Below are 72,089 nucleotides of genomic sequence, written 5' to 3'. Positions count from 1 at the left end.
CAGGTTTTCTAACTATGCCCTCTTCTTCCCAGACTATACATTAGTACCACCTGCCACCAGCCACCCTTATCAGCTATTATAAAGGCCTTATAAAACCACAGTAGCGAACTGAGTTGTAGCCACAAAAGAGGCACGAATACATATTTAGTGCTTTCTTCCACTTTAATTTAAATGTGAACTTCTTCAGAAAAGACACGAGCCCTCTCAAACTCGTGTCTTTTATAAAATATATACAGGATGTGATATCATAATTGACATAATTTGATTATTGTTAATTATTCAATTGTAAAAATTCTTTCCTAGATAATGCATTCTGAATACTATTATTATAAATAAATATTTTCACAGTTATCTAGAAAAAAGAACAGGTCTTATAACTTTCAATGTTCTTACTCTAAATAAGCTATCAATTTGAATATTTGAATGTATCTCGCCATAGCGATCTCAATTTTAGTACCAGTGTGAATGTCCATATAATTTTAAGCGTTCTTAAACTGATACACTTCTTCATGGTGAGCGCTGTGTGTTAACTATCCATTGTTCAATCAAAAAGTGTTCTATTGAGTGCACACACATAAAATGAATGTCCATAACACTCACAACCACGTGCAATAACATGTAATTGTGTGCACTCGTGCCCAACTGTATGCATATGCATCAACATATTCACACATACGCGCTTGTACACACACATACACACAAACATGTGTACACACACACACACTTAAGTCTGTCATAGTGATCACGTAGTTTACTTGGCATCTTGTGTGTCATGTGATAGTTACTACGTTGGAAAAACAGTTAGGGTTTTGAAGCGTAGAATATACGAACACACTTTAGCAATCAAAAATAAGGACAAAAACAATTCTTTGGCAAGACACGCTCTTGTGTGTAGTGATTTCAAAAAGTTTGAATTTTTTGTTTTAGATTATGTAGAAAAAGGCCTATTTGTGGGAGATCTCAATAATAAACTAGAACAAAAAGAAGCACTATGGCAATTAATTTTAGGGGCAGATTTCCAGCCAGGATTGAATGAGGTCATAAACATAAAATGTTTTTTAACATATAGGTAGTGTTATACATATGTCTGCAAGTTAGTACGATAGTAATCTATTGTTTAGAATGTCATTACAATTTTAAACAGAAATAGTAAAGTAGATAAGTATTATTTTCATGGTGTCTATTTTTAAACTTTTTAGTTTATTTTGTTTATATATCCGATGATAAGACACACAACTTGTAGTTTGAAATTATCAGATGTTTTTAAACATTTTGTAAGTATTGTTATGTGAACAGCATGATAGTGGTATTTGATATACAAATAGGATCTATTATTTAAAGTGTGTTTAATATTTCATGGTTATCCCATTTTTGAGAAACACACATGAATAGATCACGGTGACACACACCAGTGTAGTAGACAGTTTGCCATTGTGGGTAGGTATAAGTGTTGATGGTGTGTAAGCAGAAGTGAATGTTAGTATGCAATTGCACGTAGTTGTCCAACTTGGTTACAGCTAGCATTTCCACGGAGCGCAGTTTGGGGGTGTGTGTGAGTGTTTGCATGTGGGTGTGCATGCACACATTGTGTCAATGAGTTTGGGTTGAGGTGAGTGGTGAATGAGAGTTGTTTAGGGTGTTTGTTGTTGTGTGTGCGTGAGAGTGAGATAGTCATTGTATGAGTGTGTATTGTGTATTTCACGTGTGTGTGTGTGTGTGTGTGTGTGTGTGTGTGTGTGTGTGTGTGTGTGTGGGGGTGTGTGTGTACACATGTTTGTGTGTATGTGTGTGTACAAGCGCGTATGTGTGAATATGTTGATGCATATGCATACAGTTGGGCACGAGTGCACACAATTACATGTTATCGCACGTGGTTGTGAGTGTTATGGACATTCATTTTATGTGTGTGCACTCAATAGAACACTTTTTGATTGAACGATGGATAGTTAACACACAGCGCACACCATGAAGAAGTGTATCAGTTTAAGAACGCTTAAAATTATATGGACATTCACACTGGTACTAAAATTGAGATCGCTATGGCGAGATACATTCAAATATTATTCAAATTGATAGCTTATTTAGAGTAAGAACATTGAAAGTTATAAGACCTGTTCTTCTTTTTTCTGGATAACTGTGAAAATATTTATTTATAATAATAGTATTCAGAATGCATTATCTAGGAAAGAATTGTTACAATTGAATAATTAACAATAATCAAATTATGTCAATTATGATATCATATCCTGTATGTATTTTATAAAAGACATGAGTTTGAGAGGGCTCGTGTCTTTTCTGAAGAAGTTCACATTTAAATTAAAGTGGAATAAAGTGCTAAATACATATTCGTGCCTCTTTTGTGGCTACAACTCAGTTCGCTACTGTGGTTTTATAAGTTTACAAGTTCATCGGCTTAGTCCGTTGTTTCAGTTTTTTTGGTTCTATTATAAAGGCCCTTACAAAATGGTGCCCAATTTTACTTTGTAATGTTACTGTTATCCAAATAGTAAGTATGACCAGAACCTTTAAGGGTATTTAGAAGTGGCCTATACAGTATCACGAAATACATATGCAAGTACTCTGAGCTTAAATATCTCTAAATAAAACTAGCCACAATAAAAAGTTTTAATTAATTAATTAATTAATTAATTAATGTTTAACTGTAATTATTGGTCTGAATTTCTCCATAACAGACTTAAAAAGGAAAAAAAAGTCATGGGTATTCAGAACAGCCATATAACTGAAACACCTGATGTCCTTAAGGGGTCATTTGCATGGATCCCATGTTACTTCTAATACAAGAGGATTTAAGGAATCACAGAGTGGAGAATTATTTTTCTTGTAGTTTTACTGATTGGTTTGTCTGTGTGACCTCTACCTGCAGTAGGAAGATTTAATTTCATTTTGGTGTGGAAGCTGTAGAAAATGCTTGATTATTTTTGTTTGTTTTATAACTAATGCCATGTCATTTTTCCCCTTACTAGGTCTACAACAAAATATTAGTGTTCCTTGAGTTTGGATAACTTTTTTTCTGAGAAACAGGTGTCTCATGGCATTAATTTTATGTTTTTTCTGTCGTTCCACTCATTTAATGATTTGTTAAATTATAGCAAAACACTCTTTTAGAAACCCGACTGATAATGACATGGTAAAAAGAATGGACTGGGAAATAACTCTTTCACAGTCCCTCCAGTGGTTATATTTTTTGGGGGGGGCACTGAATATTTTATGAAATTCTGTATCACATGTATTTATCCTATAACTAATGTCTTTTTCTGCTTACCCTTGTATCACATTTTTGAGGCACTTTTGTCTTCTGGCATTTTTTTTTCTCTTTTAATTTGTTAATGTACAGGCTCCCCATCCATGTGAAGCAGAGTTCCTCCCTATCCCAATTCTAGTGTAACTTTGACAATTGAATGGGAAACAGGAAATCCATCCCTGGTTTGGCACATATGTCTCTAATGGACACAGGCAACCTGTAAATGCTTTGTCGCCCAGGCCCATGCTTGTAAATGTTTCACCTCCCAATTCCCTGCTTGCACTTATCAAATGTACCAGAACTTGTCAGAGATTTGGGATGCATGTCTAGGCTTAAAAATGTACTTGTGGTCATTAGTCTAGTAAACACCTAGGAACATATGAACCTACGAACAACATAAACACTATTTTGCAAAACGGAGTCCTTGATAATGTCACACTATTACTTTTACTATAGGCTCTCCAAGACTCAGAAAGTTATGTGTGCACTTTTGTAGGAAATTGCACCCCTGAGGGTTACAAGCATCAGTTATGCATGCAACAACCCATTACAGATCTAGTAGCTGAATTTGTGATGTCTGGGAGTAAGTGCAAAGGACTAAAGTTCTATTTCCAGTGTCAAGAATACAGAACCTCAATCTTTCCATCTTAATTTTCCTGTGTAACTTTGTGCAAGTCACTTAACCAGGTGGTGCTTTGTGGCATATGGGAATTTTGAATAGCTTCCCTAAAGGTCTCCTGGACTACATGCATAGCAGCCTTGCTTGAACCTATATTCATATCCCTTTATTCCTTTTTTTCAGTAATCATTGCCACTCTTTGTGGTACTGGACTTCAGTAAGTGCACAAAGACATTCATAGCTTTTCATTGCATGCTAACCTTTTCATTAATGTTTTCCTAGTCATATTTGCAGTGTCGATGTGTGTAATTCTCAAAACATTTCCTTTCTGTACTGTCTCGTCCTGCTTCATTCCATTTTGAAGCCACTGCTCCACCGTTGAGTATACCAAATGACATTACCTATGATATTCCCTTACTGAAATCCTCATTTACATTTTTTACTATTGTGCACGTTTCCCTTTCCACTGATTACTGTTGGCCAAGCAGTTCTATCATTATTACATGTGAAAGTATGTGCATAGCTACTTTATTAATGCTTGTTGTTACTAAAAGGGGCCAGTCTTCATACTACCCAGTAATACATCACTCTGCCAAAGGCAAACTCTACAGTTGCTTCACTATAAAATACCTATGATTTTTCGGTACTTTTCCGTTATCGGGGCAACACTTTCTATGCAGTTGTGGAGCTCCGAATCCAGTGTCAAACTATGTATTTTTGATGTTAATCTTAACAGGTGTGTTACAGCTTTTGTTTTAAATATTATCCATGTAATTATTTTACACGCACCTGTTAAGATTAACATCAAAAAGACATGCTTTGACAATGGATTCCGAGCTCAGGAACCGCATTTAAAGTGTTTGGCCGGTAACAGTGTAGTAAAAAAAAAAATCAGTTTCTCCATAATATACATACAATAAAATGTATTTCTCCATAATAGGCATAATATGCATACTATTAAACATATTCTTCATAAAGTCCTAATCCAAATGTGTAATTACACTTAGTTCGCATCTTGCAGCTGTTCGGCAGTAATCGTTTTTTTTTAAAAGCCTCAGGTACTGATTTAGCTAGGCTTCACTGACAAGGAAAGAACCGTTGCTAGGATGTACAAATATATTGCTATCTTACAACGGTAAGAATATTATGACTATTGGAAAAAAAAGACATGTTTTCCAAATTTGATGTATTTATTTATTTTTTACTTTCTCTCTCTGTAACTTATCAAGGCAACACTTTCAACGCGATCGTTCAGCCATAATGTACTACCTTAACACATGTATTAACTAGATGTCTGTAAAAATTAAAAATAAGTTCTATTTCTTAAAATGTATTACTAAAACAAATAATTTTTACAGATATGTGGTTAACAGACATGTTAAGGAACAGGATTACAGCTGAACAATCGTATTGAAAGTGTTGCCCAGATAACGGAAAAGTACCGATTTTTCTTGCAGATTACATGGTTTCTTTTTGACATACCTGACCTTTGTTGCAAGATATTTTTCACCTCAATCAGCACAAACTGAAAAACTTAAGGTTAGGCATAATTTGATGGATAACAGACGGATAATAGATTTCTGTCCATAGTTTAACACAAGTACATTATGTTTCAAATGGGATTTCTTTATCTTGTGTAACTCTGTTGAAATATGTCTTTTTTTCAAAACATCCATTAGCACTATCAGACATTAAGCATATTCACTACAGTGGTTTGGGGACCAACATGAACATGTGCAGAGCCAAAGAGACAAGCACAACATGGCTGCCCAATAAAGATGCTCCATTCCTAATGTGTTACACGTGTCTGTATTTTCACTTGTATAATGGCAAAAATATACAGCCCAAATTTAAAACCATTTGCTGATGTATTTCCTCTAACTACTGAAAAGTGGTGATAAGTAGAGCCTGCTGATAATGTACCTAATAATTTGAATACGGCACATTTTTCCACTTTTTCTTTTGTCTTGTGTCGTTGCTCAGGAATTGCTGCATCACCTTGATTTCTGTCTTTCATTCACTTCAGCCACATTTGGTCTGTTCTTTATGTGACTTTTACTCATTATTCATTTCATGTGTAAGTTTTTTCCTTGTGTAGTACTGCTACTACATTTTCATAAGTATTGTACGAATGCCACAATCCAAGATCCTAAAGTTAATAAACTGATAAATTAAAAAAAAAAAATATGTGCTTGGTTTCCTTGTGTCAGCGTTTCACTCTTTTTTTGCTTGGTTGTTTAGCTGTCTTCTGCTCCATGTTTATTCATTTCTGCATTATCTGTCATGTGAGTATGGAGCTGAAAATATGGGGCTGATTTATTTAGTGTGAGAACATCACAGCATTTCTTATTTCAGACTAAAGTGGGAGTCAATAGAGCAGGACCCATTTTCATACAAGTGAGTCTAAAGCTACGGCTATATCACTCACATTGTTCATTTAAGGGTGTAGCCAGGCATGTACTTTGTACTTTACAGAGTACATTTTTTATTTGCACCACTTAGAAACATTGTACTTTTTCAGGCTATGTTATGTTTATAGCAGTCTAAAGTAATGCCTCTAACAACAGGTACACTTGCTTACAGATAGGATTGCACAGCTGAAAACAATTCTGCAACAGTTTTCTAGGGAACTGCTGAAAATGTGGGTGGGTGATTGGCCTAATGGTTAAGGTGTGTACCTTACAGACACAAGGTGCAAGGTTTGATTCTCACATGGAGTAACTGGCTAGGCTTAAAATGACTTGAAAGAGGAAGTAGCCTAGTACTAAACTATGATATGTACATTTATTAAATGCTAAGGGGTCAACATTTTGAAAGATGTATCCATTTTTTTCAGATGCCAGGGGCAGTGAAAAGTGTTTTATGAGTACAAAACAGAATTTTCTGGCTATGCCCTTGCATGTACTTATTTATTTATATATTTATTTCTGGTTAAAATCACACTGGAGTTAAAACCACTTTTCCATGGATGCCCATGGAGATAAATCCATGTTTACATAATATATAGCTATTATGATGATATGACATAAATGTGTGTTCAAGCAAAACCATTTATAAGTTGTTAAGGTGTGAGCGAACAAGTAAGAAAGAATACATATATATATATATATATATATATATATATATATATAGAGAGAGAGAGAGAGAGAGAATGAGAGGTATGTTGCTGTGTAGTGGAAAGGAGACCCCCTGGGTACGGCTAGAAAGTAAGATTAGTGCAAGACAATAGGGATATCAAGTTCTATGAATGCTGAGTTAGGGTGGAATATATAGCAGAACATATGCAGCAAGAGGTATGTGGCAGCCAAACACTATGTGTTTGGGAAAACTAAATGTGAACCTTGAGAAGTTCAGTGCTGTATTACAGGATCATACTGATCGGGGTTAGTTTATAACAAAAGAGTCTGCACAATGGATGTGCTGCACTTGGTGGTACCAGTATGCTATTGTGTGGGGACCAGTGGAAGTACAGGGGGAAACTGGTCAGTTTTCTGGGATTTGTGATAATGCTATGTTTCACAAAGGAATGATTACTCTACTAATGCTTACATTCATGTAGTGTCTGAATTGCCTTAACACTCTACAGCTTTGTGTAATCAGTTAACCTTCTTCACTCCAGCTGTAGTACCCTTACATAATCCATGGCTATATTATACTTATGTATTAAGGGCTTCACTATCAGATGTCCTGAACGACACATATTCCAAAGTTTTGTCTTACAATGGTACTCATCTTTAAGTATAATGCATCATTTTGCATTACATTACTAGCTGTTTGCTTAAACACCTGTAATCTAGGCTCTTCTGTTATGTATGTATTACAACTGACATCACATCAGTACTCATTGTCAAAATTGGTCAGTCACATGTTAAAGGTTACTCATCACTAGGACTGCCGAAGTTAAAGGTGGTGGACAACATGGTGAGAACTGTACTGACAAAAACTCAAAGTCTGTCCAAAATTGCTTCTTCATACAACAATACCAGGTAATCCTTTTCATCTTTCAATAGGATAAGAGCAACCCTTACAAATGGTTGTATACAAAAAAATCAAACACAGCATCCAGGACACAATGTCCTTCTTCTAACATCAATACGTTTAGATGTGATAGATACTTCCTCACACTTGTCATTGAAAGGGATTCACCACCCATGAAGCAGATACTGCTATACATTCACTATGCCGAATCATCTTCTACCTAACTTACCTCTACGCATGGCACACCGATTCCATGCATGCTGTAATAGTATAACCACTGTGAATCTATCTTGATGAGTATATCAAAATGAAAAATAAAAACCACTTCAAATGCTAGATGGTTTCCGACTTAGACATGTCCACAAGTAAATCAGTACAACCAAAACTGAAAAAACTGAATAACAAACCTGATTATGAGAATGGCAGATCCTGCACTGAGAGTTGTAATCAAAGAATTGTGCAAGTACACATTCCTACACACATACATCTCAGCACAACTTTGTTCAAGAAAATCTGCTGTGTACATTACAAATTACTCCAAGATACCATGAAATATATCACATAACACATGCCCCTTTGCCATGACCTTATAAATACATAACCTATGGTCTGCTCACACTGTGTATTAAACATTAGTACACAGTGACACAAGTTAAAATGTGTCGAGGGAACCAGCCATCATCGTCATCTGCACAGGTGACAAGGAACACAATGCACAATGGCTTGGACTATATATACTGTTAAGAGGGCATAACTGATTCACAGGATTTTGAACTAACAGTATGTTGAATGTAGAACTGGACCATCCACTTGGTACTAGGTCCCTTGGTAAAAATGGTTTCTTACACATTATGTAAAAGGCTTCTTTCCATGGGCTTTGTTCCAGCTTGTTAGATCTTCTCATTACTGTTTTCTGTTGTGGCACATGCTATTGAATACGTACACACCATGTTTGATGACACTGTCTATCATTTTGTTACCTGTGTCCATGGCCTAATGCACTTGTCAGTGCCCTATTGCTACTCCCATACTCACTGTAATGTTTGGGATTTTACATTCTATTCAACTGCATATATGAAATTATCTTTACACATTATTATGCATAATTCCAGTGGGCTTCAGCACTACTGTACCCATTCTATGGGTGGGGTTTCAACATCTATGCCAGTTTCAGTTACAAGATTCACTGAAACATTAATTATGTCACTGAATGTCTGCTGTAAGATGGACTAATTCAGCTACAGCAGTTGTCCACTTATTACTGACTTCTGCCTCAGAGTAATTACATTTTAAGTATTACAATGAGTGCATGTACCCATGCTTAAGGTTCCCGTTGTAAGTACATCAGCCTACATAATTTCATAATGACAAACAAACAGGGACTTCAAGTCACCACAGCATGGCTCGTACAATTGTTAGTGTTGCAATACTGCAATCAAAAAATTTGAAACATACCTTGATACACACGAGCCATCTGTAGCAGCTCCTTCACAAAGACATCATTCAAGAACCACTGTTTTAACAAGCATATCTGTCATGTGTCACACGGTCAGTGTCCTACATCCTGGTTGCAGCATGCTTCCACAATGTGTCTGTCCAGCCACGTGCAATATGCTGACACCTTTCCTAGCTGGTGTAAACATATGAGTGGAATCAACACAAATTTTATTATCTGTCCAATATAACCACATGCTTCTAATCTGGTATCCCAGAAACAATGACATTATTCTCAACCAAAGTACATAAAGTAAAACTGTGTGATCAGAATAATACATTGAGACAGTTCCTTTCAATACACACAAAATATGTCTATTGTGTCTATTACAAATCTAATATGTGCTGTCCTTTTTGGTGCAAAGGGCTACATTACCTGTACATATGGCCATAGACTACTCATGCACACTTAAGACTGTGTTACTGTTAACCTTGTAAATATTACATAGTCGTGCATGCTTCCCTTGAAGGCCTATAACTTTTTCTCAGCTAAGTAGAGTATACATGCAAACATCATATGGGATGCTACACCACTGTCATCATAACATGGCTACAGAACAATCAACACTGTCATAGAACTAATAGTTCTGTTCCCTAGCCCACATCTACCATCTCTTCTCTAATTGCAATACCATATCTGTTATCAGACTGGTCTGATATAATATAAGTCTTCAAGCAGCAGTACTGTATGCAGTGCAGACACATTTGCTCAGTTCAGGAACATGTGATAACAAGCACATTTCATCCTTTCTTTATGGTTTCCAAAGGTGCCAACCCAGTCTCCCAGTAAAATGAAAAACAGCTGTGTTATGGCATGCAACAATAATTCTCATGTGAAAAGTGCACACGTTTTTCCTGCAGCTGACAAATTCCAATCTTCCTGTTTCACACATATCAATGCACACCTTCTTCTGCAACTTAAAACCCTGTACTCTGCATCATGCTACCAGATGATTCTCTTTTATTGCAATTATAATTTGTCAGACTACATTTAACTAACCGTAGGGAAAGATCGGCAAATATGATTGTTTACACAGCACGTCACATGTTTCACAATACTTCCATTAACCAATCCATTGTAGCCACATAATCTTATACATTACAGCTAAGCACATGCGATCTATTGCAACCACTGTATTCTTACACAATACATCCTTTTCCCCATCAGTAATTTTCTTTCTTGTCACTCACTTCATACTGTGTATGTATTACTTAGTCATGGATGAATATGTATAACATCATGTGCACATCTCCTGCTTACCAGATGTATATTATACGAGTAATTCAGTCTATACTTGGTCCCTGCTCCAGTACTGAGACATCTGACTCTTTACTGTCTGTGTCTTATTGGCATTTATATTTGCTTCTGTCTCCAGGCATCATGCCTACAATTACATATTATTTTACAGATGAATCACATCACTCAAATCAGCATAACTTATGCATTTCAGCATTCTGCAAATAGAAACAAAGAACAGATCAACCTTGGATGAACAAAACCCATATAAAAATAAATAAAATACAAGCGACAAACATGAGTACTGAAACAAGGCTGATAAACAAAACCACCACAACCAAAATAAGACAGAGTTCTTATTTATTGTAAAGGTAAAAACTTTTGTGTTATAAAACATTTACCTTTACCATGGTCTGAAGAAGCATTTTATAACGCAAAAGTGCTTACCTTTACCATGGTCTGAAGAACTGTTTTATAACACAAAAGTGCTTACCTTTACAATAAATAGGAACTCTATCTTATTTTGGTTGTGGTGGTGCTATTTATCAGCCTTGTTTCAGTACCCATGTTTGTCACTTGTATTTAACATTTTGTAAATGAAGACAAATTGAAATTTAAAGCAAAGGTGGACTTTGTTTGTGACCAGAGCTCAAAGCATACATCACCCTTCTGTTTGCATTGTAACTGTTAATTATTTTTCATTGAGTTGCACTAACGTCATATGTTGTCCTTATCCAAGATATCCTTGTCCTCTGCAATGCTTACTACAAAACTTATTGTGTCATATAGCTGTTGATAAGGCAGTGAAAGAAGCAGCTATTAATATAAAAAGGCACATAATGACATTCTTAAACAAATCTCTTAATGAAATTGATAAAAACATGACACTTTCCTTGCTGTTAAGTTTCTTGTGTTCAATACGTACATTGAGTACTGTGCCACTATTTTGTACTTTTTCCATCTCATCTTTCTCCTGTAGTATTGCCACATTGATATCACCTGCAGTGCTCTACAAGAATACATAATGCCACATCTTACACATACACACATGTACAAAGGAGTAAATTTAAAATTGTTGTACGTTAAATTTCCCATGTCAGTACTTACCTTTAATACCTGTAGTATACATCCATCATGCCTGTGCAGTACATCTATACTTGTCATCTTTCTCCTTCAGCTCCAACAATGTTCATGTCAGTTACATTTTATGAGTGGAATACATATAATGTTTTTCTTCAGTATAGCATTATATTTCACTCACCATCACTTGTAGATGATACACACATGCACACACACACACACACACACACACACACACACACACACACACACACACACACACACACACACACACACCAATTAACAATGATACACTCATGGTCTATAGTTATTTCTATCCAGCCAGCTACATAATTTATACACACTACACTCTACTTACATGCTATCACAAATGTTTGCCTTTTTTGAAACTTATTAGGTCAGACACTACCACATTTGTGTCACTCTAAAAGCACTGCCTATGTACAGAGATGAAGTGTAATCACCCTAAATATGTGCAACAGTGGCAAGAAACTAATACTTTCTCCACTAACTTCATATCCTTGCTTCCTTATGATGTGAATTCAGTAGGAGTTCTCCAACAGCAATATATCAGATCTGTTCCTGTAATTTATTCAAAAGGGTTGTATCACTCACAATGGAAATATTTAAATGCTTGCTTTAGTGCTGTGTGCTACATTTGTTAAGATTGCTGTGTCCTGCAGTTCATTCATCTAAAGGAAGACAGTAGTCAGATTAGTCGCTACTGTCAAAGACTTGCAGACTGCGACTGTTTCCTTCCCTCTTAATATGTAATAATGATTGCAGTCTTTATAAGTCATGCATCACTAACCTCTTCACATGTCTGACTGAATCTCCTTATTTTCAACATTAATCAGATTTATATGCCGCATACTCATTATTACTTCACATTTCTTTATAGGCACCTGACTACTTCTTGCTAAAGTGTGAGAATTGTAAAATGACAATAGTTTTTTCAGGCTGCTCACACCTAGCATTGTTTTTGGGTAGTTGTGTTATCTTCATCAGCTCCATAGTAAGAATACTTTATTTTGAGGAAACCGCATTCATCATTAGCTCATAGATATAGTTATACTTTCATCCTTTAGATATAGGCTTTGCTATCCATTCCTGTTCTGCCTTTGGATACACTAGTCTGCATTTCTTTTCACCAAATGGCCCAGAGCGATTAGTTGGCAGCTAATGACTATATGTTCCTGGTTTTGATTTACATCGTGGTCCAAAATAGCCTACATTGTTCTTGCTTTCATGCCTCCATAGCTAAAGTGCTATAACTTTGGACAGTAATGGCACAACGATGCATGGAATGCCTCCAGATTTCCAGTATGATAAAACTTTGTAGTGTGCTTCAGATCTTTAAAAAAAATGGGTTAATTACAATCTTGTGTAGTACACTGTATCACTTCCCTCCTTCTTCTAGACAGTTCTTATGACTTCCTGTAGGAAATGGTACCTCATGTGGACATTTTACATATTTTGTTGCACCCTCCCAGCTATGTTGGTCAGTCACATGAAATGAAATAGACGACCATTTTTTCACAAGTAATATTGGATCCCCATCACACATTGCAGTACACCACCACAAATGATTACAAATAGTGTGACACCACAGCATTAAATCCACTTTTCCTTTTTTGTTTGGCAGATAACAGAATTGTTTTCATAATACTTTTGCACATATGCTGGATGTCAAACTGATGTTCTATCAATGTAAATTCACTACGCATTAATAATGCTATCCCACAATGCTTATCACATTCCTACTACATACATTTCTCATGCACTTCTCAAAAGCTATCTTCTCCAGTTCGATTGATGCCAATCCTTCACAAACTTGCTCCACTGCAAAATCCAATATGCAGCTTGTGTCTAAATCCATCATATTGCAGGCCCAGGATTTAGCTGAAAACCCTGGGCTGTCACACCATCTGTCTCCACTTAAATGTAATATAATCAACGACCTTCAACAGCTGCTTCTGATTCTCGTGCCAATGGTACTGAACAACTGAGAAAATATACTCACTCTGTATTTCATAGAATGTTGTCTTTCCAATTAATTCAAGTCCAAGGTAGGCACAAAACCTTGATATGTGTGTGTAAGTACTTCCTCTGAACAGTACTGCAACTGCACTCATTAGGTTTCCAGAAGGCATTTGATCAAGTAGTGGTCGGCTGGCCAAACTGCCAATTTCATGGCCAGTAAAACAAAACACTTTCACAGAAACGAATGTACCAAATATTGATTTTTTTTGTCAATTTCATAAGCTGGTGTTTTTCTCACTGGAAAGATCAATGTCAACAGCAATTTATTGAGACAGCTCTCAAAAACAATTAATTTATTTTCTCTAACAAGAATGTCCTGTTCTGATGAATCCAGAATTGTGTCATCCAGCTCAGACTGATACTTGTTCACTGATGATTCACACCAGTCTGGGTTGTCTTAAATCGCATCTTTCCCAGTTCTTATACTTCCTTCATACATATATTCTTTATTGAATTTGTCCTTGATGATGCTACTTTCATGAAGTTGGTCTCTTATCTTCTCAATTGTGCTGATAATAGCAGGCATTGAGAGATGAAAACGATCACACACTAAAGTGTTATCATCATGACATACTTCCTTTCTGTGCTTGCCTGAAATTCATCTTTCTCCCATTTGCATTTTGCCACTTTACTGTAGTTGTGATCTATCACTTGTGGCAGTGTTATTTCAGGGAAATGTATTGCAACTTTGCAGCTTACCTTTTGTGGTGCAATCACTAGAAACTGCTATGTTTGCTTGTATTATAATACTGCATGCTTTGCAAATATTCTTTGTCTGACATGACTTGTTCTTAACCTTTCTTTGTTCTGAGAGTGTGCTACTGCTCACCTCAGCATTGTTAACAGTTACTTCAGTCCAGACTGGTAAAATTTCCATCTTCACCTGTTTAGAATTCAAAACATGTTCTTGCTTAGCATTAATTTATTTATTTGACATTTGTTTACCGGGAAAGTCCAACTGCGTCATGAAGTACCCATTTTCAGTTGAGGCCTAGGGAGAAAAGCTCCAGATACATATGGGTAACAGAATGAAAAACTAGACAGACATAATAAAGCCATAACATTCAAACACAAAATTTGAAAAAGTACGCATTAGTTTGTCAGCATAAAAACTCAACAAACATAATAAAGTCAAACTGTTCAAGCATAAATTATATGGAAAGCCTGATAATAGGAAGATGTAGCATTATTTACATAATAGATGATTATCATAAGAATTATTAATATTTGGGGTGATGAAATATGATAACAGATTATGCTGGTGAAGACATAGGACAGTACAAGTAGAGAAGGGTTGGGTGTGATAAAGGGGATAGTAGGAATAGATGTGGAAGTGGTATGAATGTAACCTCAGGGGTGTATGTGTAAAGGAAGGGGGGTAGGGTAAGTTAGTAGTAGGGATAGAGAGACTAGAGGTAGAAAAAGGTATAAGAGTACCTCACCCTGGGCTCATACAAAAGCAAATCGAAGCTTTGGTGAAGTATTCTTTTATAGAGGTTCCGCAAAAAGGAGCCAGTCCAGATTAAAAAACAAGAAAACCAAATATCCGGACAGTCAACAAAAGGTGCCACACAAGGTTGTTGGAAGTAGATACCAAGTTCTTTTATTAACGCTACAAACAGAAATACAAAGGCGTTTTTGTCTAAGTTTCCCTCAGACTTCTTCAAATCAAACAGTGTAATAACAATTTCAGTTGGTTTATATACACCCATAAGTTAGTTAATTGATCCATTAAATATTTAAAGCCACACCCCTAAAAACCATGATAAAACACATTTGAATTGTGGTGATAAATAATGTTCATATGAAAAACTAGCAAAGTTGATTCAAAATTCATTAAAAAGTGCATATAAATATGAACTGTATTAAAAAATGTTATATAGAAATAAATAAATAAGTAATAAACCAAGTAGCATATTGAAAAATACATAATTCAAACAACTAATTTAAAATGAATTATACATAAATGTATTTGTTTTATATCATAAAAATATGTATATATATATATATATATATATATATATATATATATATATATATATAAAATATCATTTTTTTTTTTAAATAGTGCAAATAGTATCAGTACAAAGCTGGATAGAACTTAATGTTCATAGTTTGGCTGACCTAAGTTTAAGTAGGGGTACCAAGGAAATATAATCATTTAGACTCTATTAGACTCCAAAACTATCTGCCAAAAAGTTTCCCTATATTCTAGCTTGTGCTCCCAAGACCCCCCTCTCAATTCTTTAGGGACAGTTTCAATATCAAAGAAGGAAAAACTGTCATTAGAACATAATAGTATATGTTTGTAAAGTGCATTATTGATGTTTCCTTTATTAACATCATTCATATGTTCATAAATTCTGCGTTTCAGTTGGGTTTCAGTTTTCCCAACATAGAAACTGTCACAGATGCTACAAGTAACTAAATAAACTAGGCCTTGGGAGTTACAATTACTTTAAGTTTTGGCTGTTAATTTTTGTCTAGATGTAACAACTATCTGTTCTTTGTTGGAAATATAAGTACACTGGTTACAAGCACCGCACTTGTAAGTACCCTTCCTTCGGTGGGTAAACACCTTTTCATTTTTGGCAGATTCTAAGATTTTCTTAATGTTTGTTATATTATGTAATATTAATGTTAATTAAAAAAAAAAAAAAATATATATATATATATATATATATATATATATATATATATATATATTATATATACATAATATATATGTGATGCTGCTAACATTGCTTAATAAGGGTCTCAACTTTGTACCTTCTTCTTTGGTTCCTGAACATACCTTGGTCAATGATGTTACTGATTTATGCAGATTACATAACCTAAAAATATTTTTTCTGATACACAGGATACTCAAAGACCTACTGATTTTCGATTTGGGAAATCTAGTTTTATGCCTCCCATGGACAAACATGTCAAAATGTTCAAAGAGTGTGTACTCAAAGATCTTCATTTTCATCAGGAAACACTCCGTATAAACCATAATTTATCCAGACCTGAACAGTTAGCCCTACAAAATCTTAGTAAGAAACATGATATAGTCATCCTGCCAGCGGACAAGGGAGGGGCGGTAGTTGTCATGGATTGGAATATGTATAAGGCTGAGGCAGATAAACAGTTGTCAGATGTCCGTTCTTATATACAGGTGGTTATAGATCCAACTCCCAACTTTAAGAAAGAAATTGATTCTTAACTAGACCTAGCCGTGGAGGAAGGCATCATTAGTCAAAAAACTTGTAAACAGCTTAAGGTTTCTGATCCCCAAACACAACATCTTTATTTATTGCCTAAGATACACATTCTACTAATCCTCTGGGATCATATCTCTCAACCTGTAAACATCAAAAATCTGGGCAAAGCCCATGAAAAATAGGTACAAATCTGTACGCTGATTAACATAATATTTGCATATACAATTATGTAACCCCGTCCACTCCAGTGGAATTGTGGGATACTAACTTTTAAACGCAAACTGAAGAACAGATAACCAAAATATGATCATAAAACAGAAAAATAAGAAAAATAATAGTGTTTATTTATATTAATATTTGAACTTGTGCAAACCTAAAATACAGTATTATTTTATAAAAATAACATTAACTGGTTGCAGCTGTACCTCATTGGGAATATGCATACACAAACAAAACACTTCAGAATACGAAACCATGTAGCTGCCTAATCCTTGTATTCTTAGATTTTCTCACCCATAATTTCCACAAACTTCACAAAACTTTATAGTTGAAATAAGAATCCGGATTCCTCCAAAAGAAAACGTGCACGATTTGTATAATCAACTAATATTCTCTGTGCTGTAGTCTGTTAGCTAAACTATATATTTTAATGTAGGGCTTACCAACCAAAATGTGATGGTATTAGCCAAGTATGGTTTACTGTTTTTATTGCATTTTATTACATTCTTAAAACAATGCTGCTTACAGCAAAATCCTTTTAGAAATCAGATACGAAAATATTTTAAAAGTTAATCCAAATGAAAGGCCATTTTAGTATTTTCTTATGGATTTTTACCCCTTTAGTGTGGGCTGCAGCCCTTTTTCTTTCCTTGAAACAGATGAATATTTAACAGCCAGCCAGTCAGTGAGCCTGCACAGGCTCTGGATGACATGCAAACTTTTACTTCTGCAGTTCTGTGCTTCACAGAGACGGTTCAGAATATGCTTGCACCTTGCAGACTCTCTCTCTCATGAACACACAGCATCAAAAATAATTACCTTTTCAATACCCTTTCATTTGGTTTGTCTGCCATCTTTTTCATTTACCACAACTTAAACCATGCAAATCACACCAATAAGCTTCACAGCAACAAACAAACTTGATTTTCATATATACGATCTCAACACAGTCCCTTTTAAGATGCATAACATAAGTCAAGGAGCAAATGGTTGCTCTAGCAACAACTTAAAAGCTCTAGCTTTGACAGATTTGCAATGGAACAGAGCATTAGCAGGGGTAACAGTAGGTATATATTATTGCACATGCTGTAGAAATGCTTGCTTGTTAAACCAAAAAAAAAAAAAAACAGTGCCGTAATGTTCAAACTCAAACAGATTAATAAAACGTCTATATGCCTTGCCACGAGTCTACTCTATGACTCCAAAAAATTTATTTTCTTTTCTTTAGATCTATTTTTAATTTACATTGATGTGAAGGACAAGCTGGGAGAAGAAGTAGTAGTAAAAATATACTTCTTCATGATGACTTAATGACCGACTTGACCGTTGAGCGGTTATTCACCGCCGCACAGCTCCAGGTCTGACTGAGACTGCTCTGCTGCTTGCCTTGGGGTTGGGGACAGGGTTTCTTCATGAGCACCACATCACTGCCTGCCTGACAAAGTAAGTTCTAAATATCTAAATATTAGCTGAGCTGCATCATACAGCCTGGAATGGAACTTAAAAGAAAAACGCACACTTTCTATGTCTTTACTGCCTGGATCTTATTCTGAATCCAGAGAGCTGACTGAGCTGTTGCCTGGCATACGTGTGACTCAAATCTAGTAAAATATAAACAAACCACTCTGAGTCTCTGACTCAGCCTTCAGCCAAATTGCTGAATTCTGCCTGGCTGGCAGGCTGGTCATGAAGCTGACGTCATCGAGCATGCCTCTGCACACGATGACGTCAGCAAAAAAAAAGGCCAAAAAAAATGCAAAAAAAAAAAAGCCTGGAAATTCGGGAATTAAGGGGGCCACTCGTAAATTCATGGCACCCCATTATTTGGACCTCAAAACTAGCAAATACTGAGGAATTTGGTATGGCTGAGAGGTATGTCTGGGATGACCAATAGTATCTGGCAGGGATTCCATAACAGAACCTTTATCTGCTTTTCTAACTGAATATTTACAGTCCTTGCTACCTCTGGTTAGGTCTAGAATTAAAGACACCACACAACTTCTTAATATCATCCAGGACACACAACTAGAACCAAATTAGTATCTATGCACGCTAGACGTCACCTCGCTATACACCAGCATTCCACATTGGGCAGGACTAGAGGCTATCCAATACTGGCTGGATAAGTCAGGATTATACACTCCTGGTTTTAATACATTATTAGTTTGTTTGATGAAACATGTGTTGTCCAAAAATGTTTTCTATTTTAATGGGGGGTGTTACTGGCAGGTCCAAGGTACGGCGATGGGAGCATCCTTTGCCCCCATCTATGCTGACCTTTTCATGGGTTATTTGGAGGAACAACTGATATATGATGACAATCATAATATATTCTTGGATGAGATAGATATTTGGAGACGCTATCTGGATGACTGTTGGGTGGTGTGGTGGAGTGATATGCTCTATGCCAAGGAGTTCATAGAATATCTCAACGAAAACAAATGGGGGATCCAATTTACACTTAATATTGAACATCATAATATCACCTTTATGGATGTTTCCATTACTAGACAGATGGATCACACACTTGGAACAGGTATACAGAAAGTTTCCGCAGTATAACACCTTACTGCATGCCTCTAGCCATCACCCACGCCACATCATTCGAAACATTCCCAAATCTCAATATCTACGCATTAAGTGGATTTGTTCCTTCAAACAATCTCATTGGCCCTACCAATATGATATTACCCAAAGATTTCTCAACAGAGGCTAGCATTCAGAATCTTTGAATCAGGCACAAAGTTTTGTTGACCAACAGGACAGAAGTCAGTTATTGCAATATACGGACCAAACCATTTCCAAATACAAACCTCACAATCCATCAGGTTAGTAACTACCTTTGGATGCAACACAAATTGGTTTAGAGACATTATTAATAATCATTGGGATATTCTAATGGCCCATGAAAAACTAAGTAATTGTCTTAGACCTCGTTGTTTATTTTCATATCGGAGAGGTAGAACCATTAACTCACATTTTGCACACTATAAACACCATACTGAGCCAACCAAACAACAAACCACTTTGTTTGGAGATAGACTGTCAGGCTATATAGCCTGTGGTCATTACCATGCTTGTAAACATATAGTTAAAACAAAAGAGTACACTAGTCAAAACACATCTTGAGTTTATGAAATCAAATGTTTTGGGAACTGTAGTAGTGATTGGGTAATATATTTAGCTACCTGTTTTTGCTCTGCGTTTTACGTAGGGCAAACATTAAGACCTTTCAAATTTAGAATTAGTGAACATCTAAGTGATATTAAGAACCATAAGTTATCCAATGCACTATATAAACATACTTTGAAACACAAAACTGCTAAGTTCGCATTTACTATTATTGACAAAATTGAATGTAACAAGACATGTAAATCAGGATAGCGTTCTATTTTAAATCAAAAAGAGTCAGGCTGGATCATCAGGTTAGGTGCACTATTCAGTCCTGGCCTGAATCAGTTAAGCTAATTTGCTTAATTACTTAAATAATTAATGGATGATTGTAATCAATTCTTCTGACTTTTTTTTTCTCATATAAGCATGTGGAATTTTTTATTCACATTAATGCACTGAAGAAGGCCATTACTCAGCCGAAACCGGTTTGCTGCTTAAGGATTTTTTGGATTTGCCCTAATAAATATATTTTAAGATTTAATTGCAACTTCTCCTGGTGCTCGATATCTTGTTTTGGATTCTACCTATTGAACCCATCATTGCCAGAACCTGAAACAACTAGAGTGGCTAGAACTGCCCAGCTTAATTCAGTTTTAATCAACTCTCAATAGCACACAAAATTCTTTACCACCCTGAGGTTACACCCTCACTTATAAATATTATAAAGCCATACAACAACTTGAGGTTACTACAATCAGCCAACAAACTACTGGTCCAGACCTTCAAAGCTAATAACTCAGCTGGTAAATCTGTTTGCCAACTTTGTTGGCAAAACCTGGAATTCACTGCCAAACTATATAACCCTTCAATCCTCCATAAGTCTTTTAAAAAAAAAGCCTCAAAAAGTATTTCAAAGTGAACTGGCTTTGTCCAGGTACCAACCCTGATTAAGTTATAAAATGAAATCATATTTGAATAATATCTTAACATTTAATACTCAACTACGTTCTGTACCAGTCTGATGATTTTTGCTTTAATTGTGTCAGACCATGTAAATTGTGAGTCCCTATTGGGAGCATTACTATACCATTGTACATAACTGCTTGTCTTATATTTTCTATGTATCTAACTTGTTTTGTAATCTTTGTAATAGTGTCTATTGGAGCTTTTCTCCCTGGGCCTCCGCTGAAAATGGACATATATCCAGTTGGACTATCCTGGTAAAGAAATGTAAAATAAAATAAATAAAATAAAAATTAGCCATCACTACTTGGGAAGTATAAATTCACTAAAATCACTTTCTACATGAATGTCATATTCCTTGCCATCTGAACACAGTGGGGAATCTCTAATCAGGTCCAGGGTAGAACAGGAGATGGAAAAAATGGTTTCTCTGTGGCACTTGGTGTCTTGTTTTGTACTGCTTAAATTAATATTAGGAAGGCAAATGGTGTTCCATGCAGTCTATTGATGGTGACTCTTACCCAGGGTATCCATCCATCATCAGGTCTACTTGTCCCTTCTACAACCCCCGGCTATCTACAATCTAAGACTGAGGCCTGAGTGGAGCCTTAGGTTGTCATGTGTGGTCATACCATACATTTCTTCCAAAAGGGATTTTTTTTCCCCTTTATGACCTACCACTTGGTTCACAACACTGTTTGTATGTTTTTACATTGAAAGGATATTCCCCTGCATGGGCTACACATTCTCATTGTCAACACAAAGACAAACATCCTGCAATCTGTGATGCGCATGCCCCCCTTTCCCTACCAATGTCCATGAAGCATGAGATATTAATGGAACACAGGAAGCGTTGTCAGGCCTTTTTTCTGTATGATATTGTGCTTGTTTGATAGAAAGCTTTTTTTAAATCCACATCAAACATATTCAGTAGACTGTGTGCAGAACATGGCTATTCAGGAAAAATACCAGGACTATACACCTCTCATAGGTTGAGCCATTCAGGTGTACTTGTCATATGGCAGGATGTGATGTCTGTATATGATCCAAGTTATAAAGCATGCATAAAGTACTGCACACATGTTATGTAATACAAGAGGGACCGTGTAAACTACAGAAAAAGATGGAAGGAGTATTAAAGTGGTTGATGCATCAAAAAATAAATAAATAAACAACTGGAATTTGTTATGTACTACAGATAATGTACTGCAAAATTGGCTTTGGTGCTTTTTCCATAAAAAAGCCATACTGAAGACAGAATGTAAGAAATACTCTACTGGACACCAGAGGGCAATGCATCTTTCACAAAGGTAAATAATAGCATTTTGACAATCATATTCTGGTGCCCCATGACGTTTGAAAGCTTTTGGAATGGGGCATGCAAGACAATCTTGGCTCATACCTCTCTACCTTTTAGCACAAGGAAATCTGAGAAAAAGTTAAAGTAAAGGTAGGACAAATGCTCAAAAATAGTGACAGATTTTAAATATTGCTCTTATAAACTTAGAAAGTTACTGGAAGAGTATTTATGTTAGCATGCATTTTTCTAAGGGTTTATGTCCACAACTCAAATGTATATCATTATTTAGTGCCTTGAATCTGTAGTGATTTGACAGAAAACCACAAATTTTATGAGGAACATGCCAAAAATATGAGGCAAACCTCTGGACACTGTACAAAAAAGTGTAAAGTTAAGATGGATGGCTTGGGCTACTGCTCATGCATAATTTTGGCAAACATAGACCTCTCACTATGTCACATGACTAGAAAGTTGAACAATTACAGAAAGCAATGCTATATCAAGAAAAGAGTGCACACACATAAAATGTGGTCCAGGTTCCTTTTGGTCCCACCTTCCGGCAATGATTTTACACTGATTATGAATTATGGCCACCTCTAGTGAGTTGACCAACATAAGTTGGGTAATGTAAAAGTCTGTTTACAAGGTGTGTCATAGTCTGACATATGGTTCTGTACTCTGCACTCTCCAGGGTGTATCACCACATTGTTGATGCTCTGCAAGGCATTGCAGAACTTCCTGCTGGCTAAAAAACAGGTCATCTCCTGCTGGAGTTGCAGATGTAGCAGTGTGATAGAAACACAAGGGAAGACTAGTAGATAATACTGTAATGCACAAGTAGGACTACTAGGCATATTTGATATAGATGGTTGCACTACTCACTGAAGTGGGATTTCAGGAAATAGGTATATTATGAGGCTGGCACATAAAATACAGGACAACCATCAGGGCCAATGTTTTATAAAGGAAAGGCACAGCCATAATAGGAGAAATCAAGAGCTCATACCTATACTATTTTCAGAAAAGGAGATGCATGTCCATGCCCATGGCACAGATCATTCAGGGATGTACTGCAACACTTTTTATATGTGTTTGATTACCATGATTTGGGCAAGAGGAACAGTGCATGGGAGCATACCTCTCCAATGTCCAGATTTTTGAAGAATTTCCAGATTTTTATTTTTTTAAACTACAGCCACCCTGCTACAGGCTCCGTGAAGACCTCGGTGTCTCTCCAATCTAACACCACTCTGAGTATTCTGCTGCTGTTCTACCTTTATCTTTTATCCGATCGATGGATACATTGTTATAAGAAAAGTGCAGTCCGGGATTGAACTGTCAGCAAACACAAACAGCTAAAGTTAACTTTGTACCTAACACCACTCTAAGTATACAGCTGCTTTACCACCTTTATCTTTTATCCAACCGGTGGATACATTGTTATAAGAAAAGCACAGTCTGGGTCTGTACTGTCTGCAAACACAAACAGCTAAAGTTAACTTTGTGTATGTGTCTACCTGTTTGAGCTAATATTCATTATCCCCTGGAGAGCACTCTACTTTGGCTTGTAAGCAGCCCCCCACACACTCACACTCATCTTCCATTTCTCTTTTATTCTCTTCTTTTAGCAAATAGTATACATAACTGATCAGATACTGTGTGTTTGTTAATTTAAATTGAGACCACAGTAGCCTACTGATACAAGGTTATCCTGTTCTTCCACCTGAGAAATAATTAAGAAATGATTTACAGCTTCAGAGCAGTCCTTGGTCAATTCTGATTGTTTCTTAAACACAAACTAGTCTTTGTTTGGATCTTGGCTCATTTCACTCCATTCCCCTCCCTGCCCCCATATCCCACCTATTCCCCCCAATACCTGTAATTTAAACCTGACCAAGCTACACCCACCAGAGTTTAAACCACCAAATCTGCTTAAGTAATTATAACTAACCCCTCCCATTACAAATTACTACCATTTACAATACATTTGCACTCACACACAGTAGCAACTACCCAATAGAAACATACCCAGGAAATACTCCATACATAACTTCTAACATTGAATATGTGACATTATAATCCACCCCTCCTATGCCAAAACTTCCTACCACATTAACACAAACTATCCGTATTACCTTCTCAGGTACCCAAACCCATACTTTAAATTTTTACTAATATCTACTTATTCCCAAACTAACTCCCCATTATATCCTGAATAGTCATCATGTCTACAAAACCTCTTTCACTTCTAACTCAAATACTACTACTTATTACCATATCTTACCTAACCTATCTCATCCAGCCTCTGAGTGCAAACCACCCACCCCCATTTCATACAACTAACCCAGTCTCAATGATGCACACATATTCCTCAACCTGCATATCATCCCAGTCTCTACCCCTTCAATAATAGTATGCTCTTCACCTACAAACTAACCCCAAAACCTCTACTCACATCTATATTAGCCACATCCCCATAAAGCTTACACCCCATAGATTACATACCAACCAACACAAATACCTCTTCTGCCATCTCGTCTCTATCCTTCTCTCCGGCGACATTCACCCAAACCCTGGCCCTTCTCTCCCACATATCTCAACCTCCCAATCCCATCCTCCTCCTACAACTGGTAAACCCATCCGTTTCTCAGCTCTAAATGCTCAGAGCATATGCAACAAAATTCCTAACCCCCATGTCTAGCTTCTCCATAACCAACCCGATATTCTGGCCATCTCATAAACCTGGCTCAAACCCCATATAAAAGACTCTGAACTAACACCAACCAACTACTCCATAATTAGGAAAGATAGAACACATAAAAAAGGAGGGGGGGTCGCTCTCCTCCACTCATCATCCCACTTAGTTACCCCCATACCAAACCTATTCCCAAATTTGGCAAGGCAGAACTAATTCCAGCCCTATTTCATATAAACAAAAATAAACTTATGTGCAAAGTCTCCCTTTATATCCCTCCTGGAGACAATATATCAACCATTGAAGATATTCTCTCCTGGTCACTAATGAAACTATAATCCTGAGTGATGTTAATATTAACTGGTCAACAATTCAATCTCCTACAAACTCACTTAATATAAACTGTACAACTTCACTCAGCTTATTAACTTAACAACTATGCCGTCCAAGAATTTCCTTACTGGAAGCACCCTGGACTGGATTCTAGTTTCTCATTCACATTACATCTCTCATAGTAGCACTCTGCCCGACCCATTAGATGATCACATCCCCACTTTTGCCCACCATCTTCCCTCCTCCATACAATTAACTCATACCTACACCTTCACTCGCTGTCTACAAAACTTTAATCCTAGCACATTCTCAAATGCACTAAAAAATAACTGGAACCCACTAAAAACACTTCCCTTAGAAAATGCTGTTATCTACTTTAACTCAACTTTCCTCAGCTTGCTTGGCTCCTTTGCCCCTCTGAAAACAAAATGTATAGGAAGCAATCCTGCACCTTGGCTAACCAAAAATACCTTACTAGCCATGCAATTCTCGGATAAAGCCTGGAAACGCTACTCCAAAAATAAAACTATCACCACCCTTAATGAATTTAAAACACTTCATAACAAAGTAAAAAAAAAATGTATTATCTCAGACCGCAAAGTCTACTTCTCTACACTCAAAACCAACCATAACACCAAGCCCAAAACATTCTGGCATGGAATCTCCTCCCTTCTCAACCCTGGCAAAAAAGAAAACCCCTGCCCTGATCCAGATGCCTCTGACTTGGACTTAGCCACCCAATTTAACACTTTCTTTATCGATTCTATAAGTAAACTTACATCATCCTTCACTTCCCATTCGACTTCCAACACCCTTATTTCCACCTATCCCTCCCTCCCCTAGCATCTCCTGCTCCCAACCTCCTCCTTTCTCCTTCAACCCCATCCCTACAGCCACCATAAAAAACTTCTACTAACATTGAAACCCGGCTCCAATGCCCCTGATGATATACCCTCATATTTTTTAAAAGTTGCTGCAGAAGGCATAGCTCTTCCCATCTGCATTCTTATAAATCGATCTGTTGCTGAATGTCAAGTTCCTCAGCTCTGGAAAAAGGCCTTTATTATTCCACTTCATAAAGTTGGTAATAACAATAATCACAAACTTTCGACCTATCGCTCTCTTATCCTCCATTTCTAAACTTCTTGAAAAGTGCATCCATCTGCAATTTCTACCTTACCTCATAAACAACCAACTTCTAAGCCCTAAACAACATGGTTTCAGACCCAGCTACAGCACTACCACAGCTATCCTCTCCTTCCTAGAAACAGTTAATAAGCCCAGTGACACTGGCCACATCATGTCCACTCTCCTCCTTGACTTCTCTAAGGCATTCAGCACTATCTCTCATAACCTTCTTTTCACTAAATTCTCCAAACTAAATCTATCCCACTCCTCTATTAACTGGTTTACCAGTTACCTTTCAAACAGGCAAAAAGCAGTCAGATGGAAAAAAGTCACCTCCCCTTTTCCCAATACTCCCACAGGTGTCCCCCAGGGTTCAATTTTAGGCCCCCTTCTATTCAATATATTCATAAATGATTTCTACCAAGCCATCCCAAATGCCAACCTTGTCCAATATGCAGACAATTCAACAATAATCTGCTCTGCGTCTTCTATACCCACACTAGTTAAAATAACCCAAGATGCCTTCTCCTCCACTGTGCAATAGATGATGGACAACCATCTAGCACTCAATCCTACTAAAACTAAACTCATGATATTTACTGCTTTCAAAACCACCACTCTAGATAAAATCTCATTCTCAGTCACCAGTCAAAATAATACTCCTCTCGAAACAGTCTCTAATGCTAAATAACTAGGAGTCCTGATCGATGATCAGTTAAAGTTTGATAATCATCTACAAGTAAATATAAAAAAAAAAACACACAAAAAATAGACATGCCTTACTGCCACAACTGTTACATCTCTCCCTCTACTAGGCTCACCCTCGCCAACACTTACCTTATCCCATCCCTCCTATACAGTGCCTCTATCCTTACTAATCTGCAATCCTCCCTCAAGACTAAACTCTCCCCTTGCTATAATAAAATAACAAAATTTGCAACCGACCATAGATCCACTTCCCATCACTGCACTGCAATACACCAACTGAATTGGCTTGAGCTGTCCAATTACCTCATCTATAGTCAACTTGTCCAAGCACACACACTTATTTTCACCCTCTCTCTCTCTCCCTCTCTTGCCACCACCTTTAAAATGCACCAACCAAATAGACTTTTGAGATCTAATTCCCAAAATCTAATTATAGGTTCATACTAGGCTATCTGCCCTGGGGCAATTATAAGCCTAGCCCGATTCTGTATGGCTTACGCCACCCCTTGATTTGAGTATACTGTGCCCTTTTTAAGGTTTAGTTTACTGTGCCTCTGTCTAATAGTGACACGGGAGTAATCCCTGGGACAAACCTGCGATCCCCCATCCACTTATCGAGATTCTTCTTGAAGAGATTCAGTGAGGTGCTCTGCCTCACATGAACTGGAATTCTATTCCAGAGCGAAGGGAGCCTCTGGGTTATGAACCTGTCCCTCCAGCAAGTTCTATTTATTTCTGTGCTGAGGTTCAAGTCCCTCGAGCGTGTGGCTCTAAGGGATTTAGATTTACTGAGGTGGAGCATGTCCATTAATTCTGGATTTCACATAGCTTTGTATGTCAGGCATAGATCGCCTCGAAGTAGGCGGTATGCAACTGAGTAGAGCTGGAGTTTTTTTAACCGAGCAGTATATGGCATCTGTTTGAGACCCTTGATCCTCTTGCTGAGATACTTTTGGGGTCTTTCTAATTGCTGCAGGTGTCGGGTAAGGTACATCCCAAAAGGGGCATTGTATTCTATGATGGGCCTGATGAGGGATGAATAAAGGGGCACGATTACCTCTCTTGATCTAGATGTGAAACCCTTCGTGATGAGGTGGGCTATGTAGAAGGTCTTTCTAACCACTTTGGCAATGTGGTTTTCAAAGGAGAGATTGCTATCAACTTGGGTCTCCAGGTCCCTAATAACTTTCTCTGTACTTAATGGGTTTCCGCCTATGTGGTAATTTGTGGGCACATTGTTTTTGCCAAAGGGTATGACTATACATTTTTTGGCATTTAGCTTTAAACCATGGTGCTGGCACCAGTTATCTGTCTCTGTGAGACCTTTTTGAAGGATGTTTGTGTCAGCCGGAGAGTTGATTATGGCGCCCAGTTTGCAGTCGTCTGCGAACTTGGTGAGCCATAGTCCTCCCACGTTTGCCTGTACCTCAGAAAAGTATATACCGAACAAGAGTGGTCCCAGGACAGAACCCTGTGGGATGCCACTTGTGACCGGTTTTGAGTCTGACATGGCTCCAGCAACTCTCACTCTGTGGGTTCTGTCTTTGAGCCAGTTTGCGACCCATCTTGTGACATAGGGGTTTATATTTAAGCTGGATAGCTTATCTATGATGCCCGAGTGGGGTATTGTGTCAAATGTCTTTGCAAGGTCCAGATAGGCTGTGTGGACTACCTTCCCTTCATCTATGGCTTTGGTGACTGTTTCAAAGAAGTCAACCAGGTTCAAAAGGCAGGATCTGCCCTTGACAAAGCCGAACTGGGTAGGATCTAGTGTCTGTAGGTCCCCAATGTCTTTGTTTATGAGCTCCATGATGATCCTCTCCATAGCCTTGCAGACTAAGCTAGTCAGGCTTATGGGGCGATAGTTTCCAGGGTCCGTAGATGCTCCACCTTTGTGGAATGGGACCACTGTTGCTGTACGCCATTCTGTGGGCACATATCCTGTAGTGAGGCTGAGATTGTATAGCTGTTTTATTTGAGGGATTAGTTCCTCTTGTAGTTCATGTAGGACGCAACCTGGGACGCCATCTGGTCCCATGGAAGCAGTGTTTTTTGCTTTGGAGAGGGCAGCCTTCACCTGAGCATCTGAGATGTTTGGGAGGCAGCCCTCTGCCGAGATAGATATTTGCTCTTTTGGGGGGGAGGGGGTGGAGAAGTTTGCACTGAACCTGTCTGCCAGGATATTGGCGATGTCTGTGGGTTCAGTGTACTTTTTGTCGTTTAGAATCAACTCAGAACAAGTCTGGGAGTTGCATCCCAGGTTTCTAACATAACTGAAAAAAGCCTTATGATTGTCTTTGGTGTCCTGTGCAATTTTTCTCTCGAAGCTGGCCTTGGAGGATTTTATGAGGGATTGTAATTTTTTGCTAATACTGATCAGAGATGCCTTCCCTATTAGGGATTTTGCTCTATCATGTAGTAGCTTCCTCCTTCTGTTGTACAGTTTATTTATGGCAGGGGTCCACCAGACTGGACACCTGCCTTTGGATGATTGGGTCTTGGTTTTGTTTGGGATAGCATGATCCATGCATTCCTGGAGATGTCCGTAGAATGCATTTATATAGGATTCTGCAGTTTGGGCTGTAGTTTCCACTGGCCCTGGGGCCTTGAAGGATTCCACTTTGGTTTTGAGATGTGAGAAGTTCGCTTTTGAGAAGTTTTTCACTGTGGTTTTCTGGGCTGGGGTGGGGTCGGGATGTGGACATCCAGTGAAATTAATTTATGGTCTGATCTTACCAATGAGGGATATACTTCTGGTGTGGAGCATAGAGTCCCCATGTTGGTAATGATCAGGTCTAGTATGTTGTCCCCTCTTGTGGGAGTGGTGACTAGTTGTTCCATAGCATTTGAGTTTATAATTTCCAGGAATCTTTGGGCTAAGGTGCTGGGGCTTGAGTAGTGCTTCCAGTCAATGTTTGGGTAGTTGAAGTCGCCCAATATAATGGTGTTCGGAGAGATCTTCATGTTCTCCAATGTTTTCAGGAAAGCCGAATGGGATTCCTGACTTTGAGAGGGTGGTCTGTAGGATGCTATAAACTGAAAAGCAGTCTTGCCCACTGTTAGTTGCACATGGATGGTCTCCGATACTTCGTGCAATGCCACTAACCTGGAGGTGTGGATATCCTTGATAAATATGGAAACTCCACCTCCTTTTGTGGTTCGGTTTGGGTTTTGGGGCCGAAAAGGATGATATGAGGTATAGCCTGGTAGTGCTGGGGTGCTCTCTGGAGCCTTGAACCAGGTTTCTGTCACTGCACAGATATCGATGTTCTCCATACTGAGGAGAGCTTCGAGTGCGTGCATCTTGAGGTTAAGACTTCTGGCGTTTAGCAGCATTACCCTTAGTTTCTTGTTCCTTGTGCTGTCTATGGGGGTGGGTTTGACTTTTGAGCCTTGCCTAAAAAAGGCACTATGGGGGTGGCAAGAGCCTTTGCCAATATCCGAAAGCCCAGTGGTGACAGGTGCAAGCCGTAAACACCGTAACAAGGAGGTCCAATTAGACCACGAGTAACTAACAGTCTTCAGCCACAATTACTTGCTCCACCACACTGGCAAAAAAACGATAAGGCGATAATCCAAACCACTTTATTGGAAAACAACAGATAACAGATCTGTCCTGCAAGGTCTTCCTTAGCACATGTGTAATTTGATAAAATACCCTGTGCATCATGTCCCATCTCTCCAACAGATATGTTATTATTTGTATATTCATATACACTCATATTCATCAATTCTGTGATGTCCACATCAACCATTTCGTTATGCGTCACAATATTTTTATGCATCACATCTTCATAATTAAATTCTCCCACTTGTGGACAACCACCATCATTTTCATTATTATTAACTAAAAGTGACTTGCTGTTACATGGAGACCCAATGGACTCTACAGTCATCTTTGAGCCACTCGATGCTTTTACAATACATGTATCAACAATGTCATAATCATACGAACTGTTATTGACTTCTAAATTAATGTCTATACCAAGGCCACACTTACCTATACATATAAAATGATCACACATATCCATATTCACACAAGTGTGTCCAGAACCATCATGCACATGTCCCAAGTTCAAATCCGTACAGTTCAAACACATATCTTCAAATGTCGTCATTGTTACTTCCGTGTCTTCCACCCGTTTTTTTGATTGTCTAAAAAATCTTTTTTAGACCGAGCCCCTGTACGTTCGTAATCAGTATTTGGGCCACTTGGGCCTGTGTTTTTAAGTCTCTCGGACCTCCGGACGCCTTCGTCTATCTCCCCTTCATTAAGCGTACTGGTGTCCCGAACTTCCCCCTGCTCTGTACCGGAAATGACGTCTACCTCATCACAACTATGCCGCACGCCTCTTTGTGTTTGGTTACCATGACGACTCTCCGTTGCTTTCGAATGAGGATAAATCACCCCCAGTTCATATCTCTTAATGTCTCTATCAATTTTGTTATTTTTCCGGCGGTAAATATTGTCACAACTGAGTTCAACATCTTGTATAATATGCGTATAATTATTGTAGTATTGATCAAATAACAGATCCTTACTGATACTGTTATTAAGCAAGTCCAATTCCTCAGTCAGCTTTGCAATTTTAATGTTGTTGAATTTCACCATAATTTCCATTAATTGTAAGCCACAGTGGTTAAAAAACTTATGCAGTTCTGTCAACATCTCACCGTTGCTTTCACATCCGCTCGATATTTCCACATACGCAAGCCTTTCGCACTGTTCCAAGTTCACAATTCCTAACTAAATAACCATTTTCTAATTGAGTTCTCTTTAGTTTGAAGAGCTTCCGCTCAAAGTTTTTAAGCATTTCTTTCATTGGTTTGACATCTTTATTAACCACTGTGCTTTCCACAACCTTTCTATCTTTAAACAAGTACAAATTCTTCTTCCAATCATCATTGCAACACCGCTCTTTACCTCTTAATAGACTGTTGCTGGGTATCAATTCACTAGTACTTCCACCTGGAGAGCCATGGCTAGGTGTAGCCTGAGTGAGGTAACCCCAGACTATCGCCGTACTTGGAAAAACAGATGTTGGTTCAGTGTTCAATAATTTCTGTAATAGTTCTGAATGCTCCTTTAATTGTACCTGAATGTTCTGCAGTACACTCGCTAGGTCTACCGTGCCTTCCTCATTATCCATAATACCAACGAAAGACAACACACACCAAACTAGTAAACACCGTAACAAGGAGGTCCAATTAGACCACGAGTAACTAACAGTCTTCAGCCACAATTACTTGCTCCACCACACTGGCAAAAAAACGATAAGGCGATAATCCAAACCACTTTATTGGAAAACAACAGATAACAGATCTGTCCTGCAAGGTCTTCCTTAGCACATGTGTAATTTGATAAAATACCCTGTGCATCATGTCCCATCTCTCCAACAGATATGTTATTATTTGTATATTCATATACACTCATATTCATCAATTCTGTGATGTCCACATCAACCATTTCGTTATGCGTCACAATATTTTTATGCATCACATCTTCATAATTAAATTCTCCCACTTGTGGACAACCACCATCATTTTCATTATTATTAACTAAAAGTGACTTGCTGTTACATGGAGACCCAATGGACTCTACAGTCATCTTTGAGCCACTCGATGCTTTTACAATACATGTATCAACAATGTCATAATCATACGAACTGTTATTGACTTCTAAATTAATGTCTATACCAAGGCCACACTTACCTATACATATAAAATGATCACACATATCCATATTCACACAAGTGTGTCCAGAACCATCATGCACATGTCCCAAGTTCAAATCCGTACAGTTCAAACACATATCTTCAAATGTCGTCATTGTTACTTCCGTGTCTTCCACCCGTTTTTTTGATTGTCTAAAAAATCTTTTTTAGACCGAGCCCCTGTACGTTCGTAATCAGTATTTGGGCCACTTGGGCCTGTGTTTTTAAGTCTCTCGGACCTCCGGACACCTTCGTCTATCTCCCCTTCATTAAGCGTACTGGTGTCCCGAACTTCCCCCTGCTCTGTACCGGAAATGACGTCTACCTCATCACAACTATGCCGCACACGCCCTCTTTGTGTTTGGTTACCATGACGACTCTCCGTTGCTTTCGAATGAGGATAAATCACCCCCAGTTCATATCTCTTAATGTCTCTATCAATTTTGTTATTTTTCCGGCGGTAAATATTGTCACAACTGAGTTCAACATCTTGTATAATATGCGTATAATTATTGTAGTATTGATCAAATAACAGATCCTTACTGATACTGTTATTAAGCAAGTCCAATTCCTCAGTCAGCTTTGCAATTTTAATGTTGTTGAATTTCACCATAATTTCCATTAATTGTAAGCCACAGTGGTTAAAAAACTTATGCAGTTCTGTCAACATCTCACCGTTGCTTTCACATCCGTTCGGATATTTCCACATACGCAAGCCTTTCGGCACTGTTCCAAGTTCACAATTCCTAACTAAATAACCATTTTCTAATTGAGTTCTCTTTAGTTTGAAGAGCTTCCGCTCAAAGTTTTTAAGCATTTCTTTCATTGGTTTGACATCTTTATTAACCACTGTGCTTTCCACAACCTTTCTATCTTTAAACAAGTACAAATTCTTCTTCCAATCATCATTGCAACACCGCTCTTTACCTCTTAATAGACTGTTGCTGGGTATCAATTCACTAGTACTTCCACCTGGAGAGCCATGGCTAGGTGTAGCCTGAGTGAGCGGTAACCCCAGACTATCGCTCGTACTTGGAAAAACAGATGTTGGTTCAGTGTTCAATAATTTCTGTAATAGTTCTGAATGCTCCTTTAATTGTACCTGAATGTTCTGCAGTACACTCGCTAGGTCTACCGTGCCTTCCTCATTATCCATAATACCAACGAAAGACAACACACACCAAACTAGTAAACACTGTAACAAGGAGGTCCAATTAGACCACGAGTAACTAACAGTCTTCAGCCACAATTACTTGCTCCACCACACTGGCAAAAAAACGATAAGGCGATAATCCAAACCACTTTATTGGAAAACAACAGATAACAGATCTGTCCTGCAAGGTCTTCCTTAGCACATGTGTAATTTGATAAAATACCCTGTGCATCATGTCCCATCTCTCCAACAGATATGTTATTATTTGTATATTCATATACACTCATATTCATCAATTCTGTGATGTCCACATCAACCATTTCGTTATGCGTCACAATATTTTTATGCATCACATCTTCATAATTAAATTCTCCCACTTGTGGACAACCACCATCATTTTCATTATTATTAACTAAAAGTGACTTGCTGTTACATGGAGACCCAATGGACTCTACAGTCATCTTTGAGCCACTCGATGCTTTTACAATACATGTATCAACAATGTCATAATCATACGAACTGTTATTGACTTCTAAATTAATGTCTATACCAAGGCCACACTTACCTATACATATAAAATGATCACACATATCCATATTCACACAAGTGTGTCCAGAACCATCATGCACATGTCCCAAGTTCAAATCCGTACAGTTCAAACACATATCTTCAAATGTCGTCATTGTTACTTCCGTGTCTTCCACCCGTTTTTTTGATTGTCTAAAAAATCTTTTTTAGACCGAGCCCCTGTACATTCGTAATCAGTATTTGGGCCACTTGGGCCTGTGTTTTTAAGTCTCTCGGACCTCCGGACGCCTTCGTCTATCTCCCCTTCATTAAGCGTACTGGTGTCCCGAACTTCCCCCTGCTCTGTACCGGAAATGACGTCTACCTCATCACAACTATGCCGCACACGCCCTCTTTGTGTTTGGTTACCATGACGACTCTCCGTTGCTTTCGAATGAGGATAAATCACCCCCAGTTCATATCTCTTAATGTCTCTATCAATTTTGTTATTTTTCCGGCGGTAAATATTGTCACAACTGAGTTCAACATCTTGTATAATATGCGTATAATTATTGTAGTATTGATCAAATAACAGATCCTTACTGATACTGTTATTAAGCAAGTCCAATTCCTCAGTCAGCTTTGCAATTTTAATGTTGTTGAATTTCACCATAATTTCCATTAATTGTAAGCCACAGTGGTTAAAAAACTTATGCAGTTCTGTCAACATCTCACCGTTGCTTTCACATCCGTTCGGATATTTCCACATACGCAAGCCTTTCGGCACTATTCCAAGTTCACAATTCCTAACTAAATAACCATTTTCTAATTGAGTTCTCTTTAGTTTGAAGAGCTTCCGCTCAAAGTTTTTAAGCATTTCTTTCATTGGTTTGACATCTTTATTAACCACTGTGCTTTCCACAACCTTTCTATCTTTAAACAAGTACAAATTCTTCTTCCAATCATCATTGCAACACCGCTCTTTACCTCTTAATAGACTGTTGCTGGGTATCAATTCACTAGTACTTCCACCTGGAGAGCCATGGCTAGGTGTAGCCTGAGTGAGCGGTAACCCCAGACTATCGCTCGTACTTGGAAAAACAGATGTTGGTTCAGTGTTCAATAATTTCTGTAATAGTTCTGAATGCTCCTTTAATTGTACCTGAATGTTCTGCAGTACACTCGCTAGGTCTACCGTGCCTTCCTCATTATCCATAATACCAACGAAGACAACACACACCAAACTAGTAAACACCGTAACAAGGAGGTCCAATTAGACCACGAGTAACTAACAGTCTTCAGCCACAATTACTTGCTCCACCACACTGGCAAAAAAACGATAAGGCGATAATCCAAACCACTTTATTGGAAAACAACAGATAACAGATCTGTCCTGCAAGGTCTTCCTTAGCACATGTGTAATTTGATAAAATACCCTGTGCATCATGTCCCATCTCTCCAACAGATATGCTATTATTTGTATATTCATATACACTCATATTCATCAATTCTGTGATGTCCACATCAACCATTTCGTTATCGTCACAATATTTTTATGCATCACATCTTCATAATTAAATTCTCCCACTTGTGGACAACCACCATCATTTTCATTATTATTAACTAAAAGTGACTTGCTGTTACATGGAGACCCAATGGACTCTACAGTCATCTTTGAGCCACTCGATGCTTTTACAATACATGTATCAACAATGTCATAATCATACGAACTGTTATTGACTTCTAAATTAATGTCTATACCAAGGCCACACTTACCTATACATATAAAATGATCACACATATCCATATTCACACAAGTGTGTCCAGAACCATCATGCACATGTCCCAAGTTCAAATCCGTGCAAAACCTGTGCAAACAGGTGCAAGCCGTCCCTAGCGAAGCAACGTGGCTTGTCGAGCATGTCATCCCAGGCTGACAGACACTGGATCCCCTTTGAATGACACCAAAATTTTAGCCAATTGTTAAAATCGATCATTTTGTCTTTGTACTGTGGCATCATTCTAGGTGAGGGTAAGATGCTGCTCAAGGTCAGGGTCATACCAGCCTGGGCTACATGATCAGAGAGCTCCTCTATGTCTCTTTTCATGTAGTCCAGGGAGGTACGTCTCAGGTAATTCACACCAGCATGTACAATGACTGAGTCATATTTGTATTTGCTTTGGAGTGACCTGAGTGTTTGCATTATGTGGCGGATCCTAGCACCCGACAGGCAGCTCACTGTGACCTTCTCTTTATTCAGCCTGGTGAGCGGGACGTTAGTGTGTCTGACAATAGAGTCACCTATAACAAGAGTATCAGGTGTGTTATTCAGCCTTAAGGGCTGTGGCTGCTTGGCACACTGACTTTGTGGGTTATGTGTTGTGTGTGTTTTGTTTTGAGGTAGCGTATGCTTGGATGTCTGCTTTGGAGGTCTCTGTTGGTTAGGTAGATTTTTATTTAGAGCCTCCGAGTATGTTTTTGTGTATTTATGTGTTTGGTTCGCTGATGTGGTGGGACTATGTGATACTGGAATTGTGTTGTGTGAGGTTACCTTCTCCTCCTGACTGGTTACACCAGTTTTGAGATGAGAGAGCTCAGCCTCCAGTTTGGCTAAATAGTTGCATCTCTCACATATATTTGAACCTGTTTGGAGGAGGAGAGGGTTGTCTGTGTACATGAGACAGTTGTAACATTGCCTCAAAAATCCCAGATTCACCAGCTGGACTGGAGAGGAAACCATTGACTGACCTTTGGACATGCTAGAGTAATAGGGAAACTGAATTTAAGATGGACCAATAAAGGACAGGGTAATCGTAGAGAGTATAAGAGTAAGTAGTGCTTATGGTTTAATAGTGCTAACTTGTAGGATTACTTAATTGGACCAGTGAAGGACCTTAGAATGAGAATATGGTGTTTAAATTGAGAGATAGAGCAGTTCTAAGGGAAAAAGTGAAGAGCAGACTTTGTGGAGCCAGGAATAGTTTAAACCCAATTAGGCGGCGCTGCCCATTGTTGCGCTATGCTCAAAACACGCAAAACCACACAAAAGAGGGTTTTAAGAGAGGAAGATGAAGGAATTTTGGAATTGACCCAGAATGGCCAATACAACTACAGTTTCAAGTCAGTAACCACTCCCACAGGGGCAGAAAGGCTGCTCAATGTTTTTCACTGCCACTGATCAACAGAGAGACTTTCCTTTAGCCCAAGCAAAAAATGGCCTCACAGAAACTTACAAACAGTTCAAGAACAGCAAGCCTGTAAATGAACTTTTTTAAATCTCAGAAAAGTGGGAAAAAAGCAAGATTTTTTTTTGTTTTTTTGTTTTTCAGAGATAGCAGAGGTTAACAAGTATCAGCAAGTTATAACAGTGCAGTAAATGACCCCACACAAGAGTGCTAGGCCAAAGACAGATAAAATGCAAGTTTTGAGAAAAAACGATTTTAAAAATAAGTGCAAACAGGAAATTCAGTAAACAGCTCTAGGTTGTGCTCTAAATACAGTTACTAATGCAGAAATCAAATTTAACAAGCCAGAAAACGCTCAAAATAGGCGGCTATGCAGAAAAACTTAGCAAATAAACAGAGAAAAAATACTTAAAGTCTCAAAAGTGGCTCCTTTCTTCTCTCAGCGTTTTCTCCTCTTGGTGGGTGCTTCATCAACAGCCAACAAGCCTGAAAAGACGCCAAAACCACGAGGCAACCAGGTTTTAAGAGAGGAAGATGAAGGAGTTTTGGAATTGACTCAGAATGACCAATAAAACTAAAGTTTCAAGTTAGTAACCACTCCCCCAGGGGCAGACAGGCTGCTCAATGTTTTTCACTGCCACTGATCAACAGAGAGACTTTCCTTTAGCACAAGCAAAAAAATGGCCTCACAGAAACTTACAAACAGTTCAAGAACAGCAAGCCTGTAAATGAACTTTTTTAAATCTCAGAAAAGTGGGAAAAAAGCAAGATTTTTTTTGTTTGTTTTTTTCAGAGATAGCAGAGGTTAACAAGTATCAGCAAGTTATAACAGTGCAGTAAATGACCCCAAACAAGAGTGCTAGGCCAAAGACAGATAAAATGCAAGTTTTGAGAAAAAAACTATTTTAAAAATAAGTGCAAACAGGAAATTCAGTAAACAGCTCTAGGTTGTGCTCTAAATACAGTTACTAATGCAGAAATCAAATTTAACAAGCCAGAAAATGCTCAAAATAGGCGGCTATGCAGAAAAACTTAGCAAATAAACAGAGGAAAAATACTTAAAGTCTCAAAAGTGGCTCCTTTCTTCTCTCAGCGTTTTCTCCTCTTGGTGGGTGCTTCACCAACAGCCAACAAGCCTGAAAAGATACCAAAACCACGAGGCAACCAGGTTTTAAGAGAGGAAGATGAAGGGGGTTTTGAATTGACACAGAATGGCCAATAAAACTACAGTTTCATGTCAGTAACCACTCCCACAGGGGCAGACAGGCTGCTCAATGTTTTTCACTGCCACTGATCAACAGAGAGACTTTCCTTTAGCCCAAGCAAAAAATGGCCTCACAGAAACTTACAAACAGTTCAAGAACAGCAAGCCTGTAAATGAACTTTTTTAAATCTCAGAAAAGTGGGGAAAAAGCAAGATTTTTTTTTTTGTTTTTTTGTTTTTTTCAGAAATAGCAGAGGTTAACAAGTATCAGCAAGTTATAACAGTGCAGTAAATGACCCCACACAAGAGTGCTAGGCCAAAGACAGATAAAATGCAAGTTTTGAGAAAAAAACTATTTTAAAAATAAGTGCAAACAGGAAATTCAATAAACAGCTCTAGGTTGTGCTCTAAATACAGTTACTAATGCAGAAATCAAATTTAACAAGCCAGAAAATGCTCAAAATAGGTGGCTATGCAGAAAAACTTAGCAAATAAACAGAGGAAAAATACTTAAAGTCTCAAAAGTGGCTCCTTTCTTCTCTCAGCATTTTCTCCTCTTGGTGGGTGCTTCACCAACAGCCAACAAGCCTGAAAAGATGCCAAAACCATGAGGCAACCATGTTTTAAGAGAGGAAGATGAAGGAGTTTTGGAATTGACCCAGAATGGCCAATAAAACTACAGTTTCAAGTCAGTAACCACTCCCACAGGGTCAGACAGGCTGTTCAATGTTTTTCACTGCCACTGATCAACAGAGAGACCTTCCTTTAGCCCAAGCAAAAAATGGCCTCACAGAAACTTACAAACAGTTCAAGAACAGCAAGCCTGTAAATGAACTTTTTTAAATCTCAGAAAAGTGGGAAAAAAGCAAGATTTTTTTTTGTTTTTTTTTGTTTTTTCAGAGATAGCAGAGGTTAACAAGTATCAGCAAGTTATAACAGTGCAGTAAATGACCCCACACAAGAGTGCCAGGCCAAAGACAGATAAAATGCAAGTTTTGAGAAAAAAACGATTTTAAAAATAAGTACAAACAGGAAATTCAGTAAACAGCTCTAGGTTGTGCTCTAAATACAGTTACTAATGCAGAAATCAAATTTAACAATGCAGAAAATGCTCAAAATAGGCAGCTATGAAGAAAAACTTAGCAAATAAACAGAGGAACAATACTTAAAGTCTCAAAAGTGGCTCCTTTCTTCTCTCAGCATTTTCTCCTCTTGGTGGGTGCTTCACCAACAGCCAACAAGCCTGAAAAGACGCCAAAACCATGAGGCAACCAGGTTTTAAGAGAGGAAGATGAAGGAGTTTTGGAATTGACCCAGAATGGCCAATAAAACTACAGTTTCAAGTCAGTAACCACTCCCACAGGGGCAGACATGCTGCTCAATGTTTTTCACTGCCACTGATCAACAGAGAGACTTTCCTTTAGCCCAAGCAAAAAATGGCCTCACAGAAACTTACAAACAGTTCAAGAACAGCAAGCCTGTAAATGAACTTTTTTAAATTTCAGAAAAGTGGGAAAAAAGCAAGATTTTTTTTTGTTTTTTTGTTTTTTCAGAGATAGCAGAGGTTAACAAGTATCAGCAAGTTATAACAGTGCAGTAAATGACCCCACACAAGAGTGCTAGGCCAAAGACAGATAAAATGCAAGTTTTGAGAAAAAAACGATTTTAAAAATAAGTGCAAACAGGAAATTCAGTAAACAGCTCTAGGTTGTGCTCTAAATACAGTTACTAATGCAGAAATCAAATTTAACAAGCCAGAAAATGCTAAAAATAGGTGGCTATGCAGAAAAACTTAGCAAATAAACAGAGGTAAAATACTTAAAGTCTCAAAAGTGGCTCCTTTCTTCTCTCAGCATTTTCTCCACTTGGTGTGTGCTTCACCAACAGCCAACAAGCCTGAAAAGATGCCAAAACCACGAGGCAACCAGGTTTTAAGAGAAGAAGATGAAGGAGTTTTGGAATTGACCCAGAATGGCCAATAAAACTACAGTTTCAAGTCAGTAACCACTCCCACAGGGGCAGACAGGCTGCTCAATGTTTTTCACTGCCACTGATCAACAGAGAGACTTTCCTTTAGCCCAAGCAAAAAATGGCCTCACAGAAACTTACAAACAGTTCAAGAACAGCAAGCCTGTAAATGAACTTTTTTAAATCTCAGAAAAGTGGGAAAAAAGCAAGATTTTTTTTTGTTTTTGTTTTTCAGAGATAGCAGAGGTTAACAAGTATCAGCAAGTTATAACAGTGCAGTAAATGACCCCACACAAGAGTGCTAGGCCAAAGACAGATAAAATGCAAGTTTTGAGAAAAAAAACTATTTTAAAAATAAGTGCAAACAAGAAATTCAGTAAACAGCTCTAGGTTGTGCTCTAAATACAGTTACTAATGCAGAAATCAAATTTAACAAGCCAGAAAATGCTCAAAATAGGTGGCTATGCAGAAAAACTTAGCAAATAAACAGAGGAAAAATACTTAAAGTCTCAAAAGTGGCTCCTTTCTTCTCTCAGCGTTTTCTCCTCTTGGTGGGTGCTTCACCAACAACCAACAAGCCTGAATTGAACTGCATAATCCTGTCCATCCACCAGGCAAACATCTAATGTCTTTCTCTCTAGCATGCCAGTGGAATTATCTTCCACCTTTCATCCACACCACCAGCAGCCTCTCTTCATTCAAAACCTTACTTCACACACACCTAACTTCACTATGGGAATGCTCTTGCTCCCACCCACATAATCTCCCTACACTATAGCTATTCTCTATAAGCTATAATTCACAATAGCCTCTTATTGTTTTTTACCCATAATAAACTCTAGGAATTAGCATAACTCCCAGAATGGTACAATTCAATATCCTGAAAATTAACTGCCTGAATTAGCATAACTGTTAATAAAATTTAGACTGTTTCTTTTATTGCATTGTGCTAATATGTTAAACTGTTAAAAAAACTTTGACTGTTTGTAAATATTACTCTTATTGCATTATACTAATATGTGCACTCTACTAATATGTGTTTTTCGATTTGTTTAATTTTGCTTAATTTGTGCACATTACATTTCTCTAATAACTTACTCTTATGTTAAATCTGTAATTTGTAATTTTCTGGAGCTTTTCTCCCCAGGACTCCATTGAAAACAGGCTCCTCATTGCCCAATGGACTATCCTGACAAACAACTATAAACAAACTATAAATAAATAAATAAATAAATAAATAAATAAAAGTTTGCCTCTTATTTTTGGGTGGTTCAGCATAAAATGCTTGGTTTTCAAGCCTGAGTAACTGAGGTCACTAAATAATGACAACATTGAGTTTCAGACTTCTTATCCTTCAAAAAAATGCATGATAACATGAATTATTTAATCTTAACAACTTTCTAAGCTTATAAGAGCAACATTTTTAATCTGTCCCTATTTTTGGCCATTTATCTCCCCATTAATTTAAGATTTGTCCAGATATTTTGTACTAAGAGTTGAGAGGCATGCATGGGAGGCTCTGACTGAGTGGCCAACACTGGCTCAACCATCCAACAGTGAATGCAACCTAAGATCAATACAATAGCAGCATTAAGACCACAGTGGGTTCACAATGCTAGTGATATACCTCTTGGTCAGGAAGCTGTGCATGCTGAGAAATGTGCATGAATGTCACAATGCCAGCAGTTAATGTGCGCACAATGCTACAGAGGGATAGTAGAGGGTTAGGGCACACTCGTTGGCAGCAGTATGAAGCTGCACCACTCTCCTTAACATATTCATTGGCCCCAGACATGGGTCTGTTTGAGCCCAGGCCAGGTTAAGGAGGGATGTGTTAGCTATGCAAATGTGCAGAGGGGTTGGTAGTGGTGATATTTTACAGGGGGAAGTCCCCTCCCCTGAAAAGAAAAAGAAGAGATAGATGCATTGTGACTGCAGCAATTAGCTATGAGTTCACAATTCTGCATGCTGTGTGTTTACCTACTTGCAGAGAATGTCTGGTAGATTGAATTATAGAAGTGTAATTTCTAAATGTATGGGTGAACTAGAAAAGGACATGTAGCTCTCATATTTTTCTTTATTTTATTTTACTGGGATTGTATGACTGGGTATGACAACCTTGCTTCTGCACATGACAAGTAACAATAACAACAACACAAGCTTTAACCGGTCAAATAGCAACGGGCATACAGGCTACATACATGAAAATAATCGAACATACAAGTTCGTACATATCAAAATTCACAAATGAATATGTGTGCAACAACCAAACATATACATTTCCACTATATAGTTGTCCATGTCAAACGTATGCAGCTGAACATGTGGAGGACATGGTTATTCAGGCAAACCCCGTGACTATACAGCTCCCTTGGGTATGGGTATTCAGGTTTAGGGACAAGCAGTTATTGAGCCACTGCTCACAACTGACACTGCAATCCTGTGTTCTGAGCTTGAGCTACACCACAGACTCCACCACTTGAAAGCTTGTCATTGCAGCCACAGCACATTACAACATCCAAAAAAACAAAATTTTAATGACTTATAGAGAACTCAGTTTTCTGATACACTATCAGCTCAATACAAGAGCAGCATAGACTTTGCATAGAGATTAGAAAGTCACCACAACATCCAACAAAAGTTGTACTATAGAAATTCGGACTTTGTCAGTAAAGGCACTGTGACTTGTCTTTTAAAGGCAAGCTACCGGTCACTCCTGAATTCGTATTTGCAGAAACTGTTGATAATAATGGGGTACATGACAAAAAAAGCAGATAATGCAATTCAAACCTCATCTTCCAGTGCAACAAACCTATGATTTTGTCCTCTTCTTTTCTGGCACCTGAAATTATGGTGTTATATCAACAGCATTTTGCAATACAAATATACATATATTCAGATGTAACATATATAGTACTGTTTAATAAATTATGTATTTTAGACATTACTTATATCATACTTTTAGTACAGTATTCAAAGACTGCCCTTGTGGAAACATGGATAGTAAATGACTGAGAAGAAAAGCCCTCTCAAACTCTGGATGCTAAACTGTAGTGCCTATGTCAGTTACAAAAGGGCAAATCACAAACAAGCACACAGTGTCCCAGTGTAATGTGCCCCTTATGAGAATGTTTACTATCTTTGACTATGAGTGAATCACATATATCAAATGACCATGTTGCTCTTTGACAGAGACTAGACACCATATGAAACAAGGCCCTCAGTAGTGTTATGTGACACATGCTTTCAAACATCTCCACCACTGAAAGTTGCAACTGTCCAGTAGTATACAGCAATGGTCATTTTACAGTGCAAATCTAATCAACCTTTGTTTTCCTACACAGACTGCACCCTTATCAGATACATATTCTAATGATCACTGGTGTGATTAACACAAATGGATAAGATATAAAGATCACAACGTGATTCCTGACCAAGTCAAAGCAAAGATGACTTCTTTCACCCCTATATAACCAGTGTTCAACTTTGAGTTTACCTTTGAAATTCATTTCTTTTAATTGTTTAAAACTGCAATTGCTTGCCAGACTGTACTTTCTGATTAAACTCAGCCCGCCAGTACCCCCAGTCCTTTCAGTAAATCCCTGTAATATGCCATATCTTCAATAGCCATTCCCCATCCTCCTTTCCACTCAATTCACCATATCTCTTTCTACTTACTACACAGTACCTCTTTCACCACAATCAAACTTCATTTGACATCATAACTGTGCTCTCAACAACTCATATCATTTTAATTAATCTATAAGCATTCCATACATATATTGTGATAAATGAAAGGACTGTAGAATCCTGGAATAAACTAGAAATAACTGGAAGAAACTGGAATGAGGCTAGAATGAATATCTTTATCTTGTAGTTATTCATAACTGTGCTAGAGAGGTGCCAGTCTCTGCTTTATGTGCCAAATCTTTTCGTACCTTTCAGAATAAAAGTCTGCATACACTACAGTTTGGTTAAGAATGTTTTATGATGTACAGTGGAGGTAGATGTCAACAATATCCAAATCAAAATCTTACTGTCTCCAATAACAGTGTTGGTAAACTGAAATAGCCTGAATTATAATGTCTGTAACTTCTGCATACACTCATACTCAGAATTATTCTTTTTCTCCTGAATAATTAATACTCTGGAATGCTGGATATTTGACCTGACTTCTGCACTGATTCTCGAGTGTCTGTACCAAACTTCTGTTGACTGCAGTGTAATGACTTTCTGCTTATTAGTCCGAACTAACTAACTAAATGACGGACTTCTGAGTCTGAAGTATCTCTCCTAATAATACCAAAACCCTATACATTTTCTAGTATTTTTACATGGCTCTTTAAACTTGGTTCCCAAGCCTGTTTTTACTTAGGATCATAGGATCATAGGAAGTTACTAGGCTATTGTCCCTGAGGCCCTTACAAGCCTAGCCAAGAATTTAGCCCATGTTCCAAGTCAGCACCCTATGCCACTGTCAAGCATTTGGAATCCTAGGGTTGTGTTTTCTGTTCCCCATCCAGTTATCCAAATTGTGCTTAAAAAGGTTTAATGAGATACTCTGCTTTATGTGGAGAGGGAGTCTATTCCCCAAAAGGGGCAGTCTCTGGGATACAAATCTGTCCCAACAATGAGTCCTATTGATGTCACAGACCAAGTTGAGGTCACGCATGCGGGTTAGTCGAGTGGTGCATGACTTGCAGATATGCAGCAGTCCCATCAGGGCAGGGTCTGAGATTGCTTTGTATGCCAGCCAGAGGTCACCTCTGAGGAGTCTGTAGGAGACTGAGTAGAGGGACAGGGCTTTTAGCCTATCTATCTAGGGTAAATGTTTGAGGCCCCGGATTCTCCGGGTGAGGAACCTCTGTGGTCTCTCCAGCTGCTGCATGTGCTTTGTGAGGTATATGCCGAAAGGGGCATTGTACTCAATAATGGGGTTCCTATTAGAATGATGAAAATCATTTTGTCGAATGCGTTTTCGTCGACACATGTAGGGCAAACAGGCAAAACAGTGAAGTGGCTGTTCAGCGAATTCTTTCCCTGGGAAAGAAGTCACTTGACCACTTCGTTGCTTTGCCTGTTCTGAAGTGCAGTGTGGTCCCTTGTCTGGTATAGCTCCCAAGCATGATTGTGCAACAGTCATTAAACTTAGGGTTAGGGTGCGAGTTAAGGTAAGTGCATATGTATGAAAGTGTTTACAGTTTTTTTATTTTGCGTTAGATGTATGGTTGAGTTACATGTGTATGTGTTTTCACCTGTTTACTTTTGTTTTGGGGGCATAGGATTAGGGTTAAGGTAAGTGTGTATGTGTTTGGAACTGTTTATGTAAATGTGCAAGAGTTACTGACCTTAGGGTTGGGGTGCGGGTTAAGGTAAGTGCATATGTTTTAAAATGTTTACTGTTTTTTGTTTCCATTAGATGTATGGTTGGGTTATGTGCATATGTGTATTTAGTTGTTTACTGTTTTTTGGGGGGGTATAATTAGGGTTAGGGTATGTGTGTATGTGTTTGGAAGTGTTTAATGTTTTTTTTTTTTTTTGGGGGGGTTGGCACAGCGATTTCTTTCCCTATGAAAGAAATCGCTGTTCTGTGGTTTTGACATTTTCAGCTTTCGCTGAATATGTGTCGATGAAACACCGTTCACTGTTTTCAGCATTTGGTGTTTTAATATGAACCCCAATAATGGGTCTTATAAGGGAAGAATATGAATACAGGGATGTTATGACCACCTTGTCCCTGGATGAGATACCCTTACTAATGAGGTGGGCCATGTAGAAAGCTTTCCATATAACAGAGGAAATATGGTGGTCAAAAGTCAGTTTGCTATCAACCTGGGTGTTCGAGTCCCTCACGACTGATTCCATGCTTAGTGCCTTATTATCAATGTGATAATTTGTGAGGACATCACTCTCCTCAAAAGAGATGATGATGCATTTTTTGGCATTCAGTTTGAGGCCATCTTTCGGGCACCAGTAATTTGTTTGGGTGAGACCCTCTTGGAGGATGTCCACATCACTAGGGGAATCGATGACAGCATCCAGCTTGTAGTCATCTGCAAACTTGGTCAGCCATAGCCCACTAGATTTTGCCTGCACCTCTGAGAAGTATATCCCAAACAACAGAGGCCCCAAGACCAATCCCTGGGTTACACCGCTTGTTACAGGTATACTACTTGAGGTGGCTTCCCCTTTTTTGACTAGGTGGGTCCTATCAGTGAGCCAGTTTGCTACCCATCCGGTGACATATGGATTGATACCTAGTTGAGAGAGTTTATCTATTACACCCTGAGTGGAAAATAATAAGGAAGGCCTTTGCCAGGTCAAGGTAGGCAGTGTGCATCATCTTCCCCTCGTATATGGCCTTGGTGACTGTCTCAAAGAAGTCGATCAAATTTAATAGGCATTTTTATTTATTTATTTTATTTATTTTATATTTGTTGACCAGGCTAGTCTAACTGGATATATGTCCATTTTCAGTAGAGGCCTGGTGAGAAAAGCTCCACTACAGCAATTATACACATATACAGGTCCAAAGTAAGTGACATGAAAGAGTAATATTTAAAAACTATTACATCATAGATACCACTTTAAGTAGATAACCAAGGGGAAGTGATTTGAAAAAGTAAGTACATATAAGTTACGTATGAGAACCTGAGACAACAGCAGAAAGAAGGAAACATTTATACATGTAAAAATTGATCATATTAGAAAAGCAAAATTGTAAAAATATAGAAATTTAATTTTTTTTTTTTTTTTTATCAGAGAATGAATGTTAAGGTCATGTGGAGGTGGTGAGTAAGAGAAGGAAATGTCAGTCAGGATTAATACATGGGCATAGCCACTGTGAACTAAGAAAGTTTCTAAGTTGCTTCTTAAAAAGAGGTGTGGATGGCAAGACCTCCCCTTGACAAAACCAAACTGTGTGGGATCGAGTGTCTGGAGGTTGCCAGTGTCCTTGTTAATGAGGTCCATGATAATCTGCTCCATGGCCTTGGAGATCAGGCTAGTGAGGCTGATTGGTCTATAATTTCCTGGATTGGTGAATGCTCCACCTTTGTGCAAAGGGATGACAGTAGCTGTCCTGCACTAGGCTGGAATGAAGCCCATATTCAGGCTTTGGATGAATAGGGTGCCTAATGGTGCTGCAAGATCCTGCCTGAGTTTATGTAGGATGCAGCCTGGGATGTTATCAGGTCCCATGAAGGCTGTAGTTTTGCCTTTGAGAGGGCAGTGATGACTTGCTCCATAGAGATAAGGGGGTAGGTACTGGGGATGTCCTGTTTTACTGATGGGGAGGGCAGAGGAGTGAAGTTTTCACTGAACTTGTCTACCAACAGGTTGGCTATATCTACAGGGTTTGTGTATGTGGTGTCCTTGACCACCACTTCTGAGCAGATCTGGGTGCTTCCTTTGAGATTGCGGACATATGTGAAAAAAGCCTTATGATTGTCTTTAATAGATGTGGCCAGTTTGGACTATTAGTTTGCTTTGGAGGATTTCATTAGTGCTCTCATTTGCTTGTTTGGGCTAAGGAGAGATTCCTTCCAATTAGACACCTGCTCCTTCTTGATCTATTGATTTATTGTAGCTGTCCACCAGACAGGTTTACTCTTCCTTGAGGAGGATGATTCTGTCCTGTCTGGTATTCCTGATTCAATGCAGCTATATAAATACTCATATGATACTTTGGTGTAGGGTTGGACATATGTGCCAGTTCCTGTGGAGGGGGAGGGGGCTGTGAAGCTGTTTATACCTTCCTTCAGGAGGTTGCAATAAGCTTTGGAGAAGTTTTTTTGCTTGACCCTAGCTTGGGGGGGCGGGGGGGTCAGGGGAGATGGTGACTTTGAAAGTGACTGCTTTGTGGTCGGATCTTACCAGGGATGATGACACTGTTGGGATTCTGCAGTGGTTAATCATGTTGGTTAATACCAAGTTCAATATATTTTTACCTCTTGTGGGGGTGTCAACCAACTGGTCCAAGGCATTTGCATTGATGAAATCAAGGAATATCTGGGCATTTGTGTCTTGGCATGGGTATTTCTTCCAATCTATGGTTGGATAGTTAAAGTCACCCAGGATCAGGTTAATGGGTTGAATCTTGATAGATTCGAAGAAGTCTAGATAGGTGGAGTGGGCATCTTGAGTCAGAGTTGGAGGCCCGTAGCTAGCTATGATTTGAATAGGGGTCTTGTCAATTGGTAACTGCACATGGAGTATTTCCTGTGCATCATACTGTCTGACCAGCCTAGAGGTGTGTATGTCTTTTATATATATATTGCAAGTCGACTTCTTTTTGTTTTGCTGCTTACGGTTTGTGTTCTGAATGAATGATAGGATGAGTAACCTAACCTGATATGGCTGTGGTGCTCTCCACAGCTTTGAACCAGATTTCTGTGACTGAATAAATGTCAGCTTCTTCCAGGGTTAAGAATGCTTGCAATGAGTGCAGTTTCATGTTTAGACTCCTAGCGTTTAGCAGCATGACCTTTAATCTACATTTTGATGACATTTTCATGTTGGTAGTTTTGATCTCATGGCATTGCCTAAAAAAGGCACTATGGGGGAGGCAAGAGCCTTTGACAGGAGCCTGAAGCCCATTGATGTACTGTGCATTCTATTAGCACATTTTTATTCTCAGCAGTATTTTTGAATGAGGGTTATTCATTTGTACTGAAATATTTATTTCTATTGAAACTGCATGTAAAATGAAGATATACATCTGGTGTAATATGGCTGCATTAGGTCTAAGATTGTATTTATGTCTAACAAGCTACATTTAAGTGAAACCTAATCTTACATATATGAATTGTATCATAGCTCAACACTAAATATGATAGGGTATCCCTTAGAACAAACGTACACTTTGTGCCAAAGGTGGTATCAGAATTTACCCTAAAACAGGCTATCCATCTGCTAGTCTTCTTCCCAAATGCTCAAAACAGGGTAGAAAAAGTACTTCATTCCCTGGACATGCACAGGCAAATTAGGTACTACCTAGACAGGACAAGGAGCCCTAATAAAGCAGAGCAATTGCTGGTAGCTTCTGAAGAGGGAAAAGAGGGCAAACCTGATTCCAAACAAACCATTTCCAAATGGATAGCCAACTGCATTAAGTTATTTTACCTTTCATCATGGAAAAACATATAACTGGCTAGATTAAAACACTAGGCAAGGCCAAATACCACTGCTTTCCTCAAAGTGGTCTCTACCTAGGCCAGCCTAGAAGCAGCCATATGGAATTCAGTGCAAATTTTTACAAAACACTGCAATCTAGGCAATATCTCCAGGGCTAGAGCAGGTTTTGCAACTGCCATTCTGCAAAACCTTATTTCTTAGAGTGACACAGATTGCTTACCACCAAACAGTTGAGTGTGGGAGTACAGCCAAGAATCAGTACTGCAACATTGACTAGGATGAACACAATATAGCTGTGCCCAACTTACATAATTGTAGATGTTCCTGTAGATCATTGTTGCAGTATGTACTCCTTCCGTCCAACCCCTCCATCTGCTAACTGCTTTTCTCCCCCTTGTTGGGCGCAAAAGGGAGAGCAGTCCACTGCTATCTCCAGCATCCTTTCTCTACCTCCTCTAATCTTCCCTTTTCTCACTCAAAATTTAGACCACCGGGGAGGCTGTGCTGTCCTCAAGCAACAGACTGCTTGTCCACAGCTTAGAAAGACTTAAACATGGCACCAATGGATAACTTTCTTATACCCTGACATCTGAACAGCAGTCCTTGGGTGGCCATCAGCCATCGACTGGGAATGTTGTAAAGACTCTGGAAATCGGGCTGGTTGTGGCTTCTGCATGAAATGATGCAAGAATCATTACTCCAACACTGACTATGAAGAATCTCTCAAAAAACATAACACAGGCATAAACACCATCAGACCTCCTAAACATAACACAGGCATTAAACACCCTCAGCAACACTCTTAGAGTACAAAATGTATCACGTCCCATTAGCACTAGGACTCCCAAAGTGTTAGATGCTTTAGCAGATAAGGTAGACATCTGCCCTAAAAAATACATGAGACATTGGAGTCTGCATTGTAAGACATACAGATGTACATTTTACACAGCTGAGCAAAGAAAGAGTGATGGTTAGTGGATTGTCTCATGCCAGGATCCATTGTATAACACATGCACTCAAGTCCTTGAAAGGCAGGTACCAGTATATGTGGGTATTAATGACTGGAGATGATCCTCCATGGACTATATGAAGAGAGACATGACATAGCACTGAACAGCATTCTACCTTCCTGAAGGATGTCACCATGTGAGCAAAAAAAATTATCTACTTCAATAATTGGCTTGACTTATGGTGTCATTCCAAAAGTGTAGATTATTTTTTTGGCTGAGGAGGACATGATTAACCGATTATGATTTTTAACCTGGGGTGGTCTGAACCTGACCCCTGCAGGTCATCTAATGTTGGCATAAGACATTATCCAGTCTTTTTTGGCAATGCCAACCAAATATACCTGCTATCATAACTGTGCAACAATAGGGTAATATGAAAGTGTTACAGATTAATGGCAGGACCATTAAAAAATGTATTCCCTACAAGCTTTAGCTACTCACCTTGTAGGACATCATACCCCTCAAACTCTTACTGCATAAATATTTGCAAAGCCAGAAATAATAGGACAAGGATCCAAAAGTATGTTAAGAATGTAAATGTTGCTCTTCTATACTTAGAAACTTATACTTGTGAAACAAAATAGCATGTACTGCTCACATAGTGGGAAAACTTCAAGTAGGCATAAAGTAAATGTCAATATTTCAGAGCGGATTTCCAACTTTTAATATAATATCAGAACTGATGAAGTCCCATTGTGTTTGGGATGAAAGCGCTTGACCGTTTTGATGTTTCATCTGTAGATTGTATTATATTAAAAGTTGGACATCCGCTCTGAAATACTGGCATTTACTTCATGCCTACTTGAAGTTTTCCCACTATGTGAACTTTGGGTTCCATAAACTTAGAAAGTTGCTAGAGCAATAGGCTATGTGTTAGCATGCATTTTCTGATGGACACAAAGACTGAAACTGAAATGTGTGTCATTATTTAGTAACTTCTTTTCTTAATGATTAACCAGTAAACCACAAGTTTTATGCTGAACAGACCAAATATTTTAAGCGAAAATATTGATATTTGGTGAAAAGATGGATGGATGAGAAACACAATTTCAACATCTGTGTAGTGACTGAGGCATGATATACATTGACCAGCTATAGAGCTCCCTTTGTCACCCAAGATAAATATAGCACCTACTTACTGGGTGACTTTAACTATACATCTATGGAAAGGCAACTTTATACCACCAATAGTACACATGTGCAGAGATTTGTGCACTTTGCTAAAACAAATTCTCTATAACAACAAGTGAGTGTAACCACTAAGGAAAAAGTACAGTTGTGTAAAATCTTACCATAACGGTAGATGTCCTTGCCTTCACTGCTGCAGTATTCCTTACTAATGGGATTCCCTGTTGTGAAGTCCAGCCAGTTTACAAAAGTTTATGGTTGCTTTAAGGTACGCTGAATGTCACCTGTGCACTCTTTGCATAAGGTAGGGCATAAAGGTGATCTTCAGGCATACCATCCTCAGAACAGATTACCCCAGTAGGAACAGCAGTCCAAGCAAAACCAAGGAGAATCTACACAGCCAGGAAGGGAAAAAGACCAGGGGGATGGAGGGAGGTAGTGATTACTGTACCGGTGAAGGCAAGGACATCTACCATTATGGTAAGTATGATGGCTGCCAGGCTAGCTAGATAGAATGTTGTAGGTAATTCTATGTCATTTGTAAATATTAATATAATCCACAGGCTTGGTTTACAAATGTAATGAGAACTATATGTTACAATTAAATTATATGTTGTACCGAGCTTCAAAAATGTAACCACTGAGCACTCTGCTGGAAGAAAGTTGATAAGTCAAGCATTGTACGACTGTTTGATCTGAAGCTCAGAGACAGGATGTTTGGGCCAGGAAATTATTTCTATTGTCTTGATTATGGAGATAATTGCTAAGGTTTTACATGTATAATGTCTTTTATTGTTGTGGCTTTTTGGTCAGGTGCAGCTTACTAAGAAATGGAAAATTTGAGTTTCTGTTAGCCTGGGAACCACAGAAGTGTCAGGAATGATTTAATGTGAAATGACTCGGCAGTACTTTGCTGTCAATTTAAAACTTTGTCAGAGAGAGAGAATCGAGCATTTTTGGATTTTGTCTGAACCTGAACACATCAACTCACCAGCACTCTGCCTTTGCTCTGTAAGTAGCATCTTAGATCTTAGTATTTCTCTTAGAGTTAGATAGAAATTTAGCCAGATTAGTCTAGCTGTTTTCTATATTTATGTCAGACTATTTGACAGTATTATTTTAAAGCATTTTCCTGTGATTTCTGAACTCTGTAATGTCACTGAGTTGAAGTAATACGATTTGTCTTGTGTTTTTACTATTTATTATTAATGTTTTTTAAACTTTCAACTGTGGCTGTTTTGTGTAAAGGTAATTTAAGCTCTTAAAGTACATTGCATGTATTTGGTGATACTGTCCAAGCCACTCCAATAGCTTTAGCCCTGGGTCACACTTACTGTTTGGATAACAGTAATATTACACTGTCATCCTTTGGGAAGGGCCTTATTAGTAGCTGATAAGAGTAGTTGGTGGCAGTGATTACTATCTTTATAGCCTTGCAGGAGGGAGCATAGCTGGAGAACCTGTGCCAGCCTTCCCCAGGAGTGTATGTGTGTTTGTATATAAACCAAATCTCAAAGTAAGTGAGTGTGTGTGTGTGTGTGTGTGTGTGTGTGTGTGTGTGTGTGTGTGTGTGTGTGTGTGTGTGTGTCTGTGTGTGTGTCAGCTACTTGGGTAGGGACACAAAGCACTGGTTGGACAGAGAGGGTACTGGAGGTTTTGGTTTGACTACTTGGCTGAGATCTGAACCCTATAGCTGTGCCAGTGGGGAGTCTTACTGGGGATCTGGAGAGAAAGGGAGAAACCAGCCCCAGACTGACTGTGATCTCTGTGTGCTCTTAAGGGAAATTGTACTTTACTGTGTATGTACTTGTTATCCTTCCCAATGTGCATACCCCTCACGTGCTAGTGGTGAGGATTGAGGCTCCTTGATTACTGGGCCAGTGCACGGGCATCACAGTAAGATTTTACACACCTGTACTATGTCCTTACATTCACTGCTACAGTATTCCTTACTAATGGGAGAGTGCAAAAGCTAACAAAGAAACCTGGGAGGAGGAATCAGCAGGGCCCTCCAAGAAGCCATGTAGAATGGTAGCAGCAAAACCAGCTCTAGCTCTGGAGATACCATCCAACTGGTAATGTTTGGTAAAGGTATGCACAGAAGTCCAGGTAGCAGCCTCAAGAATAGAGTTAGTGTCAAAACCTTTGGAAAAAATCACCAGAAGAAGCCACAGCTCTAGTGGAATGAGTCTTTATAGAAGAAGGAAGGCTCTTGCCATGAAAAGTGTAACAAAAGAAAATAACCTTTGAAATCCAAGTGGAAATAGTTTGCTTGGAAACAGCCAAACTTAAAAACCTAGGATGAAAGGAAACAAATAACTGGTCAGACTTCCTGATAGCTTTAGTTTTATCCAAATAAAATCTGAGTTGTCTATGCACATCTAAGTTATGTAGCACCCTCTCACTGTCAGATTGTGCAGAGGGAAAAAAGTAGGCAAATTTATAGACTGAGTAAGTGACAACTCATTAACCACCTTGGGCATAAAAGAAGGATTAGTACACAAGGACACCCTGTCCTCATGAAATATCAAAAAAGGTGGGCAAGCCATAATGGATTGCATCTCAGACACCCGTCTGGCAGAAGTAAGAGCTAACAAAAGAACTGTCTTCCAAGAACAATGTTGCAAGGAACTGAAATAGCAGGCTCAAAAGGAGCCAGAGTCAATTTTTCCTGAACAAAATTAAGATTCCAGGGAGGAGAAACAGGCTTCCTGGGAGGTCTAATATTAAGGACACCTTTAAGAAACTGCTTAGCTTTAAATCTAGAAGCTAATAGGAGCATTAAAGGCAGACAAGCAGAAAGAGCTGATAAGTGGACCTTAATAGAAGACTAGGTCAAACCAGCATTGAGCAACTCACAGAAATAAGAAAGAACAAAAGGAACATCTGCAGAAAGTGGGCCCAGGTCACGAGAAAGACACCAAATAGAAAACCTCTTCCATTAGATAAGTAGAATTTCCTAGCAGTAGGTATCCTGGCCTTCTGCAGGACTTGCAGCACATCCTTGGAAAAATGGTGTCTAAGAGGAATCAAAAGCCTATCACACACAGTGTCAGTTGAAGCATGGACCAAAAACCCTACTGGGTACTTATCTGCAACTGTGAGAACTCGAGCAAACAGGAGTAAGCACAGAAAAGCCAAAAAACAGAAAAACAGTAAAAAATAAAACAGATGTATGCAACAGACCAGCAGTTAAAACAGCGTTCGGACTGTCAGTAAAGAAGTTCTGAGGATGATACGCCTGAACATCACTTTTATGCCCTACCTTACACAAAGAGTGTGCAGGTGACGTTCAGCATACCTTAAAGCAATAGTAAAAAATGCCTAGGCCCCTGATGACTCAGCATTCAAAGGGGTGTTACATCTGTGCTGGGTGAATGGGTGTCCTTGTTTGTAAAGGACACAATGTTGCATTTCTTGGCATTTAATTAAAGGCCATGGTCCAGGCACCATTTGTTGGTGTGTATTAGGCCTTTATGGAGAAGCTGAAAGTCAGAAGAGGAGTTTATAACTGCTCCAAGCTTGCAGTCATCCATGAACTTAGTCAGCCAAAGGGCCTTGGTGTCAGCCTTAGCATCATAGAAATAAACACCATAGAGAAGTTGTCCTAGGACTGATCCTTGGTAAACACTAGTGACTATTCTTTTTGATGAGAATATGCCAGCAGCACTAATAGTTGTGGGATCTGTCAGTAAACCAGTTTTCTATTCAGTGAGAAACATAGGGGTTTACATTTAGTTTGATTAGCTTAGTGATAATGCCAGAATGTAGAATGGTATCACAGAGCCTTTGTCAGGGCCAGATAGGCAGTGTGAACCAATCTGCTTGAATACACGTTAATTTTATTTATCATCAAAGCCATCTTGTTTGTGATTTTCCATCTGTCATACAATTTATAGTTTTCTTGTAACAGAAAAAATTTTATTCACATAAATCGTCATGAGCACAATAAATCTGAAATTTAAAACCTTGCATTTCACTTTTTTTCTCATTGTGACTGTGGAACTGTTAATATTAAATGATGGGTAGTTGAGCTGCGCACAGTGGCCAATATGTGAACATCTACACTTCTTAAATTCTCGCTGATGAGGATTTCTGATGAAAATTTGCTGAAAATGTTACTTTGATTATTACTGTTTTATGGCTGCCTTGAAAACAGATTTATTTTATTAGTGGTAGATAATAGAACTTATACAAGACAATATCTAGTACTAAAAAGGCTAACATGCATTAATAATTAATTATTGCATTTCAAACTCTTAGAATTTTCCAGAACACTTGAACTTTTCCAAAATGTTATGCAAAACAGCAGTTAAAGCAGTAAGTTATAAATATACGGATCAGTGACTTTTTACCATAATTTTATCATCATGCTGTTCCTTGATAAAAAATAAAATTAGATAGGGTTAAGTTAGTTTAGCAAAAACACTTTTGTTTTTTGAATTAGAAATGCTTATTGACCAAAACAAATAAGTATGATCAAGATGCAGTAATCATTTGTTAGGGGTTAGCATAATGGTTAATGTGTTTACATCACACACAAAAAGTACAGGGTTTGATTCTCACGTTTGAAAGGGAAATTGGCTAGGCTTAAAATGGCAAAATGAGCAGTTAGCCTAGTACTTATCTTTGAACATAAAGGCACACTTGTACACACACAAATAATTTACAAAAATTGCAGCATTTCACTGGAATCATTAGCACACACTGTGATAGTTTACAATCTAGACAGTATCACTGGTGCCTACTCTATCTATACATCATATTAAAGAGTTGGCACAGTCCCTTTTATATATTATATATATATATATATATATATATATATATATATATATATATGAAACGTGAACAGGAGTGCATCGCAGGAATGCTGAATACGTGGCATCCCACTCTGTGGCTCAGCATTGATTAAGTCTTAATTGTAACTCACTATTGGACACAGTAAGCTGCTGAATGTATGCATCTCACACTGAGTGGGTACCTACATATCCTTACTGCCCAGCAGTTCATCAACTGCAAATTGCCATTGTTCCGTGCATTTAGCTGACATTATAATTAGCAACTAAATGCCAAGTTTTTTTCAGTCTTACTTAGAATCCTGACAGAGTGATAGATCTCAGAAGTGTCACTAATGAAAATGAGTACAGACTTTTTTAGAATTATTTACAGCAGAAATCTTGTCTATTTAGCCCAATATTACTGTATTACCAACACTGAACCTATTATTAAGGATTTAATTGACAGGTACAGAAGTGCATGCGCTAAGTGGACCCAAGTATCGACTTGTTTGGAAAAATTAGATTTAAAAATCCTTCTTGATCAGACGATTTTGGAATGCATGATGACTATATAATGCAAATTGTATGTGGATTGTCTGACTTCAGCTTTGCTATCATGAGTGTAAAATTATAGTTACAAAAAAGTTAATATTTAATATAATATTTTAATAATATTTGGTATGGATCTATATATAAACCATGGAATATCACATTGTAAATTAATGAAAAAGTTAAGTGTAAAAAGTACAAGGCTGACTTTAAAGTTAATGCAGAAAAGACGGGAAGTGTTTTGGTACCGATTTTTAAGAATAAGGGTGATGTGCAGAGCTGTAGTAACTACAGAGGGATTAAATTGATTAGTCATAGCATGAAGTTATGGGAAAGAGTAGTGGAAACTAGGTTAAGAAGGGACGTGATGATTAGTGATCAGCAGTATGGTTTCATGCCGGGAAAGAGCACTACAGATGCGATGTTTGCTCTGAGAGTGTTGATGGAGAAGTACAGAGAAGGTCAGAAGGAGTTGCATTGTGTTTTTGTAGACTTAGAGAAAGCATATGACAGGGTGCCTAGAGAGGAGTTGTGGTACTGTATGAGGAAGTCGTGAGTATGTAAGACTGGTACAGGATATATACAAGAGTAGTGTGACAGTGGTAAGGTCTGTGGTGGGAGTGACGGAAGTGTTTAAGGTGGAGGTGGGATTACATCAAGGATCAGCTCTGAACCCTTTCTTATTTGCAATGGTGATGGACAGGTTGACAGATGAGATCAGACAGGAGTCCCCGTAGACTATGATGTTTGCAGATGACATTGTGATCTGTAGTGAGAGTAGGGAACAGGTGGAGACAACCCCGGAGAGATGGAGATATGCTCTAGAGAGAAGAGGAATGAAGGTCAGCAGGACTAAGACAGAATATATGTGTGTGAATGAGAGGAAGGATAGAAGAATGGTGAGGATGCAGGGAGTAGAGGTGGCGAAGGTGGATGAGTTTAAATACTTGGGGTCAATAGTTCAGAGTAACGGTGAGTGTTGAAGAGAGGTGAAGAAGAGAGTACAGGCATGATGGAGTGGGTGGAGAAGAGTGTCAGGAGTGATTTGTGACAGACGAGTACCAGTAAGAGTGAAAGGGAAGGTCTACAAGAGGGTAGTGAGACCAGCTATGTTATATGGGTTGGAGACAGTGGCATTGACAAAAAGGCAGGAGTTTGAGCTGGATGTGGCAGAGTTAAAGATGTTAAGATTTGCATTGGGTGTGATGAGGGAGGACAGGATTAGGAATAAGTATATTAGAGGGTCAGCCCAGGTTGGAAGGTTTGGAGACAAAGCCAGAGAGGCAAGATTACGTTGGTTTGGACATGTGCTGAGGAGGGATGCTGAGTATATTGGGAAAAAGATGCTAAGGATGAAGCTACCAGGTAACAGGAAAAGAGGAAGGCCTAAGATAAGGTTTATGGATGTGGTGAGAGAGGACATGCAGGTGGTTGGTGTGACAAAGCAAGATGCAGAGGACAGGAAGAAATGGAAACAGGTGATCCGCTGTGGCGACCCCTAATGGGAACAGCCTAAAGAAGATGATAATGATGATGAGGAAGGGACATCTTCATCTGCAGCTTCATATCTCCATATCTCTAAATAGACTTAAATTCATGACTACACAACTTTAACGATAACAAGAAACTTCCTTACCCCCACTGTTCCATGGTATAATAAAATTAGTTGCAGACATATCAACTGATATATATATATATATATATATATATATATATATATATATATTTATATATATATATATTTGATTAAACATTTGTTAAATCTGGTAAGCTGTTCACTATATATCTAGCATTGTACATTTTAAGAGGAAAAATGTTAAACTAATGTACAGTGTATTATTTTCCAGCCAAGACACTTCTGAGTTCCTGGTCCCATGTTAGCTTATTAGTCTGTATTGATTTTTAGGATCAGCCAGATCGGGCTTCTAGGCACCCAGTATTGCTTGTTCATACATGCATAAATATTTAAAGACTATGTGGAAGCCACAGTCCTGTTCAACACAGCCAGTGATCAGTGTCATGTTACAGACAGGAGGCTTAGCCTGCAGGAGAGAAGGCATGAAGAGTGGGCCTAAAAGGGATATTCAACGTATGTGAAGCATTATATGTGACAGTTTTGTGTTTGTTTGCTTGTGCATGTGTTGCAGGGGAATATTATATATAATCTTTAAGTGGTTTAGTTATCTGCAAGAAGAAACTAAGTGATTTATGGGGAATTGTACACAAAAATATGGTTCTGGGATGGGTGGGAGGTACAGGAGAATAAACTTTGTTTCAGTTGGCCTTAGAAAGTCTCTAAGTAGAGAACAAGGCTGGTGAAGTAAAAGGATTATGGAGAAGCAATAAGAGTATGGGATTGTGTAAAGGAAGGTGACAGCACAATGAAAGAAATGTCCACGGATGAGGAGTAAGACAAGCAGAGAACCAGGATAAAAAGAACAACATTTGTTAAGCTGCTAAGCCCATTAGACATGCTGCAGCTTTTTCCGGTAACCCAGGAGCAATATCTGGCTAAATGACTTGCTCACTATCACTCAGTAGGTAAGTGAAGGCTATTTGAATCAACTCTATGATTACTGATGTTTAAAATAATGATGGAAGAACGGTCTGATACAGGTTTTGCCTTTATGGGCTAAGAAAATACTAGTTGCTGATTACAAAGTGTAGACTAGCAGATACAAAAGACAGAATGGTTAATAGAAAAAGAAAAGATTAATTGTGAGCAGAGCAGAAAACATGTGAGATAGGAAGGGGACACTCATTTTCTAAGAGTAGAGAGGAGGCATCCAGTCTTCAGAGCAGTAATGATGGCAGAAGATCGGTTATAAGCTGTATTCAATAAGAGGTTAGAGTTCTCATAACAAAGTTAATATTCTTTGTTTGATCTAAACAAGCATACATTTAAGGTTATCATCCTTCAACAGAGGCATTTCCAACATCCATTAGCTTCTTTTTTTGTAGGAACTGGTTGTATAACTAAAATGGAGATGCGTGACTATGGGCATGTAGGGAGACTTTGAACCTTTTGAGTTGCTCAGCAAGAAAGAATAATGATGTGTGGGATGGCCGATTACTGCTGGAGGGACAAAATGGAGCATTAGGAAAGATGTGTTAGAGTATATGAGTGTCTGCATAAAAAGAAGACAGGGTACCTGCGTGAATGCATAATAAATTAAAATGTAATATAATATATAATATAATGTAATATAACATAATATAATATAATATAATACAATGTAATATAATATAATACAATGTAATATAATGTAGAGAAGTACATAGGTAAAACAGCATGGAGAAGACAAGAATAGAGAACCTAAAGGAATTGCTGTATTCCATATCCATTGGAAACATGCACCTAAGATCCATCATCACAATCTATAGATCCTGAGAGGTAAAACATGTTCAAGGAGAAAACAAATGGGAATAAGAAAGGTTTTAAATATAGAGGAATTTAGGACTCATAAACCTGGGAAAAGATTACTGAAAACCTGGATTGGTATGATGAAACGGGATTTCTTTTTGACATACTGAGTGATTCTGTGATCTCAGGATTTACAAACACTGAAAAAGTAGTATGTAACTACAGGGTTTTAAGAAAGTTGGACAGCTATGGGACTAGTTGGAAGGATAGCACAGTAACTTAGCAGATGGCACAGAAAAAATATTTTCAACTTTTTTGGCGATAAGGCAGTGAGACCCACTGCATCCCATTATGGAAGGCCTTCAGGGTAAGGTAGTCAATGACAAATGATCTATACCTTGGCTCCATGCAGGTAAAATGCTGAAAGATAATTTATACTGATACTGTATTTGTATAGCACCTACACAACCTATACATTTGATGTAAAGTGTCATCTGGAAAATTAGCCATAGGGTCAGAGAGACCTAACTGGTTAAGAAGGTAACTAAATTAATGAAATAGTAGCTTTCTTTATGGTTGTTGTTGTCGTCGTCTCTTACTATTTCAGCTTGATACCTAATATTATTATGACATTGTGCCATGGGGAGACTTTGTATGCTAGTATAAGACTGACATGTCATATAGTACTATATAACAAGTGTATAACAACTAGAAAGTGCCATAACTCCTGTCACATTTATCAACATTCTTCTTTTATTTATTAATTTATTTAAATTTGCTTACTAGGTTAGAGCACCGTTCCAGATGGACCAATTGCATGCTCAGCCCAGGTGCATAAATGCAACTGATTTACATACATGTGAAAGTGGTCATTCAATATACAATAGCAGCAACAGCAAGAATAACAGATAGGAGTACAGTTATAGTATACAACAAAAAAATGAAAATACAAATGCAGCAAATGAAGAGAAATAGAACATTTTACACAAGAATGGGAGGAAAGCTGTGGAGAAAGGTAACTGAACAGGACCCATCTGTTTGAGTTGGTGGTAGCTCAGGTAGATGTAAAAAAATCCAGTGGGACCTATTGAAAAGAACTGGAGTATTTTACATGACACAACATGAACAGTTACTTAGATAGTTACAAAATGTACATATTTATAGCCACATATATACACGTTTCTATTTTTACTGTTTTTCATTTTTTTATAACATTCTCATTATTATTCTTCAATAATTGACCCCCACTCCTTCTTCCACAACCATAATCTGATTTTCACAATATATCTGCCAAAATCCATTTCTCATTAAATACAATTTTCTTCAGTGTTTCTTGCCAAATAACCCTTATTGCATAAACATTTGCATATATTCTTCTCATATATTATTTTTTCCTAGTCTTACGATATCCATACATATTCCTATCTATATCATTTATGTCATTAGTATTCTCAAAAATTTTTCATCACACAATTTTTTCCATCATTTCACAACTCTTTTACATTTCAAAAACATATTGTGTTGTCTCTTCTTCTCCACAAATAAACACACTTTTTTAGCTTTCTTTTTGTATGGAATATTCCCCTTTAATGGTAACTCACTTATTATCAATCTCCATAGGAAATCTGACACTCTGCTATCTTGGTGCACTACTTATTCCTAATATATTGGCTTTGATCACCTCTTTTTGCATGGATTTCATAGGATCATGGGATCATAGGAGGTTACTAGGCTAATGACCCTAGGACCCTTAGAAGCCTAGTCAAGTTTTATCCTTATTTCCACGATCAGCACCTATCACCCCTGTCCAAGAGGGACATAGCTGGAACCCCTGGGGTGAATTTAGGGTAACCCATCCAATCATCCCGATTGCATTTGAAGATGGTTAATGAGGTGATCTGCTTGCCATGAAGCAGGAGTCTGCTCTAAGAATGTGGTTCCTCTGGGAGGCAACTCAGTCCCTCCAGCAGGTTCTAGTAATGTCACATACCAGGCTAAGGCTATTAGAGCGAGTAGCCCATGTACAATTTGACTTACGAATATGCAGCATTTTCAATAAAGCAGGATCAAAGATTGTCTTATATGCAAGGCAGAGATCACCTCAGATTAGTCTGTAGGAAACTGAATAAAATGACAGTGATTTCAGATGATCCTTATAGGACAGATTCTGAAGACCTTGAATTTTACTTGTGAAAATCTTTTGTGGTCTCTCCAGTTGTTGTAGGTACTTAGAAAGGTACATTGTACTCAATTACTGGCCTGATGAGGGAAGAGTACAGGGAGGTTATAACTTCTTTTTTTATTTAACATTTGTTTACCAGGAAAATCTGACTTGGAACAAAGCCAATTTTCAGCGGAGGCCCAGGGAGAAATGCTCCAGATGCATGTCTTTGTGATTTGGGCCATGTATGCCAATATTATATTACATAAATGGGAACAGGAATTCATCTTTTCAACTCAATGGAAAGAATGCATCAAACATTACACAAGGTTCTTGGATGACATAAGTATTTTGTGGACAGGCACTGAGACACAATTCATGGAATTTTTCGAATACATTAATTCCACAACTAATTTTTTGTCATTCACGTACAGTATAAGTGAAGAAAAAAATGAATTATTTGGATGATACAATTTTTAAGGACTGTGTCAACAACAGGTTTACATCCAAATTGTTCAGGAAACCCACTTTTTCCAATACTTATTTACATTATGCAAGTGGTCACCCTTACTATCAAAAGAAAGGCATAGTTAAGGGGCAAATGGTAATGGCTTCAAGAATGTCGAGCACCTTAGAATTCTTCATGGAAGAAATGGTGATAATAAAAAATATGTTTTTGGAAAGGGGGTACCCAGTGGACTTGATAGACATGTTAAGCAAGGAAGTCATAGAACATAGAGAGCAAAAATTTCCACCTTTATTAGGTCTAGGTCAGAATGGTGTAGAGAATTCTAGTGAAAGCAATACAGCGGTATTTACTAACAGCAACATCCACACCTATTCAACTGATTCACAGCAAATTGAAGGGGTGATTAATAAATTTTGGCCGGTTCTAACTGGACATGAAGAATTATGTAAATATATCCTGAAGCATCCTAAGTTCACAAGACGTAGGGACACTAACATAAAGGAATTATTTGAGAAATTTCAACAACAAAAAAGAACTAGTAATAACAGGAAGTTGAAAAAAGGCACCTACAAATGTGGAAGCTGTAAACAATGTATACATATTATAAACAGTGATTCCTTATATATTCCATCTAGGAATTTTTGTTTTAAAGCTAGCATTCATGCAAACTGTGCAACACAAGGGATTGTTTACTTAGGTTATTGTACCAAGTGCCACAGTTTCTATGTAGGTAAAATGGAAAGGTCTCTGAGAAAGAGAATTTATGAGCACATGTATGAGGTTTCTAGGAAAAAAAGATACAAATGCCTTTTATAAACACCTATTACTATGTCCTGAAATGTCTATAAAATTCATAGTGCTAGAACAGGTGCAAGTGGATAGTAGAGGGTGAGACTGGGAAATGCGTTTGGAATACAAGGAATTGTTGTGGCAACTCAAATTGGATGCTGCCACAAGTCCCGGTCTAAATGATAGTATAAATATTAAAAGTGTTCTCAAATTAAGAATGGCCAGATTGTGATTCACAAGTTAAGGAGATATCATCATAAATTAACATGTAATCGGTTGTGTATTAATATGTTCATAGCACAGTGTTTTAATAGTTGTACATATAGATTTTATAATAATATATGAATTGAAAGTCACTTTATAAGTTATACAATATTTTATTGAATGGGAGTTTAATAAATTCATATTTAGTTATTTTAAAAAACACAATTTTAAAAAATACAATTTCAAACCTTTTTAATGTTCTTGTGAATTTATCTATTGAGCAATTAGTACACACATTTTTAAAAATAGTTATGTATGGCTCTATAGTCAAAAACATGTTTTGTTGGACAATGTTTCACAAACTTGGTGTACATATATATATTTTTTTATATATTTTTTATATAAAACATTTTGAATGTAAATGTAGTAACAAAGTATAGTAATTTGATGAATGTGTCTTGTTCAAGGTTTTACATTTTATGGAGTAATATTTGTGTATTCACAACAGTGGCAAGTGAATAGAGGACTGTCTGTTTGAAACTGTTTGTATAGCTTTAATAGCTTAATTACTAAAGCTATCACATGATGGTCAATAGACCCTATAAATGAAGTTAGAAATCCATTGCTATTTGATCTTGATAAAGATTGGCAATGAGACCAAGCGAAAGCGCTTGATTTAAACTGTTGGGATTTGTTTTCATATTTGTGCTTCACTTGGCTATAGTTTTGTGCTGAAAAACAAAGTTTTTTAAAAAAAGCAGTTATTGTCAAACAATAAAATCGTCTATTTAGTACCTCCGTTGGTTGTTTTTGAGCAGTGGAAAGCTTGCTTTGGTGTTTTTGGTGCTCACATCTCGTTTTGTGAATTTATGGTAACCCATCCAATCGTCCCGATTGCATTTGAAGATGGTTAATGAGGTGATCTGCTTGCCATAAAGCAGGAGTCTGCTCTAAGAATGTGGTTCCTCTGGGAGACAAATCTGTCCCTCCAGCAGGTTCTAGTAATGTCACATACCAGGCTAAGGCTATTAGAGCGAGTAGCCCATGTACAATTTGACTTACAAATATGCAGCATTTTCAATAAAGCAGGATCAAAGATTGTCTTATATGCAAGGCAGAGATCACCTCAGATTAGTCTGTAGGAAACTGAATAAAATGACAGTGATTTCAGATGATCCTTATAGGACAGATTCTGAAGACCTTGAATTTTACTTGTGAAAATCTTTTGTGGTCTCTCCAGTTGTTGTAGGTACTTAGAAAGGTACATTGTACTCAATTACTGGCCTGATGAGGGAAGAGTACAGGGAGTTTATAACTTCTTTTTTTATTTAACATTTGTTTACCAGGAAAATCTGACTTGGAACAAAGTCAATTTTCAGCGGAAGCCCAGGGAGAAATGCTCCAGATGCATGTCTTTGTGATGTGGGAGGAAACTGGAGTATCCAGAGGCAACCCACATGAATGCAAGGTAGACATGCAGACTCCGCACAGAAGGCACCCCAGATGAGAATCAAACCAGACAACCTCTTGCTGTGAGGCAACAATACAACTGCTGCACTACTGCTCTGTCCTTTTTTACTGGAAGCAATCCCCTTACTTATGAGATGAGCAATATAGAATGCCCTTCTTACCACTGTGGAGACATGGTGATCAAAGGTAAGATTGTTGTCAACCTGTATGCCCAGGTCTCTCACCACAGAGTGCATACTTAGGGTGAGTTTAAGGCCATGACCTCGGCACCAGTCATGTGTTTGTGTGAGACCCTCTTGTAGGATGATGACATTGTTTAGATATTCTATGACCACTCCCAGTTTGCAGTCATCAGCAAACTTTGTCAGCCACATCTTTTAGTTTTAGCTTGCACTTCAGAGAAATAGATTCCAATCAGTAGAAGTTTCAGGACTGATCCTTGTGGAACACCACTGATTACAGGTCTGCTGTTGGAGGTGGATTCCTCTATTTTTACTATATGGCTTCTATCAGTGAACCAGTTTTCGACCCATCAAATGATATACAGGTTAATACCTAGCTGGGTGAGTTTGTCAATTATGCTTGCATGGGGGATAGTGTCAAAAGCCTTGGCTAAATCTAGTTAGGCCTAGGTGACTGTCTTGAAGAAGTCCACCAAGTTTAACAGGCATGATCTCCCTTTGACAAATCCAAATTGGGTAGTGTCAAGTGTTTGGAGATTACCACTATTATGGCACAGTGGTGCAGTGGTAACATTGTCGCCTCACAGCAAGAGGTTCACTGGTTCAACTCTTGGCTGGGGTACATTCTGTGTGGAGTCTGCATGTTCTCCGTGTGGGTTTCCTCTGGGTGCTCTGCTTTCCTCCCACGTTATAAAGACATGTGTCTGGAGTGTTTCTCCTGGGGCCTCTGCTGAAAATTGGCTTGTTCCAAGTCAGACTTTCCCAGTTAACTAAAATAAATATCTTTGTTGATAAGGTCTATGATGATTCTCTACATGGCCTTGCAGATAAAGCTAGTCAGGCTAATAGATCGATAGTTCCTGGGGTCAGTGGAAGCACCACCTTTGTGCAAGGGGATAAAGGTGGCCTTTTTTCCAATCAGCTGGGATGAAACTAGTGCTTAGACTATGATAAAAAGTGTATCCAATGTCATTGCTAATTCTTGTTTGAGCCCATGTAGGATGCAGCCTGGGATGTTATCAGGTCCCATAGATGCTGTGTTTTTGACCTTAGAGAAGGAGTTCACAACCTGCCCAGAGATGTCTTGGGGTATGTGTGTTGGGGGGGGGCAAGGGAATGAAGTTTTCACAGAACCTGTCAGCTAACAGGTTAGCAATGTCCACAGGCTCAGTATATATGGTATCATTAACTACCAGTTCAGCACAAATCTGGACCTTTCCTTTTAGGTTAAAAAATGCCTTATGGTTGCCCTTAGCTGAGGAAACTAATTTGGATTCATAGTTAGCTTTGATGGACTTCACAAGAAGTCTTGTTTTTATTTAAGCTGAGGAGGAAGTGTTTCCAGTTTAGGACTCACTCCCTCTTACTCTTAGAAAGCAATTTCTTCCTCTTATTGTAAAGGCTGATAATGGCAGTTTTCTACCAGACAGGCTTTTCCTTGAGGAGCTTGTTTTGGTCCTATCAGGTACAGCCAAGTCAGTGTTGTTGTTCAGGTATTTGTATAAAGCATTTGTGTAGAATTCAGCATAGTTGCCAGTTCCACCTGAGTGGGGAGGTGCAGTGAAGCTATTTACACCATCCTGTAAGAGGTTATAATCTGCTTTGGAGAACTTGTTTAGTTTAGTTGGAGCTGGGGGGGGGGGTCAGGTGAGATAGTTACTTCAAATGAGCCTGATTTTTGGTCAGATCTCACCAGGGAAGACCTCACAGTGGGCACAGTGGGGAAGCTACAGTGGTCCCCCATAACTGGTAAACATCAAAGAATGTTGGCTCCCCTTGTGGGGGTGTCAAATAGCTGGTCCAGGACACTGGAGTTAATGAAGTCATGGAACCTTTGGGCAAGTGAGTTTGTGCACAAGTAATTTCCCCAGTCAATGGATGGGTAGTTAAAGTTGCCCAAAACCATAGTGTTCGAATGTATCTTGATAGACTCAAGTAGATCCAAATAGGCAGAATTGGTGTCCTGATTCATGAAGGGGGTCCTGTAGCTGACAATGACTTGAATAGGTGTCCCACCAACAGTTAATTGCACCTGAAGTATCTCCAGGGAATCATGCTGTCTAACCAATCTGGAAGTGTCAAAACCAAAAATAAAGAGATAAAAAGTGTTAGAACCACTGTCATGACTTAAAAAACTAAAAAGTGAGCACTTCCAAAAGACAATCACATTCTCTTGAGCTGACACTTCTTTATTAAACACCAATCACGATGACATACATAAACGCTATACACTTAACAACACCCCATGCTTTCATCAAAAACAAGATTTCATCAGATGTATGCAAACCTTTCGATTCTCCCTTTTTTACAAATGAAGTTTCAATTATTTGATATGTAATTTCATTGGTGGTTGGTTACTAGTCAGAATATAAAAAGAGGGAGAATTGAAAGGTTTGCATACATCTCATGAAGTCTTGTTTTTGACGAAAATGTGGGGTGTTGTTAAGTGTATAGCGTTTATGTATGTCATCATGATTGGTGTTTAATAAAGAAGTGTCAGCTCAAGACAAACTGGAAGTGTACTTATTTTTCACACCATCACTTTGTGGTCTGAATGTGTGGAAGGAGGTATAGTCCGATATGGCTGGGGTGCTCTCCACAGCCTTGAACAAGGTCTCCGTGACTGCACAAATGTCTCTGTCTCCAAAGCTGAGGAGTGCTTCTAGTGAATGCAGTTCCATGTTAAGGCTCCTAGCATTTAGCAAAACTGTGAGGTTGTTTTTAGATATATGCCGGGAATTTTGTCCTCGAGATACTGACTAAAAGAAGCACTATGATGGTGGCAAGAGTCTTGGCCAGTAGGGAAAATCCCTGGGGTGACAGATGAAGACCATCTCTGGTACAGCATCTAGGTCTGTTGATCATGTCATCCCAGGCTGACAGATACTGTATCCACCTAGAATGACACTAGAAACCAAGCCAATTATTGAAGTCAATCATTTTCTTTTTGTATTGAGGCATCATCCTAGGTGAAGCTAAAATGCTGCTTAAGGCAAGGGACATACCAGCCTGAGACACATAGTCCAAGAGTTCAGTCATGTCTCTCTTCATATAGTTCAGAGAGGTACATCTCAAGTCATTCACACCAACATGGACTATGACAGAGTCATGACAGTACCTGTTGTTGAGAGACTTGATTGCGTGTGTGATATTGCCGATCCTGGCACCTGACAGACAGCTGACTGTGAACTTCTCCTTATCCAGCCTGATGAGAGGGACATCTGTCTGTCTCACATGGAATCACCTATGACTAATGTGTTTGGTTTTGTGTTTTGTCTTAAGGGCTTGACAGGTGAGACACTGGTATGTGAGCTGTTATGTATATTGTGCTCTGCAGAGGAAGTATTATGTGTAGAGTGCTTGTGTTTGTGTTTGGGAGGTCTCTGGTGTTTAGGTATGTTTCTGATGAGGATATCCACATATGTAGGTATATGTGATGTGGGTTTCAGTGGAATTAGAGGTGAGTTGTGAATGCTGATGACCCACGTACACAATAATACTGCTTTATGACATTATTATGCCACATACTTCTATCTTTTTCTGTATCAACAATTTTTATTTTCCATATTAGAATTTTTCTTGATAATTTTTAAACACTCAAATATTCTTTTTTTCTTTTACTTATTCTCATCATCTCACAGAAGTTTTTGTACTTATATTGAAACATTCTTACTATTAAATACGTATTCTCTTCCCTTACCCACATTAATACCCTATATTTGTTTAAAGAAGTAGAATACACAACTAGATTTAATACCCCCATCCTCCTTCATCTTCACTCATATATGGCACACTCTTTTCACTGTGTTTAATCTTGATCCCCATGTAAAAGAAAACACCAATGGCACAATTTCTTTTTCCAATTTTACTGGGAGCATATAATCATTTGATATATATGTTCTTTTTTCCTCAATAATGCCAAATTCATCAGATTAACCTTTTTCCTGAATTTTAATTTATATGCCCTCCACAGAAGACATATTTCTTTCATTTCTTTTATCAACCCTTTCCATTGTATCTTGACTACATCATTGCTCCCAAATTTTATTCCTAGCAAAGATTCTTCATTCTTTGAAAAATATCCCCACACACGGGCACACAAATTTTACCACATCACCCAAATAATTACTTTTATCTTTATTCATGTCATTCCTATTTCCATAAAACATCCATTCAGACAAACCAACACTTCCCTGATCCATACTTTGTTCTTAGCAACTACAAGTATATTGCTTGCAGATATCAAAATTACCAGTATCACCACCTCCTTTTGTATCACAATCGAGGCATCTTTCATTTTATAAGCTATGTCACTCACTACTGCATTCATCACCAATGCAAATAATATTCCAGTCACTGGGCATCTTTGTTTTATATTACGCTTCCAGCATACTTCTTTTCTCAGCCACCCATTCACTAACACTCTCACTCTATTATATTGATATGCCAACACTGACACTTTCCTAATTCTATTACCTATTCTATACTTCTCCATAACATCCCACATACCTTCAGGGTTTATATCGTAAGTTTGAAGTTTGAAAACTTCGAATCTCATATTCGACATCATATGAGTGAAGTTTTCAAACATCGAACGTTACAACGGAGATCGCTGTAGGGAATATTTCCCTTTACTTCAATGTAGTGTGATCTCAGAGTTGGTATTTTTAAGTAGCAGGGGGTGTGGGGGGGTGCAGGGGGACATATAGAATTCAGGTAGGTTTTTTTATTTTTAGTTTGCTTATATTGTATGTTCAAAGTTTGAAAACTTCACTCATATGTAGTCGATTATATGAGATTCGAAGTTTTCAGACTTCGAACATATAATATAGACCTGACCTTCATGTCCTACAGTATCAAATGCCTTGTTAATGTTACCATCCATAAGTTTCATATCCTCCTTTTTACTTCTAACATCATCCACAATTTCTGTTGGAGCAGTAACAATTCTTGACACCCCTTCCCTTTTATACCACAGACACTTTCTTCCATGATAGCACTCATCCTTCCTTCCAATCTCCTCTTTATTATTCCCCATAAAAAATTATAATCTGTATTATTTAGTGTGATGGTTCTCTTAATTTTTCATTTCATTGTTTTCATTTTTCTTCCATGCAGATTTTAATATCCCACTGTGTAACTATTCATAAGCAAAACATTCCTTCAACCGTTTATTCAGTAGATTTCCAAAATACCCTTTTTGCCAGTCCATTAATTTTTTGTATGTTCCATACTTTATACCATCTGCTCCTGATACTGAATCACTGTTAAATTTCTTAAGTACTTCCTTCAATTCACAAATAGTAATTTCATTTTCAAATTCTTCCTTAATGTTCTGAAAATGATTTTGCTTTCTATTCAATCTTATTTTCTGTCCATATACTCTTACAGATATTTTCCACATGCTGTACTACAATAGTCTTAATTTGTTCTTGCGTATTTTTACCTCTCCTTTTATGTTTCACTACTTTCCTTACAGCAGCATCCTCCTAAACTATTTTTCCCAAAATACACAGATACTGCTTCCTTTCTCCCTTAAACATTGATACCTTATTTTTCTTGAATTTTTTATGTACTTCTTTTTCCACATCATAATAGTTTTTGCATTATTCTTTAAATGATTTAATACATTTGTATAAAATTTCCCATATTTCACTTTCTCTTCCTCTTTTACATCATCCTGCTACTGAAAAAAACACACTTTTTATACTTCTTTTTAAATTCAGTCCACTACTCAGAACA

This window comes from Protopterus annectens, chromosome 12.part0 (genome assembly GCF_019279795.1).
Source record: "Protopterus annectens isolate FY-2018-M chromosome 12.part0, PAN1.0, whole genome shotgun sequence".
Classification (NCBI taxonomy): domain Eukaryota; kingdom Metazoa; phylum Chordata; order Ceratodontiformes; family Protopteridae; genus Protopterus; species Protopterus annectens.
Note: the sequence above shows the minus strand (reverse complement) of the source record.